General features: G+C 43.6%; 1 protein-coding gene across 2 annotated transcripts; it reads left to right on the forward strand.

Moving 5' to 3' along the window:
* The first annotated feature begins 2,260 nt into the window (after positions 1-2,260).
* On the forward strand, positions 2,261-56,751 carry LOC144679025 (putative beta-1,3-galactosyl-O-glycosyl-glycoprotein beta-1,6-N-acetylglucosaminyltransferase 7). Of its 2 annotated transcripts, none has more exons than XM_078539254.1 (3): positions 2,261-3,280; positions 21,707-21,802; positions 26,483-26,604. In XM_078539254.1, exons 1-3 carry the CDS (start codon positions 2,320-2,322, stop codon positions 26,500-26,502), a joined length of 1,077 nt encoding a protein of 358 aa, XP_078395380.1. In that variant the 5' UTR covers positions 2,261-2,319; the 3' UTR covers positions 26,503-26,604. The 2 variants fall into 2 exon arrangements, with proteins under 2 accessions (XP_078395380.1, XP_078395378.1); XM_078539252.1 differs by lacking the exon at positions 26,483-26,604 and adding an exon at positions 53,037-56,751 and having other exon boundaries at positions 2,264-3,280.
* The last annotated feature ends 15,338 nt before the right edge of the window (positions 56,752-72,089 follow it).

The following is a 72,089-nucleotide window of genomic DNA, read 5'->3' on the forward strand; positions in this document are numbered from 1 at the left end:
CGAAGTTCGCGTGGGCCCCTCAAAATCCTCATCGATTGGCAAGTTAAAGGCCTTAACAAGGCCTTTAATTAATGGCGGGTGCGCATCGTACTGCATAGCGCACCCGCTGACCTAAATATCGCAATGTTGCGCGCTGACGTCGGGACGCACGTGCGACATTTTAAGCACTGACATGCGGGCTCCGCCACCCGCACATCAGCTGGAAAATTCTGCCCAATGTGTTTTTAAAGTACTTTGTAAAAATATTATTTTATATACTCATGCAGATTTCAACAATGCTCTCCATACTTCCTGGTGACAGCTCCATATTTCCTGGTGACAGAAGACTGAGTGAAGTCTCTCTCCCCGCCAACCACCAGCCCCATACACATTGTAATCAGCCCCTCTCCTCCACCGCACACACACACACACCACTCTGTTCAATCCCTCTCCCCCACTTATTCACTTAGCAGCCCCTCTTCCCAAACCCTCCCCCCCGCCACTCACTCAATCATAAGCCTGGCTTTTCCTATAGCCTCACAACAACACTGAACCACCCTGAAACCCTGCAAACCCCTTCCTGGCTAGGCCATCATGACTGAAAGTTGGGAATAAATGTTGCTGAAAATCAGAGGCTTTTGATCCTAGCACATGCTGGGTGCATGCTTTTTGTTTTGCATTTCTTCTTGGTGATAGTTTCTTATGGTTATTGTTGTTTGTTGCTGCAATTTAACAACCAGAAAACTAAAGTGGTAATGTCCAGAAAACCTGCACCAATTCACCACAGGCCGACAAAATTTAGGCTCTGCTGCTCCCCACCCAAGGCCTGCTGAAACCCCCAGAGACTCGGGTCCTCCCACCCCCCCAGAGACGCAGCTGCTTCCCCCCACCTCAAAAATACGGAAACCCCGTGTCTTCATGGAGGAGCCAACAGCGAGCACGCCTTCCTGGTGGGATGAGTGATGGCAGCCAGCTCTGCCCTGTTGAGTGGAGGCTCCCCTGGGTCCTGCTCCTGATCTCATTGCTGGTAAAGGTCAGGAAAAAAATTAAAAGGGCTGAATTCCATTATCCAAATGTCAGAATTCTGTCAAACAGTGGAAATTTCTCACCCTAGCCTCAGCTGGAGCATTACATCCAGTTTTGAGCCCCGCACTTTAGGATGTGAAGGCATTTGAGCGGCTGCAGAAAAGGCTCCAGAGAGGATCAGGAACTTCAGTTACATAGAAAGATTGGAGAAGTTGGAACAATTCCCCTCAGAGAAGGTTGAAGGAGATTTGGTCGAGGTATTCAAATCATGACAAGTCTGGACAGAGTAGATAGGCAGAAACTGTTATGATTGGTGGAAGGATAGAGAGCCAGAGGGGCACAGATTTAAGATAATTAGCAAAAGAAACAAAGGCGACTTGAGGAAAAACCCTTTTCACACAGAGTCATTAGGATCTGGAATGCACTGCCTGAGAGTGTGGTCAATTGAAGCTTTCAAAAGGGAATTGGATCATTATCTGAAAAGGGGGAAAAAAAATGCAGGGGAATGGCACTAGGTGACTTGATCCTTCAGAGGGCCAGTACAGACATGATGAGCCTGATATGGACTCCCTCTGTGCTAAAAACAAAAAAACTACTGCGGATGCTGGAAATCCAAAACAAAAACAGAATTACCTGGAAAAACTCAGCAGGTCTGGCAGCATCGGTGGAGTTTTTCCAGGTAATTCTGTTTTTGTTTCCCTCTGTGCTGTCCGATTCTATGAAATAACACCTCTCTTACCAATGGATGCAGCAATGTGGGGAATGTTGAACTCTTCTGAATATATGAATTCAGACAAATTCAATGGCATTCCCCGTTTTAAAGTGTCTTGAGAGGAAAAGAATGATTTGACCAGGTTTGAGCTTTATGGGGGGGGGGGGGGGGGGGGGTTGGCGGCCAGCTATGGTTTCAGTGAAACTGCAGAGTTGTAACATCCAGGTGGACTAACACAAAAGCGATAAATACTTGTCGGTGCTGGAAATACTCGGCGGCACCTGCGGAGAGTTCACACTGCAGGCGCATGACTTCCAACACCTTGTTGTTGGCTCAGTTCAGGAATTACCAGCTTCCTGTTACAGCGCGTTCACGTGCTCTGGTTTCTCCGAATATGGGACCGGAGACAATGGCCCTGGCCTTCTGTAGGTTATGGGTGGAGCTGTGTGTGTGTGGGAAGGAGTCGGGGCAGCCAATGTAGCGCGGACAAGAAATGGGGTGGGGTGTGGAGCCGCGGCGGGGTGTCTGGAAACCGGCAGCGCGGACAATGGGGGAGTCGAGCATTTGAAAACCGGGTTCGAAAAAGAGGGGGGGGGAGGCAAATGAATGCGGCAAAGTGGAGCTTCTTGCTGTGCGCCGCTGTGAGCGCTGTCATCTGCCTCTGCATCTACATCACCAGCAAAGTCAAGCGCCCCGTGCCCCAGGGCTGGAAGTTCGACTGCGCTGAATGCGGGGACTATCCGGACGAGCTGTGCACCGCGCTTTTCCAAGGCAAGGCGGCAGCCCTGGTCCTGGGAGCCGAGTGCGAGCAGATCCACCGGCCGGAGGCGACGGGAGGCCGCCCGGTCAACTGCTCCCGGCTGCTGGCCTCCCACTCCTACATCACGGAGACGCTGTCCCAGGAGGAGGCGGACTTCCCCCTGGCTTACATCCTGGCCGTGCACAAGGACCTGGACACGCTGGAGTGGCTCTTCAGGGCCGTTTACACCCCCCAGAACATCTACTGCATCCACGTCGACAACAAGACGTCGGAGGGCTTCAGGCAAGGGGTCCAGGGGCTGGCCGACTGCTTCCACAACGTGTTCCTCGCCTCCCGGAGCGAGAAGGTGGTGTACGGCGGCTTCTCCCGGCTGCAGGCGGACATTAACTGCATGGAGGAGCTGGTGCTCTCCCGGGTCAAGTGGAAATACGTGATCAACCTTTGCGGCCAGGATTACCCGCTGAAAACCAACAGGGAGCTGGTGCGGTTCCTCAAGAGTCGCTGGAAGAATAAAAACATCACCCCGGGGATCGCGCAGCCCGAGCACATGAGGCACAGGACCAGCCATGTTCACAGGGAGTACATCTCCCCGGGCCAGTCCTATGTGATAAAGACACAGAAGAGGAAGACGGGGGGCGTGCCGCACGGCCTCAAACTTTACTTCGGTTCCGCTTACTACGTCCTCACCAGAGAGTTCGTCCGCTTCGTGCTGACTGATCAGCGGGCGAAGGACTTGCTGCAGTGGTCGAGGGACACGTACAGCCCCGATGAGCATTACTGGGTCACCTTAAACCGCATGGCAGGTACACACACACATCCACTGGCACTCAGGCAAAGGGACTTAACCAAGTTGTGAAGGGAGAGAAACCTCGCCAAGTCCCAGCTAAGATCAGGACTGTCAATGAAGTGTCGTTAGAATCAGGAATTCTATTTATAGTCACAAAATGTTAAGAGTGAAATAATCTAAACTCGCCCAAACACTTTATTATTTCCCAGGAACTAATTAATTTCCCTTTTAAAATAATTAATGGCATCTGTTTCAACAGCAGCTTGTACCAGAGGATTCCGGCTTCTAACTGCCCTCTGAGTGAAAATGATTTTTCTAATCGAGCCTTTTATTTTGTAGCCGTTTCCTATTTTAATATGATTTCTGCGAAGGGTACAACTGTCGGAGCAAAAGTTTGCGGTTTTGTGTTGCTTTATTGATGTTTAAAAATGGCACATGCTGAGGTGCTGCAGAGCGTCGGTATGGAGTCGACGGGCCGAGTGGCGGCTCCCTGTGCTGTTAACCATCCTATGATTCTACCTCCCATTTATATAAAAAATGCGAAGTGAAACCATAAGCCGAACGTTAGACAGGGGATGCGAAGGTGAGGACGTTTGAGGTTTTTTTTAAACTTTGCCCTAGTTTCCTAGCTAGCTACCGGGGTTGTATTTGTCAGAATAGTAATCTTGTGACCACATGTTTATACTGCTTTCTGATTTTAATCAGTCACCTGCAGCGCTCTGTGCATCAGAGTACTTGGTGAACCGTTGATCTCGACTTCATACGCCCCCTCCCTTAATACTGACTGCATAGAATCTGGAGCAGCTTGTTTACTCTGATCCTAATGAAAATAATGGTGTTTTTCAGTGAGCAAATTTCCAACAAGGACCAATTTCAGTTGTATCTCTGGGATGCACCCAATAAGAGTCCATAGCTTTCCACAGCCAAACATTCTGTTTCAGAAACATTTGCTGAATCTTGAGGTGGCAGCATAACAATATAACAGAAATCAACTGCAGTAAACTCGTGTTTTGGCCGTGATGTGATACCCGTTGATTCGGTAGCCCGACAAGTACAGAAATACATTGGGCACTTCGTTTATCTGGTACTGTTTCCCACACGTTTGCTGCTAACAGAGACCAAATAACAGCAAGTTGTATTTATCTAGCACATCCACCATGATGAGATGTTCCAAAGTGAAAAATGCCAGTCTGTCTTTTTACATAAATGCTTTCATGCCCAAAGGATATCCCAAAGTGCTTTTCAGCCAGTGGGGTACTTTTTGAAGTGTATCACTGTTGTAATTTAGGAAACACCACAGCCAATTAGTGCTCGGCAAACTCCCACAAACAACAATGTGACAATGACCAGATTTGGTGATGTTGATTGAGGGATAAATATTGGCCAGGACACTGGGGATTACTCCACTGTTGCCCTTCAAAATCATGCCATGGAATCTTTTATGTCCACCTGAGAGGACAGATGGAGCATCAGTTTAATAATTCCATAAGAGACACCAACAGTGTACTTCCTCATTACTGCACTGGGGTATCAGCCTTGATTTTTGAGCTCAAGGCCTGAAGTGGGACTAGAACTCACAACCTTTTGACTCAAAGTGCTACCCACTGTGCATGGCTGGCACATAAAGGGGGTAACAGACACTGGTCAGTGGGGTTGGGGCGGGGGGGGGCGGGGGTAGGTGAGAGAGAGAGTTTGAAGAGAGAAGCTTTCAGGAGGATTTCTTTTATGACAGAGAGATGCATGAAGAAGGAAGGATTTAAGAGAATTCCAGAGTTGAGGGACATAATGGCTGAAGGCTAAGCGATTTGGCCTTTGATACTCAAACTAGGAGGAGGCTTGTTCCAAAGCATTTGTTTATTCGTTATAAAAAGAAATTAAAATACAAGTTATACTTTATAGTAAATAAATGTTCAGGTACAGCCTGTCAAATATTACGGTTCTGAGGTGATTGATTTTAAATGACCTCGTTGTTGTACGTCAGGTGCACAGCCTTGCTCAGAAAAATGTAATTTTCTATACTTGAAGTCATTGAGAACTTGATTTTGTGCCTATATTGCAATTAATTTCAATATTTCCAAAGCCAAGTAGCTACCTAACAACTCCTTTACATCCCACAACACGCACAAAGTCAACTAATGATTCCTATGATATTATCCCATAAATATAAAGTTACAATAGGGGACATTATGTCCTATATAGCACAGTTGCACACATTGCTGACATTAACATCTGTGAATGTGAAAGACTTATTCTACAGATGAGACTGGAGAAAGTATTTTTCTAACTTTCACCGATGGTAGAAGAGAGAGTGTGGAATGCAGAGTAGGCTAAAGATAGAAGAGCAAAGATACAAAATCGAATATGGGGTCGAAGAAGATCAAAATGCTAGGATGGGGCAAAGCCATATAGAGATTAAGCAATGAGGCAAAGCTCCACGAGAGTAGCACATGGGGGGAAAGTGAAATAGTTTTTTGCTTTTGACAATGTGACTTCTTTTAACATTGCGGCAACATCTGTTTTACATTTTGTTTTATTTTGGATTTATTTTGTGAAATTTGATCGAAGGCGATTGGCAACAGTTTGATCCCTGACCACATGATCTACCTCAGTTGTCAAAAATAATTACATTAAATGTAACTATTTGATATTGTTATGCTCCTGAATTAAAAGGAATGTTCTTTGTCCCAAAGAATAGCATGACACTCCTGCCGCAGTTAAATTATTTTCTGTTCATAATGAAAATCTAAACACTAATAGTTCATTTTGTGCTCCATAAAAACATTATTGTCTACACCTTATAGATAAATGGAAACTAAATTCACCTTTTCAGTTGAAGCAGATATCACTGCTGTTACTGACAGCACTCTCTACTTTCTGCCTAGGGAAGCACTATTTTCCCTGTTCATGTTGACTCCCATTAGTCAGTGACCATTGCCTTGAGGAGGTTGTCCCCTGTGCTAATGGGAAGGGGCAGACAGGCCAACATAATGGGAAAGATGAGGAGAAGCTCTGGTCCACAGAATCGCACTGCAGCATGATGTAATTCAAGAGAAATGAGGTGGAAGGAGATAGAAATTTTGATGTGGCAAAAATAATTTGTGTAATTTACTGTGTAAATAGGACATCACTCCAGGACCAGCAAAAAGATTTAGCTTTTGATGTATGACTCCCAGGACATTTCAAAAACTCAATCGAGAGTAAATTGAGAGCCATGTGTTTTTTTTAGGCTCTTTCAGGGTTATGTTCTTTGCAATGCAAATACATAATAGACTGCTTATGTGTCAGTATATTCAAGCAAATGGTACAAAGGTGACAACATAGTATCAATGTGAATGCTTTCAGTCAATGTTCTTGAGAATATAAATGCACACAGATCATTATTCTCTCCTTACTAGCATATCAGTGACATAGACTGGAAGTGTTAGGTTACAATTTATTATTTAAATGTTTTGGGTGAATTCTGTGCTCATCAGATGAATGATTTGAATGCTGGATAATGGAGCACCCCCACATCTGGTGCAGCTGGTGGGATCTATGTTCTGCTCCAACAGTGTGCTCCCCCCCCCCAATGCCCACAAGGACACTCGACTCCAACCCCAGTGTGATTTTTAATTTCTGTTTCCCATACCAGCAATCCTTGTGCCCTAATCAATTGTGGAGTCAGTTTTTGCTGTGCCTTTTCTTAATAGATCAAATCATACCAAACTAATTACCTGTAGGATATTTACACTTTAAAGCAGCTGTAAGATAGACTGAACTCCATATCAGGCTCCCAAACTAAAAGGATAATATTCCCAGTCCACCATGGCACCCAGTTCTTAATATGCAATTTTGTGTCAGATGCAGACTTGCATATTTTTTTCATACTGTTCAATTGTTGTCAAATAATAGGACACTGTATCAAATGACTTATTCAGCGAATATGACCTAGTGTGATATTATGGAAATGTGACCTTATGTGGGTCTATAGATATTTGTCGGTTATATTCTGTTTTATAAAAGGGAACCTAAAAGCCGTCTTATAAATATGCTTGTAATAAGAGGAAGGTTGGGGCTAATTAGGGAGGATGAAGGAGATCTTCTTTTGGAGGCAGAGGGTGTGGCTGGGATAATAAATGAACACTTTGGCAACATCCTATTCTTCAGTGAAGATAAATGCAGTGTACTGTAGTAGTAAAGGAGGAGGCAGTAGCAATATTTGATAGGATGGTAGTTCTCAAAAGTAGAAATGTCGCCTGGTCCAGATGGGGTGCATTCTCGGTTGGTGAGGGCAGTAAGGCTGGAAATTGGGCTCTGGCCACATTTTTCCCATTCTCCTTGGATGTGAAGGTCATATAAGAAAACTAGAGGATTCCAAACATGATACCTTTTTAAATAAAAGGATAGAAGGATAAACCTGCTAGTGCTGTTGAATGTTTTTATATACTTTAAAAAGGTGTTTGACAAAGTACAGCTTAATTATCTTGTTAGCAAAATTAAAACTCATGGAAGTAAAAGGACAGTGGCAACATGAAATCAAAATTGACTGAAGGGACAGAAAGTAATGGTTCATGGTTGTTTCATAGATTTGAGGGAAGTAAACAGTGGTGATCCCAAGGGATTGGTATTATGACTACTGTTCCTTTTGATATATATTAATGACCAGGACTTGGATAAACAGGGCAAATTTAAAATTTTTCAAATTATATGAAATTTGGAAATGTAGCAAACAATGAGATGGATACCGATAGACTTCAGGAGACAGATTGGTGAAATGGGCAGACCCATGACAGATGAAATTTGATGCAGAGAAGTGTGAGGTGATACATTCTGCTGGGAAGAATGAGGAGAGATAACAGCATGGATTTTAGCACTTAGTGGTGATGGAACAGCTTTCACCATTCTCTTTGCTCACAGGCATTTTGCGGGCTTTTCAACAGATATTTCTACTATTCTAGCATGTTTGCTGCAGTGCCCTCTACAGAGGATCTGTGGTGTCTGCACAAGGCAAGCAACAATCTTTAATCAGATTGAAGAAGTTTAAATGAATCGTACAGGGTGCGAATTTTTTTTAAAACTGGGAAATATAACATTTAATCTTTCTTCCTGCAAATAATTTGATTCAGAAAAACAGATGTGATTAAGGGAGTGTGTACAAAGAGACAAACAGAAAAATAACATTTAAACATATTATTGCTTTCAAATATCAGCAACATTAATTTTCTTCTGAGGGAATGAGTCTCCCACATTCAAAATTGTTTTCAGGGCCGGAGAGGTGGTTCAGTAATTATCACTTAACTATACAGTTTAAAAATTCATTTACTCCTAAACTTAACAACCCTAATTTTTCAGCCATCTTTAGTGCAGGACCCTTGGTAAATACCCTCAATTTCACACCACTACTGTGATTTCAGTGCTCAGTCTATGGATGAGGACTGCAACAGCACACCCTGTGGTAGAACAGAGCTTCTCTGACAGCAATTTCTGGATATCCACATTTGAACTTGGCTGTAAGATTTATCCTGTAATAACAGTGAGCACTAATAGCCTTGCTGTTGTTACTACAGCAAGATCCAAGCCAGTTATGAACAAAATGGTATAATTTTAAAGTGGTTGCAGACAGACCTTGGGAGTAAATGCACACAAATCTTTGAAGCTTGCCAGGTGCATTGAGAAGGATGTTTTTTAAAAAAAAAACATATGGGATCCTTGGATTTATTAATAGAGGAATAGAGTACAAAGGTAATGAAGTTATGTTAACAACAGTTTGCATTTATGTAGCACCTTTAACATCATTAAACAGTCCCAAGGTATTTCACAGGAACATTATAAAGCAAAATTCGACACCAATCCACATGAGGTATTAAAACAGGTGAGCAACAGCTTGATCAAAGAGGTAGGATTTTAAGGAATGTTGAAGAGAGAAAGGTAGAATGGCTGCCAAGTTTAGGGTGGGAATTCTGGGCCTAGGCAGCTGAACTAACGGTACCAGTAGTGGAGCAAATAAAGTTTGGAATTCACGAGGTGTAATCTGATGAACGCAGAGATTTTGGAGGGTTGTTTGACTGAAGAAGGTTACAGGGATTGGACAATGTTGCAGGGTAGAAGTAGGTGAACTTGGTGATTGTGTAGTGAAAGGATTTGAAATTTAGAATTCAATGACTCTGGTCAGCTCAATATTGAGCTGCTTTATTGATACATATGGGGTAAGCCATTAGCTGCTCTGTTTCAGTGCCTTGCTCATGAAGTTATCACGAGATATGATTTTGAAGTAAAATTGTACCTTACTCTCAATCTCAGAGATGGCTTTTAGATCTTGGGGTACATGGTCAGAAGCTCACCTTGGGGTCAAATACAACACCGAGGTTGTGAAGAGTCTGTTTCTATGTAACTATGACTCTCTTAATTGGGTCTCTACAGAGAGTCAGTTCTGGCTAGTTACTCCTGTGGTGGTCTTGTTACTGTGGTTGGCCAAAACACACAAGTCGTGCCTCCCCAGTGGTAACTCCAATAGTGCGTTGAAGCGTCTATTGGTGGCTAAACAACTTCGGAAAAACAAGAGATAGGACGGCCGTTGATCCGTGTAGATCGGATACGTAGTCTCATAACAGTATCAGCCTTCAAAAATGGAGAACCCAGATGGTTCAGAGAAGCCCGGTTGGGAAGCACCCGGATAAACAATGTCGTCTGTAGCAGCGTACTGTGCAAAATGTCAATGACCAGCCAGGCAAGCCACAAAATCTTCCTCTACCTAGATTGAAGAGGAAGACCTGAGACTCAGACAATATTACTTACCCTATTGGGAACTGAGTCCGGGAGCCGAGCCAGACCAGCACCCCAGATAGACATTGACAATATCAATGTTATAGAGGAGCCCAGGTGGGCCTATTTAACATCGATATGACCAAAAGGCACCGGGTTAAGAACATCTGTACCAGGTGCTTACTCTGCAATAAAAGCGGAGAATACCATGCGATTGCTTGCCACTACCCGCAATGTAGCGGCAATGAGAGCCACCCATGCAAACGGGGGCGTACCAATGCAGCTGAGTGCGAAATGAGGTTTACAACCAAGTCCAGACTCAGCCAGCATGAGAGATATAGGCATGCCAACCTGTGAAACGAGAAACGCCTGGAAGCCCAAAAATCTAAATCCATGGTAGGAAGGAGGGCTCATAAATGGTTTGAGGAAGAAATCAAACTTCAAGAATTAGAACTGAAATTTGAAGGATGCAGGAACATCAACAAGGAAATAGCAAGCATTCTCAAGACGAAGACCGCCAAACAAATTTCAGATAAATGTAGTGCTTTGTGGCGCATCTGGGCGGAGGCCTAAGAAACAACAGTGGACAATCCTACAGAAGACCTCCCTGAAGGCAAGCCAAAGGGAGAATCCAGCAATCCCAACGGGCAAGTCCCTTGACCAAAAAGGGTACTCAACACCCCCACCCCCCCCCATCTCCAGCCAGTATCCCGAGGCATCGGGGTATTGATGACTAACCTACTCAGGCTGAAGAACTAATGGATGTTTCTAACGACTCCGAAAGCAGGGCTCTGGGTATTGGGCTAATGGAAAGCATCACCAAAATCCTGATGGGCAGGGACAGACCCGCACGCAAAGCCAAAGGATCCCCCGAGAGGTCAGGAGGAAAGTTAAGGAAGGAAAAGTGTTATAGTAACACCAGTGCAAGAAAAAGACGTGCAAACTAGAAAGCACTATTCAGAGCAACCCAGCTTCTCTACAAATTCAATAGGCGTCAACTTGCTAGACAGATTATGGGGGTGCCATCTACATCTTTATGCTCTCTTACTAGGGAAGAGCTGGAGCAGAATTTTCTTAAATTGCCAACACCCAACAATAAAGCGAATCTTAGTAAACTGGCTAAATATTCTGGTCAGAAGGACGACAGATCACTGATGAGGCCTATAGAGGAAAAGGAAGTGAGTGCTGCAATCCAGGGGATTGACGAGAAAAGCGCAGCAGGCCCAGATGGGATGAACCTGGAAGCTATCCAGAATATTCATAAGAAAGATGCTGTGAGACTTGCTCGATTCCTCTCTCTTATGGTTGAAATCCAGCATAATCCCGGACTTCCTCAAGGAGAGCCGAATGGTCCTAATTCTGAAGTCTGAGGACCCAGAACGGTTGAAAGACATCAACAATTGGCGCCCTATCGCCATAGGTCGATTGTTGCTCTGCCTTTTTATGAAGATCATGGCAAAATGACTTGTGTGATAGTCAAAATTAACTCCAGGCGGAAGGGCTTCTTAGCAGCAACTCCTGGATGCAATGAAAACATCGTGATTCTCAAACATCATTTAAAGAGCTAAAAACAATTGGTTTTTGTTGTCTTTTGTTGATCTCACCAAAGCATTCGACTCTGTGGGACATAAATTATTTGTCAAAGCATTACACAGAGTGAGTTGACCTACAGACTTCATTTCATTGGTTGAAGATCTGTATTCTGACAACACTACGGTGGCCGAAGGAAACAGAACCAAGACCTCTGCAATAAAAATCGCTAGGGGAGGTGACTCCCTATCACCAATTCTATTCAACATAGCGTTGGACCCACTGGTATGCTCCCTGGAGAAGGCCAACTTGGGTATCCCTATGCACCTGGGTGGCAGAAAAGTCAACTGTTCTGCATTGGTCTTCGCTGACAATATTGCCCTCCTCCTAAGCGACTCCCACGCTGGGATGGAACAGAACCTTAAACTAGCCCAGTCATTTTGCGACAATATGGGACTAAAGATCAATGTCTCGAAAACCAAAGGTTTCCACTTTACATATAAGGGAAAGACCTTTTTATACAATCATGGTAAAAAATAGAAGTTAAGGAGTGAATTGGTATCCTATATCCCCGCCACAGGAGAGATCAAGAAATACATGGGTTCCCGGATAGATCTTTGGACAGGCTTGACCAGAAGGGGATTGGGAGGAGAAGCTTAAGACCTGGACACAAAGCTTACGGGCAGCGGCTCTCTGACCAATACAAAGAATTAAGATCTTGAAAGCACATCATCCCCAGGCTGTATTTCCACTTGATCCTCTCCGAGGTATCGCAGAATATGCTAGTCAAACTGGATCAGATTATCAAAAATGCTACGTAGTAGTTCTTACTCCTCCCACACCACATAACTGATGACCCCCTGTGCTCTAGTAACAGGAATGGAGGGCTTGGCATGCCCAAGTTCAAATTCCAGCTGCAGTTATTTGTAAACGTGTTGCACTTGAAAGATCTATGGATGTGGTGATACGGGCATCCTTCGAATTCTCCGGCGAGAGAGATAGAATTAGAAGATTGAAAGAACTTAAGTTCTCAAGGAAATCGATTTCCTATAAGAGAAATATGGCTGTACCTCGGCAGAGGAAGATGCCACTGAATCTGTCTTGGAAGCCACAACCAGGCCCAGGCCAGACGAAAACCGATGAACAATTACGGGGCTTGGAGGGAGTGGGAATTTGCAAAATGGTCAAGGCTTATGAGCCAAGGAGCTGGCATTTCATATTACAAAAATGACGAGATCTCAAATACTTGGATTAAATCCATCTAGCATATCAAATCATCCCGCTTTATCAATAGTTTGTTATTATGGACTAATTTGCATCCTACACAGTCGACCTCGACTCGGGGTCGGCCACACGTGATTAAAAGTTGCAGGAAGTGCGAGGCCCCTTACGAATTCCTCGCCCATATATTTCTGGATTTTGCCAGTTTGTCAAGAATGCTAGAATTAAGCGGCATAATAAGATACTGCATGAGTTGCATCAATATGATGCCAGGTACGGCTGGCCATCAGACCTGGAGCCTAGGCTTACAGCCATAGACGGTTCCTTATGGAAACCTGACATCATTTTCCGGAAGGGAACAAAGATTGCTGTGCTTGTTGTGACAGCGCGTTATGAGGACGATGATAAGACCCTCGAAGGTGTGGAAGGAAAAAGTCAAAAGTATAAACATCTGGAATCAGAACCTATGGAATTGACAGGAGGTCTTGAGCCCAAATTCTTTGGTTTTGTACTAGGCGCAAGAGGGAAGTGGCTTGAACTGAATAACAGCCTTATGTGGTTCCTGAACATACAGTGATGTAAGTAATTCGCCCAACGAATATCCAGACTTGTGATATCCTTAATGCACAATTTTGCAAATTTTTAGTGATCGATTAAAAAGTATTAAGATTCTTTACGTCGTCCAGCATTGTGCTGGTAATGAAACATACCTGTCCTTGGTATCAATGTTCGGTGTCCTGATTTCAGATAGCATTGCATATCCCAACCCCAGTCCTCAACGTAGCATCAGTGAAGCCAGCGCCCCCAACCCTCCAGATGTGGAATGCTAGAGGTCTACAAAATGTGGACAAGCCATGTAAATAATCGGATAAGGTGCTCATGTGTGTGTATTTAAATAGCCAAGGAGTGGATTGTAGTTTTGCGGCGGGGGTTGAAAACGATGGCCTTTGATCTTCTCTGTATTTAGTTGGAAAAAATTTCTGCTCCTCCAGTACTGGATGTCAGGCAACCTGAGACTGGTTAGGTCCCAGCTGGAGTATTGTTTAGTTCTGGGCACCAGACTTTAGGAAGGATGTGACGGCCTTGGATTGAGTGAGGGGGGATTTATTAGAGTGGCACCAGGGATGTGGGCCTTTGGTTCTGTGGGGAGACTGGAGAAGCTGAGGTTGTTCTCCTTAGAATCATGAATGGTCCAGATAGAGTAAGTAAAGATAAGCTGTTTCCAGTGGCAGAAGGGTCAGTAACCAGGAGGACACTGATATAAGATTATTGACAAAAAGAACCAGAGGTGACCTGAAGAAACTTTTTTTTCACAGCGTCATGAAAATGCAGACACTAAAGTGACTTGAACTTTCAGTTCAAGATGGCTAACCCTAGTTTGCCTTGTTATACATTCCCCATTCCGATTAATTCGAGTGGAGTCGGTCTGTTTGAAAAATCCATCAAAGACAATGACTTCAGGTGAGTGTGAAGGACTCATATATCTTCTGTCTCATTAGCAAGGCATCTATGGCAATCACCTGAGAGATTCAACTTTTGGAGACCATGTTTTCTCAGCAGAACGGAGGACAAGCATTTTAGGGAGAAGACCTAAGTGGGGCCCCTCCTCCCTACGTTTTTCTCCAATCCACCTAGTTATCTCTGAGCCCTGTTTACTGTCTGTGATCTTCAAGGGAGCCCTGATGCAGACAGATTTTTTTAAAAGAATCCAAACCAGCAGTACTGTCTGCCTTTGAATTGGGAGCATCGAGACCATTGAGTTCAGCCTGAAGACAGCAGAGTTCCAAAACTACAGACTGTATACCTGAGTGGCCAAACCATGGCTTGTGAGCCTTGTCTGGCTCTTTGACACAAAGCGTGTGGCTCATTCCTCGTGCTGTGAAACCCGTTAAATCGCGCATTGGAGGGAGGGAAAGAGCCGGGTGCAGCCTTGACCATGAACAGCTTCAGAGGGAGAGAACCGGGGAGCAGGCAGCAGCTCTGGGAAGAGGGAGGGAAGGAGCGTTAAGATCAATGATTCGCTCTGGCCTCGTTGCGAGATTTCTTTCATAGTTTCCCGCCAGCCTTACGTAGGGCTGTATGACCCTCAGCATCAATTTCTTGGCTCCTTCACCTGCCCCCTCACTCCTGACCCTCCAACTTGTAGCCTCTGGAGGAAACTGTTTAATACAGAACAGGAATGTAAGAATGTACTGTATTGGGACACAAGTACTCAGATTCAAGTTTGTTCAGTAGGGTGGTTACAACTTTTTTTCAAGTAGAATCAGTCATGTTTTTTAACCTCTTGACTGATTTTCCAAATTGGAAGAGCAAAGCTGTCAAAGACAGTTAAGCAGTGAGCATGTGCTAGCTCTATTGTGTGTCAGTGAAACAGGTTTGTTTTTGCCACAATCTGAATTGAGTGAAGGAAGCCTGGAAGATAAAAGAAAAAGCTGAAGGTTGAGAGAAAACCATCATACACACATGAACAGCTGAAAATTTGTCTCACGTCAACAGCAATAAACCCTTCACAAACTTTGTGGATGAAAATGGCAATGTCAAATTGTAAGAATATACTTTTAATGCTATATGCACTTGCATTCTTGTTAAATATATTTACTCACCAGAAATATGTACAATAGTAATAAAAAAGTGCCTGTATAGGTTATCTGTGTCTTGTGCCTCTCAAATGCCTGAAGATTATTGTATGCGACTCAATGGTTCAGAAGGTTTGGCCGCCCGTGCAGTACACTGTGCGTGCGTGTTTGGATTACCCCTTTGTTCAACTCATCAAAACCTGTCCTGTTGGTTCTTCTATGATCACAGTACATAAACATTTAAGTTCAATTGGCAAGTATGTCCTTTTCAAACAAAAAAAACTTGTTGCAGTCAAATGAGGAGGGAGCAGAGGGGAAGAGCAATTCGATCCCCCCTCACATGGTTGTAACAACAGTGAGCTGCTATCTCGAATTTCACTATCTGAAAGGGTGCAGGAAGCTATAGTAACTTTCAAAGGAGGCTTTGATAAATACTCATGTGGAAAAAGATCGCAGGGCTACAGGGAAAGAGCAGGGAACTGGGATTAATTTGATAGCTCTATCAAAGAGCTGTTCCAGACATGATGGGCTGAATGGCCTCCCTCTGTGTTATCATTCTGAGGTTCAATTTCATCCCTCCCATTGAACTTAGAAACATAGAAAATAGGAGCAGGAGTAGGTCATTCGGCCCTTCGAGCCTGCTGCACCATTCAATATGATCACAGCTGATCCTCTACCTCAGTGCCATACTCCCGCGCTGTCCCCTTACCCCTTGATGCCTTTAGAATCCAGAAATCTATCTATTTCCTTAAATATATTCAGAGCTTGCCCTCCACAGGCTTCTGTGGAAGAGTTCCATAGGTTCACCACGTTCTGAGTGAAGAATTGTCTCCTCATCTCGGTCCTAAACGGTCTACCTTGTATCCTGAGACTGTGATCCCTTATTCTAGACCCCCTCCCCCCAGCCAGAGGAAATATCATCCCTGCATCAAGTCTGTCCGTCTCTGTCAGAATGTTATGTTTCAATGGGATCTCCTGTAATTCTTAACTCCAGTGAATACAGGCCTAGTCGTCCCAATCTCTCCTCTTATGGCAATCCTGCCATCCCAGGAACAGTCTGGTGAAACGTCGCTGCCCTCCCTCTATGGCAAGTAAATCCTTTCCTAGGTAAGGTGACCAAAACTGCATACAGTACTCTAGGTGTAGTCTCGCCAAGGCCCTTCACAGTTTCAGTAAGACATCCTTGCTCCTGTACTCAAGTCTTCTAACAATGAAGGCCAACATACCATTTGCCTTCTTAACTGCTTGCTGCACCTGCATGCTTGCTTTCAGTGACTGGTGTACAAGGACATACAGGTCCCTTTGTACATCAATATTTCCCAATCTATCACCATTTAAATAATACTCTGCCATTCTATTTTTCCCACCAAAGTGGATAACTTCACACTTATCCACATTATAGTGCCCGCTCACTCAACTTGTCTAAATTGCCTTGAACCCTTTTAGCGCCCTCCTCATCACTCACAAGTACCATGTTGTTAGCAAACTTGGAAATATTACATTTGGTTCCCTCACCAAAAATCATTGATATATATTGTGAATAACTGGGGCCCAAGCACGGATCCCTGTGGTACCCCACTGGTCACCGCCTGTCACTCCAAAAAAGACCATTTATTCCTACTGTTTCCTGTCTGCTAACCAATTCTCAATCCATGCCAATATATTACCCTCAATCCCATGTGATTTAATTTTATACTCTTATGTGGCACTTTATCAAAATATTTCTGAAAATCCAAATACACCACATCCACTGGTTCGCCCTTATCTATTCTGCTAGTTACATCCTCAAAAAACTCCAGTAGGTTTGTCAAACATGATTTCCCTTTCAAAAATCCATGTTGACTTTGTCTAATCCCATTGATATTTTCTAAGTGTCCTGTTATCACATCCTTTATAACAGACTCTAGCATTTTCCCTACCACTGATGTTAGGCTAACCAGTCTGTAATTCACTGTTTTATCCATCCCTCCCTTTTTTAAATAGTGGGGTTACATTTGCCACCCTCCAATCTGCTGGGACTGTTCCAGGATCTGCAGAATTTTGGAAGATGACAACCAACTCATGCACTGTTTCCATGGCCACCTCCTTTTAGTACCCTGGGATGTAGATTATCGGGCCCCAGGGAATTATCGGCTTTTCGTCCCATTAATTTCTCCAGCACTGTTGTTTTAGTAATACTAATTTCTTTCAATTCTTCCTTCTCACTAGACCCATGGTTCCCTAGTATTCCTGGGAAGTTATTTGTGTCTTCCTCGGTGAAGACAGAACTAAAGTAATTATTTAATTGCTCTGCCATTTCCTTGTTCTCTATCAATTCTCCTGTTTCAGACTGTAGGGGACCTATGTTTGTCTTCACTAATCTTTTTGTTTTTGCATACATCTTCCCCAGAATCGGTCCCAATGCCTCAGGAATCTAAACCCCTCCCTCCAACACCATCTCTCTAGCCACACATTTGTCTGGTCTATTCTCCTATTCCTGACCTCGCTAGCATGTGGCACTGGGAGTAACACTGAGATTACTCCCCTTGAGGTCCTGCTTTTTAATTTATTTCCTAGCTCCATATATTCTACTTTCAAGACTCATTCCTCTTTTTACCTATGTCGTTGGTATCGATATGGATTGCAATCCCTGGCTGTTCACCCCCCTCCTTCAGGATGCCCTGCAGCCGCTCAGTGACATCCTTGACCTAGCACCAGGGAGGTTCCCTGCCTGCAGCTGCAGAAATGTCTTACCTATTCCCCTTACAATAGAATCCCCTGTCACTATTGCCCTCCCACTCTTTTCTCTCCCCCTGCCCCGCCCTTTGCGGGTGCAGCTGAGCCACTTGTAGCACCACGGACTTGGCTCCTGCTGCATTCCCCTGAGAAAACCATCTTCCCCAGCACTATCCAAAATGGAAAACCTGTTGGAGATGGACCCTGGGGGCTCGTGCATTACCTACCTAGTGCTTTTACTCTGTCTGGAGGTGAAACAGTCCGTTTCTGCCTGTGCACCCATTATCTGCGGGGTGACCACCTCACTGTACTTGCTATCCACAAAGATCTCATCCTTGCGGATGCTTCAGAGTGCCTCCAAGTGCAGCTCCAACTCCGAAACATGGATTTCAAGTAGCTGCAGCTGGAGACACTTCCTGTGCACTAGAAGTGCCCCTAACTTCCCACATTGCACAGGAGGAGCATTCCACTGGGCCGAGCTGCCCTGCCATGGCTTACCCTCAAATTACTCCCTTTATTTTTACTTCCTCTAGAGAATATTAAGGATAGAAGAAATACTTACCAAGGCTACCACTCTTCTTACCAAGGAAAGGTAGAAAATAAAAAGATCACCTCCCTCCCACTTCAGTAAACACCCCTCCCCCCTCACAACACCCTGCTCCTCCTCTGGACTGCGTAGACCAATGGTGGGGGTTGGATTGCCACTATGTAAAACCTGTACAAATTTCTGTGCTTGGGGAATCCGTTCTTATACTCCTTTCGCACAACAAAGCCTATGGAGATTAATTTAATCCAACCACTGCCTAGCTATCATTTGAATGCATCATTTTCAAAAGTTGTCATTAAACCATCTATGCCCACCTAAGTCGCATCAAACTTTTAAGATCTTGGCTTCGTCGAATGGCAAGCAGGAAAAGCATGGTGACCGTGACACCCAAGTATCTTGTTAAGGATTCAAGGCACTATTGTGTTCTCTGGGAGCAGTTTAATTCTCTATTCCCAAATAGCAAATTGTCTCTTTGAAGCTCTGCTAGATTTTTGCTGAAGTCTGTCTTTTGATCGTTTTACTATATCATTGCCCTGTTTGTGTGTAACGAGGTCTAATTTCAGGGACCAGCATCCCAAGGATAGTTGAAGAACGCTCGACTCAAAATTGATTCAAGCTGTTTTTCAGGCGTCCAGAGTGGCTGCCCAAGATGGGCGTTTGGCCCTTGCATAGACTGATGAAGGGCCTAATGCCTAATTTAGGATCCCTGAGAAAGCTGGTTAAAAATAAATTGAGGGATTGCCATTGAAAATGAGTTCAACTGTTTGTACAGCAAACCGTACAGTGCCCATAATAAAACATGGGGACTGAAAGCAATAATACATTGCAAGAAACCAAAAATAGTAGGGATTTCTGAAACATGGCTACAGTAAAAAAAAAGGACTGGGAAGTAACCACCTGAACAGTAACATATTTAGAAAAGATAGGGGAAAACAGGTGGTGGAGTAACTTCACTTAATAGAGGGAACGGAGTGGCAGTAGGAAAAACAAATGAGTAAGACAGAAGGAGAATCCACATGGATAGAGGTTTTAAAAAAAAACTATCATATTAGTGGGAGCAAACAGTAACTATTCATAATGGCAGAAGGTTGGAATGTGGTCTCACAAGGATCAGCGCTGTTCTGGGGCTGAGATGATTGGCTCCAACTACCAAAACCATCTTCCATCGTACTAAGTATGACTCTGGCCAGTTGATTCCCATTGACTCTAGTTTTGCTAGGGCTCCTTGATGCAACGCTTGGTCAAATGCTGCCTTGATGTCAAGGGCAGTCACTCTCACCTTGCCAGGTTAGCGTTCAGTTCTTTGGTCCATGTTTGGACCAAGGCTATAATGAGGACAGGAGCTGAGTGGCCCTGGTGGAACCCAAACTGAGCATCTGTGAGCAGGTTATTACTAAGTGCCGCTTTATAGCACTGTCAGTGGCCTCTTTCATTACTCTGATGGAGAGTTTCTGATGGGACAGTAACTGGCCAGGTTGGATTTGTCCTGCTTTTCCTGGTCAGGGCATACCTGGGCAAGTTTCCACTTTGTCGGATAGATGCCAGTGTTGTAGTTGAACTGGAACAGCTTGGTTAAGGGCATGGCTCGTTTTAGTGCGATTGCCAGAATGTTGTCAGGGCCTATAGCCTTTGCAATATCCAGTGCGTTCAGCTATTTCTTGATATGACGTGGAATGAATCAAATTGGCAGAAGACTCAGATCTGTGATGCAGGGGACCTCAGGAGAAGGCCTGTTTGATCTGTGCCATCTTTAATTCAGGCAGCTGCCTGGGACGTCACTGACACTGCATGTGCAGGGAGTACACCCTTTGTGCTTGCAGTGTTGACAAACACATCCTATTTTAATTGGAATATAAGAACAAACATCAAACCTCAAATGCGTGTGGAGAGTCATATAGACATTTACAGCACAGAAGGAGGCCATTCAGCCCATCGTGTCTGCGCCAGTCAACAAAGATCTGATGACACAAATCCCATTTTCCAGTGCTTGGCCCATAGTCCAGGAGGTTATGGCATCGCAAGTGAATATCTAAATACTTCTTAAACGTTACGAGAGTTTCTAACTCAACCACCCTTTCAGGCAGTGTGTTCCAGACTCCCACCACCCTCTGGGTGAAAAAATTTCTCCTCGACTCCCCTCTTAGCCTTCTACCTATTACCTTAAATCTATGCCTCCTTGTTATTGACCCCTCTCCTAATGGAAAAGGTGCCTTCCCATCCACTCTATCTATACCCCTCATAATCTTATACACCTCTTATCAGGCCCCCTCTCAACCTTTGCTGTTCCAAGGAAAACAACCTCAGTCTATCCAATCTTTCCTCATAGCTCAGACCCTCCAGCCCAGGTGGGATCCTGATAAATCTCCTCTGCACCCTCTCCAGTGCAATCACATCCTTCCTATAAGGCGGTGACCAGGACTGCACGCAGTACTTCAGTTGTGGCCTAACCAGCGTTTTATACAGTTCCAGCATACCCTCTCTGCTCTTGTATTCTACACCTCGGCTAATAAAGGCAAGTATTCCCATATGCCTTCTTAACCACCTTAACTACCTGCTCTGCTACCTTCAGGGATCTGTGGATATGCACACCAAGGTCCCTCTGATCTTCAGTATTTTCCAAGGTCCTACCATTCATAATGTAATCCCTTGCCTTGTTAGACCTCCCCAAGTGCATTACCTCACTTTTCTGGGTTGAATTCCATTTGCCACTGTCCTGCCCACCTGACCAGTCCATTGATATTCCCCTGCAGTTTATGGCTATCCTCCTCACTATTTACCTCCCTGCTAATTGCCCTCAGAGAGACCCTGAATTATCAATTCCCTTTAATGTTGCGAATTCATTGCCAAGTAGAAAAAGTAGCAGTGCCAAGCAAATTGCATATTTCTGGTGTCAGAACATGTGCACGAATCAACCTCTAGTGGTACAATGTTGCATGTACTTTGTCTTTAATTGCAGACCAACCTTTTGGGGTAGGAAGCACAGTGATACATTTCCAATCTACCTAGATGTAACCAAATAGGATTGATTTGGAAAATCTACAAAAGTGGCATTTTCAGGATTGGAAAAAATATATACTTCAAATTAATTAAGTTGCACTTTTCCTTTTAACAGATGCGCCAGGAGCAGATCCCAATGCTGAGTGGGAAGGCAATGTAAGATCAATTAAATGGCTGGACCAAGCTCAAGTGAACCACAATGGTTGTAAAGGTAAACTCAAATATAATCCACATTGCAGCAACATTAATGCTTATAGCATATTAGTTAAGCATTGTGGCTGTTTTTTTTTGCCAAAAAATTTCGATAGTAATGATGAATAATTGTGGGAATACTGATCACAGTATCTGGATCGCGATGATTTCATAGCCCTGTGGTGGTTGTCACGAGGATTTGAATAAAATGTAATGCTGGGCATGCAAACTTCTTTTTTTTTCCCCCAGGAGGTATACAAAACTTGGATGAAATACCACTAAATCTGTTAGTGGTATTAAACAGCACGGTGCTGTATTTGGCTTTAAAATCATAAGCTCTGCTGAGATCAGCTTTGTTCTCGTGTTCATTTACTGGGAGCTCTATGTTGAGTGCACATCCATAACTTATGTCTTTACTCTTTGTATAGTAAACTTGTCTGTTTTTTATTTATGTACTGGACTTCAACCTATGTCAGTTAAATAATACACTTTTATACTGCTGTTAGCTTAGACCTGATTCAGCTTGCGTCAGCTCCCAATCTTCTATATTGCTAAGTCCAGCTACTTTCTCCTTTGCCTGCCCTGCGAGTAACCTCCCTGTTACGGCTGGAACATTAGCAGTGAACAGGAGTAGGCCATTTAACCCCTCGAGCCTGTTCTAACCTCAAATACCTGCCCACCTGTACTAATTATTGCAGCAGCTAACATCCCTTTGAAATGTTTGAGGCCGATTTACATTGAATTTTACTTGCATTTAAATTTGGGCTCCTATATTAATCTGAAGGTGGTTTCCAAGCCGGAAGGATGAGTAGGATGGAATTGTGTGGGAAATCCAGAATTCTAATGAGCAGCTCAGAATATGAAATTGTTTCAAACAAGGTCATCAAATGAGTCCATGCCGGCCATGACTACAGCTGTGCAACTTTTGGATACCACCTTATCTGCCACCTTAAATAGGAACAGATTCCTTATCCATGGCCTTAAAACTTGTCACAGGCCTTCACCACTTGGTCGAGTAGTAGGACTGGTGTGGCCATGTTCCAGGATGAGGGTAATAGCACAGAGGCATATGGGACTGGAAACTCCACCTCACTTACCATCTGTTTTCACCAACCCCCTCCAAAACACCACAGTTGTCAATACCTGACATGCTGTCTCATCTCAATATGGCCACACCTGTCCTGCATGAGTGAAGGTGGAGCAGTTTGTGGCGAGGCTTCTCAGGCCCTAAAACCCAGAGAGTGTAGACCAGGGGTCAGCAACGTTTGAACCTGATGAACTGTCTTTTTAAAAAATTGCTTAAAATAAAAACTATTGGAAATCACAAGTTGAAAATTCAACATTCCAAACCAAAAACATGACAAATTGTCAGGTGCCTCTGGTAGAGTGCATAATTTACATATATAATATATCTATTTCATTTATGCATTAATATATCATTGCTCACTGATGCTCAGTTTGGGTTCCACCAGGGCCACTCAGCTCCTGACCTCCTTACAACCTTGGTTCAAACATGGACAAAAGAGTTGAACTCCTGAGGTGAGAGTGACTGCCCTTGACATCAAGGCAGCATTTGACCGAATGTGGCATCACGGAGCCCTAGTGAAACTGGAGTCAATGAGAATTGGGGTGGAAAGATTTCCCATGGTTGGAGTCATACCTAACACAAAGGAAGGTGGTTATGATTGTTAATTAATCATCTCGGTTCCAGGACATCACTGCAGGAGTTCCTCAGGGTAGTATCTTAGGCCCAACCATCTTCAACTGCATCAACAATGACCTTCCTTCCATCATAAGGTCAGAAGTGGGGATGTTCGCTGATGATTGCACAATGTTCAGCACCATTCATGACTCCTCAGATAGTGAAGCAGTCCATGTCCAAGTGCAGTAAAACCTAGACAATATCCAGGCTTGGGCTGACAACTGGCAAGTAACAGTCACACCACACAAGTGCCAGGCAATAACCATTTCCAAGAAGAGAGAATCTAACCATCGCCCCTTGACATTCAATGGCATTACCATCATTGAATCCCCCACAATCAACATCCTGGGGGTTACCATTGACCAGGAACTGAACTGGACTAGCCATACTGTGACAACAGGAGCAGATCAGAGGCGAGGAATCCTACGGATAGTCACTCAGCTGACTCCCCAAAGCCTGTCCACCATCTATAAGGCACAAGTCAGGAGTATGATGGAACACTCTCCACTTGCCTCGATGAGTGCAGCTCACACAACACTCAAGAAGCTTGACACTCCTAGGGCAAAGCAGCCCACTTGATTGGACCGCATCCACAAACATACACTCTCTCCATCACTGATGCAAAGTGGCAGTAGTATGTACCATCTACATGATCCACTGCAGGAACTCACCAAGGCTCCTTAGACAGCACCTTCCAAACTCATGACCACTACAATTTAGAAGGACAAGGGCAGCAGACACATGGAAACACCACCACCTGGATGTTCCCCTCCAAGCCACTCACCATCCTGACTTGGAAATATATCTCCATTCCTTCACTGTTGCTGGGTCAAAATCTGGGAACTCCCTTCCTAACAGCACTGTGGGTGTACCTACACCACATGGACTGCAGCAGTTCAAGAAGGCAGCTCACCACCGCCTTCTCAAGGGCAGATAGAGATGGGCAGTAAATGCTGGCCTAGCCAGCGATCCCCACACCACATGAATGAGTAAACAAAGGAAAAAATGAAATTAAAATAGACTTGATGTAAGAGTATATTCAAAATAATTTCTTGTCTCAGACATATTAGAAGTGATAATGGTTGCAACCATAAAACCTGTTTCTCCAACCAAAGGAATTATCTATAAGCATGGTGTAGCTATACCACTCAAGCAGGTTTATTTAGAGCACAGTGACATTTTTCGTCAAAATAATCGTTTGAACCCGTGAAGTGCTGCATAAAGATTAGCCTTTTAGCCCCACAATAAAAACACATCTCTTTCTTTTCTTCACTTAATAATTTTTGGGCATTTTTCATGTCCATATGATCCAACTGGAAAAGATTGGGAGCCATGAATGAGATGTTAAAGGGCTGCTCGCGGCTTCAGAGCTGCAGGTTGCAGACCCCTGGTGTAGGCCAAAAGTATCTCTGTAATCAAGGCAGTCTGGCTCTCTTTTCTACTTGTCACCTGAAATGCATCATGTAGAAGTGGTAAGAAGCAGAAGTTGAAGAAATTGTCATTCACTAAGGGTATGCAGTATGGGTATTTTGATAATGCCACAATACATTTATTGTTTAGTACCACTTTCATGTCTTATCCATTATTGCACCCCATGTGCCAAACTGCCCTTTCACTTCTTTCATGATGAATGTTAACACATGACAGGGCCTATTGCAGATGTGCAGTGGATGTTTGATGGACTGTTAACTGCAAAGAGTGGGGAAGGTGGAGTGTTGATGGTGGGTGTGGACCTCAGGATTTAATTTCTTATGTTTGATACAAGATAAAACTTTGCAATGTAAACGGCGGGTCTAGTAATGCGTGATCATCTTCCTCCTTCTGCTCCTCCACCTCTATGTTCTCCTCATCTAAAGATAAATGATGAGCCCCAGTGTCGTCCTCGATCTGCAAACCTTCCTCCTCTGAACTACTCTCTTGTGCATGTGCTGTTTTCCCCCCCAGTTATCACTGCGTGGGTCAAGGTGATCTTCCTCTTCTGAAGTGCTGTCGAATGAGTCCATGATGCCTCCTACTCTCATCAATTTGAAATCCTGCGTGGTTGAAGAACACTATACAAGCATGCACTGCCAGTTAGTTGCCAAAGAAAATTGAGGTAGCAGCTGCTATATATGCTGTTTTATTCAGATGGCACAATGACGAGTTTAAATAACTACTTGAACTGCTGCTCAATCTCACCTCTGTTTCACTGGGTAATTTCCCCGAGCCCCTGGGAACCCAAGCTGGAGATGTTAAGGAGGGGAACTTTAACCCCCAAGAATGGGTGGGGGGATGGAGGGTGGTTGGTCAAGCATCTCTTTCAAAACTTTGGAGCCTTTCAAAGTGACAAAATGAGAATGGGAGGTAGGTTGGATGTGTTTGACAGTACAGCAGAAGAGGAAGTCCATTACTATCCATAGCAGTGCTGTGGTAGGATCAGCATGTGCACAGGAGAGGGATTGAAGTCACAAGAAGCACGATACATGTTACTGGGAACACAGACAGAGGCTCAGCTTCATGACCTTTCGGACAACAGTGCTTCTGCAGGCTGTGGTTAGCAGGTCAGACTGTCACAGATTTTTGCAGACACCTAGAAGATGACCTAATACTTGCTGGACCTGGCAGACGCACATTAACAGTGGCTGTGAAAGTCGCAACGGCCCTCAAGTCTTTGGCCTATAATTTCTTTCTGGGTGCTCCTGGAGATGTATTGAGGGTCTTGCAGTCCACTGCACATCAGTGCATAACAAACTTTTATAAATTTCTCTTGTGATGACAATAGCTAGAATGAGCAAACACTTAGATTCACCTATTTGATTATTCCCAGAATATACCAGGTACCAATGATTTCACACATGTGACAATGTGAGCACTGACACAGCAACCAGGTGTTTTTATAATCCACAAGTGATACTCCTGATGTGTAACCACAAGAAGTTGTTCCTGGATGTATGTCCAGATTTCCTGGGTGCTGCCATAGTGCTTTCGTATTGAGGCAGTCCAATCTTTTCATTACAGAAAGCAGACTTGAGGGCTGACTGTTTGGCGACAAGGGGCTACCTCTTTCACACATGGCTCATGACACCTGGGAGAAACCACACCAATATCATTGCAGCAGGAGTGCTACAGTAAGAGCCACATGACCACCAGGTGTTTCAGAGCAAGCATTCAGAATGTAGAAAATGCACTTTAGACACCAAGATGGATTTTGGTGTGTTACAATCCCAGTGGGGAATTCGTAAACTAAAATGACCAAATGACTGCCATACAAAGAAATTACCAACAAAAGTTCACTTATTGCAACTTTTACATGGATCAGAATCAACTCAAATTAAATATGAATTAACAGGAAATGATACTTCAAATGAAAATGTAGATTTTACTTTAAATAGTCAATACAAGAAAGAAGCATCTTACACAACTACAAGCATCCGCATCACTACCTGCACAAATATGGCACCATGTGCAATCTCTCAGTCTTTCAATCTCAATTGATTCGACTCTCTAGTCGCATTCACCAGCAGGCATATTCCATCCCAGGACCCTGGATATGGTTAATACTGACCAGGCAATGGTCTGTGAACCCTCTCTTACTTGGGTCACGTCATTTTTGACAGCATAGCTTTCCACAGTTCTTTTCAACTGACCAACCAACACACCTGATTCACGATCTGGTCCTCTGATACAAGCTGTCAGTTCTTTCCAGTGCCTGAGCTATTCACACTGCTTTTTAGGATTCATTCCCTTTTAGTTCGTTTGTACATCGCTTCCCCAAGAGCTTCTGGAATTCTACTTTCTACTTTCTCTTTCTGCCATACAGAAAACTGACCTTTTCATAGCTTTGCTGGCTTCACCACACACACATCCTGTTTTCCTCTTTGTCTCTGCTCCCACTTTTTGTCTCCATCTATGTGCTGGTCACATTCTGCCTCCAGTTCTACTATGTTCTTTACAACAATAGCTTCTTTGTCTCTTCTGTGTGTACCCTCTGCTGCAACTCTCCTTTGCCTGCAGCTGTCCTTTGTGTCTGACCACATGGCATCTGTCTTAACTTCCTTCCTAGACACCCTGGTCCACTCCTCCATCACCCCCAATTCCTCATCCCCTTCCCACGGCACCTTCCCATGCAATCGCAGAAGGTGCAACACCTGCCCCTTTACCTTCTCACCATTCAAATCCCCAAACACTCCTTTCAGGTGAAGCAGCACTTCACTTGCACCTATTTCAGTTTGATCTACTGTATTCACTGCTCCCAATGTGGTCTCCAATACATTGGGGACACTAAACGCAGACTGGGTGACCGCTTTGCGGAACATCTTCGCTCAGTCCGCAAGCCTGACCCAGACCTCCCTGTTACTTGCCATCTCAACACACCATCCTGCTCTCATGCCCACATATATGTCCTTGGCCTTTTGCAATGTTCCAGTGAAGCCCAACGCAAACTGGAGGAACAGCACCTCATCTTCCATTTAGGCACTTTACAGCCTTCCGGACTTAACATTGAGTTCAACAACTTCATACCATGAACTCCGTCTTCCAACTTTATCCCTTTTTTAATCCAATTATTTTTAAAATTTCATTTATTCATTTTATTTTTTGTTTATTATTTTTTATCCTTTACCCCAACCTGCCCCTCCCACCAAACAGGGCCATCTGTCACTTGTTTGTATTTTTTGCTTTGACAGAGTGCTGATCCTTGTTCTGCTATTAACACATTCTGCTTTCTTACCTTTATGCCACCATTGGCATCTTCTTTAGTCTTTAACACTACCATGAACAATCCCTTTGTCCTGTGCCCATGACATTGTTGTCAAATTTCTCCTTAGCTCCCAACTATCCCAGACTTTCTATTTTGCTTCATCTGCTCCATCCCCTCTTAAACATGTAAAATCTAACACGTTTCTACTTCTCTTTAGCTCTGACGAAGAGTCAAATGGACTTGAAATGTTAAATCTGTTTATCTCACCACATATGCTGTCAGATCTACTGCGTTTTTCCAGCATCTTCTGTCCTTATTTCAGATTTCCAGCATCCGCAGTATTTTGCTTTTATCTTAATTTATTCCATTGCTGACCAATAATAAGCAACTGATCTAGATAATGTTCACAACTGGGAACAGTGTTAAGGATACAGATTGTCCAGACGTATTCTGGGGAGAGCCAGAAATGTCTGCAGGTCCTTGTTTTTTCATGTTGCCTGTCCTTCCAATAGCACAGTTCATTCTCTTTTTTATATATATAGTTTTGAGTTTTGCCTTCGAGTTTCCAACTCTCATAATAAGAGCCTCTCTGGCCTTGTTACTTATTGTTTAAGTAGCCAAAGGATTGACCTTTCCTTTTCTATGTCTGTTCTCTTTTGCAGTAGACAGAAATCTGTTATTTATTGCTGTATTTTTTTTCTGTTTCAGCGATGGAAGTAGACAATATCAGTTTATGCTGAAGGTTGTAGATTGGGTTTTTCAATAGTAAAAGGGTGAAAAGTTCATGACATTCAAATGATCCAAAACAATCCTGTATTTTTTTTTATTCTTTCACGGGATGAGGGCATTGCTGGCTAGACCAGCATTTATTGCCCATCCTTAATTGCCTTTGAGAAGGTGGTGATGAGCTGCCTTCTTAAACCGTTGCAATCCTTGTGGTGTAGAAACACCCACAGTGCTGTTAGGAAGGGAGTTCCAGGATTTTGACCCAGTGACAGTGATAAAGCTCCAAGTCAGGATGGCCTGTGGCTTGGAGGGGAACTTGCAGCTGATGGTGTTCCCATGCATCTGTTGTCCTTGTACTTCTAAGTGGGAGAGGTCACAGGTTTGAATGTTGCTGTTGAAGGAGCCTAGGTGAGTTGCTGCAGTGCATCTTGTAGATGGTACATGCTGCTGCCACTGTCCATCGGTGGTGGGGGGAATGGATGGTGAAGGTGGTGGATGTGGTACCAAACTAGTGGGCTGGTTTGTCCTGGATGATGTTGAGCTTCTTGAGTGTTGGTGGAGCTGCACTCATCCAGGGAAGTGGAGAGTATTCCATCACACTTCTGACTTGTGCCTTGTAGATGGTGGACAGGCTTTGAGGAGTCAGGAGTTGAGTTACTCTCAGCAGAATTTCCAGCCTCTGACCTGTTCTTGTAACCACAGTATTTATATGGCTGGTCCAGTTCAGTCCCTAGTCAATGGTAACCCCAGGCTGCTCATAGCGCGGCAATTCAGCAATGGTAATGCCATTGAATGTCAAGGGGTGATGGTCATATTCTCTCTTATTGGAGATGGTCATTGCCTGGCACTTGTGAGGCGCGAATGTTACTTGCCACTTATCAGCTGAAGCCTGAATGTTGTCCATTGCTGCATATGGACATGGACTGCTTCAGTATCTGAGGAGCCGCAAATTGTGCTGAACACGGTGCAATGATTAGCGAACATCCCCACTTCTGACTTTATGATGGGGGGAAGGTCATTGAAGTAGCTGAAGATGGGTTGGGCCTAGGACACTATGGCCTGCATGGAATCATTTAAGAGCCTTGCTTGCAGCTTCATGGAGGTGGCCACTCTCCATGGCAGACATTCTGCTGTTCCCCTCCCCCACCCTGGCTTGCCACTCCTTCCATTTGCCACACCCTGCTCTCCGTTCCTGCTCCCCGCTCCCTTCACCGCTCCTTCTCTTCGCCATTCCCTGCGACCAGGAGGAGGGAGCGGGTCATGAGGGTTGGGATCTGGAATGATGAGCGGGAGCCACATCCAACGGCCAAAGAGGGTACGAGGATGGGTGCTGGCCTGTGAGGACCCTGTGAAAACAGAGGCCATTTTCGATGCAGGCAGCTGCCTAAGAAGTCACTGAATATGAAGTCACTGACTGCATTGCATCCGTGCATAGTAGAGGTTAGGGAAGGGACATAAAGGCATTATTAAAAATATATTCAAATTTACTAGAAAACCAAATAGAGCCAGAGGACTGGCAGACAACTAATGTTATCCCTATATTGGAAAAGGAAGTTAGAACAAATCCAAGGAATTATAGGACATATAGCTTAATGGTAGGAAAGATACTCTAAGGTGTAATAGAAAAGCAGCTGGAAATCAAAAAATGAGTGGTCAGTGTAGATTTCAAAAGGAAGGTCATGTTGAAGAAGCAACAGAAAAGATAGACAAGGGTATTGCAATTGATGTAATATATTTGGATTTTCAAAAGGCCTTTGGTAAGATTTTGCATGAGAGACTTAAGTCCACAGTCAGAGCGTGTGGAAATCAGGGGACAAGAAGCAAAATGGCTGGCAACTTGGCTACAACACAGAAAACAGAGGGGCGGGATTAAGGGTAGCTACTCCGATTGACAAAGGTGGGAGGTGGTGTTCAACAGGGATCGGTGTTGGGACCACTGTTGCTCACAATTTACATTAATGATTTGAGTTCAGGAAGTACAATTTCCAGATGGCACCAAATTGGGAGATGTACAAAGGAAGTGTGGTTTTAACGAGAACCATTAAAAAAAACTTACAGAATAGGTATAAAATTGACAAATTAATTTCAATATAGATAACAAGTAGTGCATTTGATAGGAAGAACGGGAGGCCACATACTGCTCGAATAATAGTCTGAGTGGACAGAGGAGCAAAGAGATCCAGAGATACAAATGCACAAATCGCTAAATGTAGTGGCCCAAGTTAATAGGGTGGTGAAAATAAGCAAAACAAATTTTGTTTCTCAAGGAAAAGAATTGAAAAGCAGGAAAGTTATATTAAATCTGTGTGGAATCTTGGTTAGACCACACCTTAAGAGTATTGTGCCCAGTTCTGGTCTCCATATTATCAAAAGTTCATGACATTCAAATGATCCAAAACAATCCTGTTTTATTCGTTCACGGGATGTGGGAATCGCTGGCTGGGCCAGCAATTATAGCCCATCCCCAATTGCCCTTGAGAACTGAATGGCTTGCTAGGCTATTTCAGAGGGCATTTAAGAGTCTACCATATTGCTGGAGTCACATGTAGGCCAGACCAGGTAAGGACAGCAGATTTCCTTCCCTAAAGGCGATTAGTGAAGCAGATACAGGGGCTTTGGAGAAGGTGCAAAAAGGTTGCAAGCATAATTACCAGAATTGAACTCCAGAAAGACTGAACAGCTTGGGACTCTATTCTCTAGAAAAGGAAAGGCTGAGGGGTGACCTGATAGGGGTCTTCAAGATGATGAAGGAGTTTGACAAGGTCGACTTAGAGAAAATGTTTCCACTTGTGGGGTAGCCCGAAGCTTGAGGTCATAAATATAAGATGAACACTATTGAACCCAATGGGAAATTCAGGAGAAGCTTCCTTACTCAGACTCTAGTAAGAATGTGGAACATACTATCACAAGAAAGAAAGGTGGGAGGAGGCTCATGTGGAGCATGGCACTGGCATAGACCCAATTGGACCAAATGGCTATTTCTGTACTGCAAACAATGTACATGTGCTGGGGATTGCATTATTGTAAACACAGTACTGCAGCCTTGGTTATGTGCCTTCTGACTGATAATGTATTGCAGCATATAAATGGTTTGAGACACACGTTGTACTCTTCCCCACTGATCTGTTTACAATGTCTTGGTTGGGCATACTGACAAGAGTTTTGAAACACCAAGTGTCACACCAGTCAAGGCATAACTAGAATGAACCATCAAGGCCATTTCAGTCACAGAATCACAGAATATCACAGTACAGAAGAGGCCCTTCGGCCCATTGAGTCTGCACCAACACGTGAGAAACACCTGACCTACCTACCTAATCCCATTTACTAGCACGTGACCCATAGCCTTGAATGTTATGACGTGCCAAGTACTCAACCAGGTACTTTTTAAAGGATGTGAGGCAACCTTCCTCCTCCACCTTTCCAGGCAGTGCATTCCAGACCGTCACCACCCTCTGGGTAAAAAAGTTTTTCCTCACATCCTCCCCTAAACCTCCTGCCCGTCACCTTGAACTTATGTCCCCTTGTGACTGACCCTTCAACTAAGGGGAACAGCTGCTCCCTGTCCATGCCTCTCAATCTTGTACACCTCGATCAGGTTGCCCTTCAGTCTTCACTGCTCCAACAAAAACAACCCAAGTCTATCCAACCTCCCTTCATAACTTAAATGTTTCATCCCAGGCAACATCCTGGTGAATCTCCTCTGCACCCCCTCCAGTGTAATCACATCCTTCCTATAATGTGGCGACCAGAACTGCACACTGTACTCCAGCTGTGGCCTCACCAAGGTTCTATACAACTCCAACATGACCTCCCTACTTTTGTAATCTATGCCTCCATTGATAAAGTTAAGTGTCCCATATGCCTTTTTCACCACCCCACTAACATGCCCCTCCGCCCTCAGAGATCTATGGACACACACGCCAAGGTCCCTTTGTTCCTCAGAACTTCCTAGTGTCATGCCATTCATTGAATACTTCCTTGTCAAATTACTCCTTCCAAAGTGAATCACCTCACACTTTTCAGGGCTAAATTCCATCTGCCACTTACCTGCCCATCCCGTCTATATCTTCCTGTAGCCCAAGACACTCAACCTCACTGTTAACCACCCGGCCAATCTTTGTGTCATCCGCTAACTTACTAATCCTACTCCCCACATAGTCATCTATGTCGTTTATATAAATGACAAATAATAGGGGACCCAGCACAGATCCCTGTGGTACGCCACTGGACACTGGCTTCCAGTCACTAAAGCATCCTTCTGTCATCACCCTCTGCCTCCTACAACTAAGCCAATTTTGAATCCACCTTATCAAATTACCCTGTATCCCATGTGCATTTGCCTTCTTTATAAGTCTCCTATGTGGGACCTTGTCAAAGGCTTTGCTGAAATCCATATAAACTACATCAACTGCACTACCCTCATCTACACACCTGGTCACCACCTCAAAAAATTCAATCAGATTTGTTAGGCATGACTTCCCTCTGATAAAGCCATGCTGACTATCCCTGATCAAACCTTGCCTCTCCAAGTGGAGATAGATTCTCTCCTTCAGAATTTTCTCCAATAGTTTCCCTACTACTGACGTGAGACTCACTGGCCTTTGGTTCCCTGGCTTATCTCTACAACCCTTCTTAAATAGCAGAACCACATTAGCTGTTCTCCAGTCCTCTGGCACCTTCCCCCATGGACAGAGAGAAATTAAAAATTTGGGTCAGAACCCCTGCGATCTCCTCCCTTGCCTCCCTCAGCAGTCTGGGACACAAATCATCTGGACCTGGAGATTTGTCCACTTTTAAACCTGCCAACACCTCCAATACCTTGTCACTCCCTATATCAATTTGCTTAAGAACCTCGCAGTCTCTCTCCCTGAGTTCCATAACTTCATCCTCATTCTCTTGGGTGAAGACGGATGTGAAGTGAAGATGGATGTGAAATATTCGTTCAACACTCTAGCGATGTCCTCTGGCTCCACCCATAGATTGCCCCCTTGGTCACTTATGGGCCCTACTCTTTTCCTGGTTATCCTCTTCCCATTGATATACTTATAGAATATCTTGGGATTTTCCCTACTTTTACCAGCCAGAGCTCTCTTCATATCCCCTCTTTGCTCTCCTAACTGCTTTCTTAAGCTCCACCCTGCACTGTCTGTACTCCACTAATGCCTCTGCTGATTTGCTCCCCTTATACCTGCTAAAAGCTTCTTTTCCTTCTCATTGTATCCTGAATATCTCTGGTCATCCATGGTTCTCTAGGCTTGTTACTCCTTCCTATCACCCTAGACGGAACATGTTGAGCCTGTACCCTCCCCATTTCCTTTTTGCACACCCCCCACTGCTCTTCTGTAGATTTCCCCACAAGTAGCTGTTCCCAGTCTACCTCGGCCAGATCCTGCCTTATTTTACTAAAATCCACTCTTCCCCCAATCCAAAACATTTTTTTGCAACTTGTCTATTTTTTCAATAACAAACTTAAACTGTACCATGTTGTGGTCGCTATCACTAAAATGCTCCCCCACCACCACCTCAGCCACCTGTCCGGCTTCATTCCCCAGAATTAGGTCCAGCAATGCACCATTCCTTGTTGGACCCTCTACATATTGAGCTAAAATGTTTTCCTGTACACATTTCAAGAAATCCACTCCATCCAAGCCCTTATTGTCTATCCCTATTATTGTTTTTACACACCTCCGCAAATTGTGCACATATTTGCTCCTCAATTTCCCGCTGACTATCTGGGGATCTATAATAAGCTCCTAACAATGTGGCTGCCCCTTTTTTATTCCTAAGCTCTACCCACAAAGCTTCATTCGATGCCCCCTCCAAGATATCATCTCTCCTTACTGCAGTAACTGACTCCTTAACTAATAATGCAATACCTCATCCTCTTTTACCCCCTCTCCTGTCTCGCCTGAAGATTCTATATCCCAGAATGCAGAGCTGCCAATCCTGCCCCTCCCTCAACCACGTCTCAGTGATGGCTACTGAATCACAATTCCATGTGTCAATCCTTACCCTTTGTTCATCCATTTTACCTGTAATACTCCTGGAATTAAAGTAGAGGCCATCCAGCCTTGCCTTACTCCCTTGAAACTTAATGCAGCTGCATTCCCTCTGACTTGATTGTTTTACTGTATTATGTTGTGTCCCTGTTCTGTTAACATTTTGTGTCCCCTCCCCCTGCCAAATTAGTTTAAATTCCTCCCAACAGCACTAGCAAACCCGCCCACAAGGATGTTAGTCCCGCTCTGGTTCAGATGTAGACCGTCCCGCTTGTACAGGTCTCACCTTCCCCAGAAACGGACCCAGTGATCCAGGAATCTAAAACCCTCCCTCCTGCACCAACTCTTAAGCCACGTATTCATCTGTGCTATTCTCCTATTTCTGAGCTCGTTAGGACATGGCACTGGGAGTAATCCAGAGATTACAACCTGAGAGGTCTTACTTTTTAGTCTACTGCCTAACTCCCTGAATTCTTGATGCAAGACCTCATCCCTCTTTCTACCTATGTCATTGGTACCAACATGTACCATGACCTCTGCCTTATCACCCTCCCCCTTCAGGATGCCCTGCAGCCATTCAGTGACATCCTGGATCCTGGCACCAGGGAGGCAACACACTATCCTGGAGTCATGTTGACAGCCACAGTAGCACCTATCTATTCCCCTGACTATAGAATCCCCTATTACTATTGCTCTTCCTCTCTTCCTCCTCTCCTGTATAGACAGGCTGCTTGTGGTGCCAGAAGCTTGGCTCTGTCTGCACTCCCTGGAGGAACCAGCGCCCTCATCAACCTCCAAAATGGAATACCGATTTGCGAGCGGGACTCCTGAACTACCTGCCTGTTTCTCTTGGACTGCCTGGAATTCCCTTCCTTCCTCAAGTCCCTTCATCTGTGGTGTGACCACCTCTCTAAACGTGCTATCTACGATGCTCTCAGACGCGCAGATGCTCCAGTGTCCCCAGCCGCCATTCCAGGTCTGAAACTGAGCTTCCAGGAGCTGCAGCTGGACACACTTCCTGCACACATGCTGGTCCCGGGCACTGGAAAAGCCCCCGATTCCCACATGGAGCACAAGGAGCACACCACAGCTTTGAGCTCTCCTGCCATGACTTATCCCTTTAAATTAAACCTTTTAAATAAATTACGCTAGGGCCCTTCTTTCCTGATCCTCATTACTATAGAATATACAAACTATAAACCACAAAAAGACCTTTAACTATAAGCGATTAAAGTAGTAAATACTTACCCGACCTTACCCACTACTTACCAGTCATTCCTTTCCCTTGTAGCTTCTACAGCTGCAGCAGGGCAAGACCAGACTGTGAAGATTTAAAAAGTTGGATAGCAAGGAAAAAATGCAAAGAGCACCCCTTCCCCTATGCACCGAATTCCCACTGTGCACCAAATTGCCAATACCCACACTCACTTTGGCTGTTTCTCACTCACGATGAGCTCTCTCCCCTGTTTGTGTGCAAGCACACTGTACTGTGCTTGGAAATAGTCCCTTTCTTAAATAGACCTGAGGTGACTCACACTAGTTAAGCTTCAAATAGTAATTAACACCTATTTGGCCCTAATCAGGCTTCAGGTTATTGACAGTTAACTGCCACACAGTCAGCTGAGTCAGCTACCTTACCAACCTTTTAACTAGACTACTGAACTTACAAAAATTAAAGAATAACAACAATACAGGACCAGCATATACCCCAAAGGGGAGAGAGCTACATAAAACAGCCATGATCAACAAAACGGGTGAGTGTTAACATAAAACTAAAGGAGGGAACATATAAAAGTGCAAAGAATAGTGCAGATCCTGGAATGAGTGGTTGTCTTATGAGGATAGGTTGGACAGGCTGGGCTTGTTTCCACTGGAGTTTAGAACAGTGAAGGGTGACTTGATTGAAGTATATAAGATCCTGAATGGTCTTGACAAGGTGGACATGGAAAGGATGTTTCCTCTTGCAGGTGAGTCCAGAACTAGGGGGCACTGTTTTAAAAATAGGGGTTGTCCTTATGGGACAGAGATGAGAATTTTTTTCTGAGGGTTGAGACATTTTGGAATACACTGCCTCAGAAGGTGGTGGAAGTGGGGTCATTGAGCATTTTTAAGGCAGAGGCAGATAGGTTCTTGTTTGGCAAGGGAATCAAAGGTTATTGGGTAGATGGGAATGTGGAACTCAAAACTCAAATAGATCAGCCATGATCTTATTGCATGGTGAAGCAGGCTCGAGGGGCTGAATGGCCTACTTTTGCTCCTATTTCATATGTTTGTATCCAGGAGACTTGGTGGGTTGTTGGGGGGGGAGGATGGAGGCGACATAAAGAACAGCAAAAGAAAACAAAAAACAGAAAAGATTGCAAGAGCTGCAAAAAGAGAATACAAAATGGAACTTGGGGATATCAAGGCTAACATGAAAGAATTTTTAACAGTTATATTAAGGGTAAAAAAGCAGCCATGGTTAATATCAGCCTTTTCAAAAACAAATGTGTGTAATATTGCAGCTGTAAAAAGGAAATGGCAGACTCGTTGAATAATTACTTTGTGTCAGTCTTCAGGAAAGGGGTAATATGCTTGACATTCCAGGGAAATGAATAATGAATCAAAGAATTGAACTCACCAAAGTTAACTAAGTAAGGAAAGAGTATTAAGGAAAATGATGCCACTACTGACTAACAAATTCCCAGGACAAGGCCAAGAGTTTCAAAAGGAGGTGAGGAAATTGCAGAAGCTTCAGCCATAATTTTCCAAAGTTTTTGTCGATTTAGGAATTGTTCCTTCAGATTGGAATAAAGTAAATGTAACACCATTATTTAAGAACGGTGAAGGAGAAATAAGAGGTAATTGTAAACATGTCAGTCTAATATCTGACGCGGTCAGGTTATTGGAATCTGTAGTTAAGGACAGAGTGAGCATTTCGAGAAATCTGAGCTGATCAGAGAGAACAAACGTGGATTTGCAAAAGCTAGGTCATTTCTAACAAACCTAACTGATTTTTTTGAGTAAGTAGCCAAAGTGGTAGATGGGAATGTTTATGGATATAGTTTAAAAGGACTTCCAGAAGGTATTCAATAAGGTTCAACATAATAGATTGTTAGCTAAAATTAGCAGTCATGGAATTGAAGCATTATTGACCTGCTTAGGGAATTGGATAGGTTGTAGAAGATGGATCATAGGGATAATAGGTTTGTCACTTTCTTTCAATTAGAATACAAGTGATGTCCCACAAGGATCTGTGCTGGGACCTTAACTATTCACTATATTTATTAATGACTTAGATAATACAATAGAGAGCCATATATCCATGTTTGGTGATGGCACAAAGATTACTTGTATAGTAAATAATGTAGATGGGAGCATGAAATTACAAAGAGTTGATAGATTAAGAAAATGGTCAAAACGATTGCAGGTGGATTTTAATGCAGCTAAGCATGTAGTCATCCATTTTGAACCAAGAAAGGATCGATCTGAATTTTATTCGAATGAAGAGAAGCTAGCAAGAGTGGAGATCCAAAGAGATTTAGGAGTCCATGTGCATAGATCCATATAATGTATACTTCAGAGTGCAGTGCAGAATCTCTGGAAGGTTACCAGGTTAGATCAAGAGGGGAGTCTACATAAACTAGGTTTGTATTTCCTAGAAAAATTAAGGGCTGATTTGATGAGTTTTGTTTTAGGGTTTTGAAAGTAATTGACAGGGAAGATAAGAGAAACCTTTTCTGCTGATGGCGAGTCTAGGGCAAGGATAGAGAACCTTAAAATCAAAGCTAGACTATTCAAGAGAGAGGTTGGGAAACACTCCTTCATTCAAAGGATGGTAGAAGTGTGGGACACTGTCACATTAAAAGAAACAGTAGATGCTAGCTCATCTGATAATCTTAATCTGAGATTGGTTGATTTTTGCTAGTCACAAGTATAAAGGGACATGGAGCTAAAGCAAGGTAGGTGGAGTTAGGATGCAAATCAGCCATGATCCCGTTGAATGGTGGAACAGGCAAAAGAAACTGAATGACCTATTCCTGTTCCTAATAATGGTTACGTACTTATGGGGAAGCTAGATAAACAAGGGAGAAAGGAATGGTAGGGTTATATGTGGAGGTTGGGAGGAGGCTCGTGTAGAAGACTTGTACAGACTATTTGGGCTAAATGGCTTGTTTGTGCACTGTACATTCTATGTAATGTTGGAAAATCAATCAAGATTGCATATAAGCAGTATAAATTGGGTGAATCTGATCTGAAAACTGGGTGGAGATTCCGACTTCTGCTCACTTTGTGCAGTGCCCAGCATAGATTCTCAGTTATGGTGGAATATAGGTGACCAAAGGTGTTTCAACTATTGGATTTTTCAGGTCTAGATTTAACCCAGGAGTTCCAGAAAGTCAGGTAGAGACATCTGAAGGTGCTGCCACCAATGGTGTGTGAAGGGGAGCAAAAGAATGCAGATGAAGGCCACAGAGGGCTGAAGGGTATGTAAGATGGAACATAAGGCTGGAGGATGTTGTAGCAGTGGGGTGCGCAAGGCTATGGAGGTATTTGCAAGAGAGGGCAAGAATTTTCAAGTTAGCATTCATGCGCAAGAATCCAATAAAGGTCACCAAGTATGGGCACTATTTATAGTAGGACAGGATATGACTAGCTAGATTCTGGGCGAATACCTGAATTTTCACTGGAATGGAAGGGCTCTGTGCCTTAGCCAAAATGGCGCCGGAGTCCTGATTCCAGAATTCCCACCCCAGAACTCCTTATGTCCTCTTCACTTTCCTAGCTATCTTTGTGTCGTCAGCAAATTTAGCATCCATTTCTTTGGTCCCTTCATCCAAGTCATTTATATAAATTGTAAAAGTTGAGGCCACACTACTGATCCCTGTGGCACACTACTCGTCACATCCTGCCAACCAGAAAATGACCCATTTATGCCAACTCTCTGCCTCCTTTTAGCTAGCCAATCTTCTATCCATGCCAGTATGTTATCCCCTACACCATGAGCTTTTATTTTCTGCAGTACCCTCTGATGTGGCACTTTATCAAATGCCTTCTGGAAATCTAAGTACAGTACATCCATCGCTTCCCTTTTATCCACAGCAGATGTGACTTCTTCAAAGAACTCCAATAAATTGGTTAAATATGACTTCCCTTTTACAAAACCATGTTGACTCTGTCTGATTGCCTTGAATTTTTCTAAGTTCCCTGCTATAATATCTTTAATAATAGCTTCTAACATTTTCCCTATGACAGAAAAATCTGACAATCCAGGCACTTCCTCCTGAATTGGTTTGTGGAGTCAGGGAACTTTTCTGACTCTGCGCTCCAGACTCGGGAGCAAAAATTTGGCCCAAAGAGTTTATGGAGACTGGGCAAGGTGGGCATTAGAGAAATCATGCCTAGAGGTGACAGAAATGAGGAAAACGGGGGGTAGTGCCATACAGTAGCAAACAGGGCCACGTTCCTCACAACCATCCAATGCAGCACCAACTCCATGTCAAATAGGGAATTGGGTACTGGCCTATCCTCTTACTTGCCTGCAGATTCATGTTAATTCTTAACCCTGTCCCCTTTCAGCCTTGTTGAAGGCAGCCTATGGGTTGAAGTGCCTTTGAACCTTTCCTAAGGTTGTAACAGTTTTCAGCCCTATTCTGATACTTCCCTTAAATTTTAATAGTATGGAATTACTGATCTCACCATGAATATGCTCTCTTCACGTACCTGGAGCAATACATAGCCATGATGATGATAAGCTGAGGATGGAAAATTGCATACGAATAGCACATCTCAGTTTGGCTATTCTTTCAATCTGTTTCTGATCATTCAAGATTTAACTGCACCCATATTTGAAAATCTACCTTCTGCAAAACCTGTATATAAAACTTTAAAAGTATAATGAGCTAGTCAGATAGACTTTGCCAGATCATTTTCTGACCAGGTGCCACACCAACATTGCTTAGCGGCCTTCCCAGGAATCTTAATGCTTATAAATCCAAAGCATTACTTCAAATTAAACCATGAAAGTTTGATAATGGAGCATAGTAGGAAAAGACAAATTTTGGACTCATGTCAGGGACACCAATAGCATTCCAAAAATACCAAATAAGGGGGAAAAGGGTGCGGGGGGAGGAAATAAATACAATAACTATCACTAGAGAAAAAGTATTAGGGAAACTAATGCGGCTAAAGGCCGATAAGTCTCCTGGACCTGATGGGTTGCATCCTCGGATAAGTAGCTACACAAATAGTGGATGCACTGGTAGTAATCTTCCAAGAATCCTTAGATTCTGGAAAAGTCCCAGAAAATGGGAAAACTGCCAATGTAATGCCCTTATTCAAAAAGGGAGGGTGACAAAAAACAGGTAACTATAGGCCAGTTAGCTTAACATCCGTCATTGAGAAAATCTTAGAGTCCATTATAAAGGATGTAATAGCAGAGCATTTAGAAATGCACAATATAATCAAGCAGAGTCAGCATGGCTTCATGATGGGGAAATCGTGCCTGACAAATTTATTAGAACTCTTTGAGGAGGTAACAAGCAGCATAGATAAAGGGGAACCCGATACATATGTTATATATTTGGATTTCCAAAAGGTGTTCGATAAGGTTCTGCACGTAAGGCTACTTAATAAGATAAGAGCACATGATGTTAGGGATAGTATATTAGCATGGATAGAGGATTGGCTAACTAATAGAAGACAGAGTTGGGATAAGGGGGATATTTTCAGGATGGCAACCTGTAACTAGTAGAGTGCCACAGGGATCAGTGCTGAGGCAACAATTATTTACAATATATATTAATGACTTGGATGAGGGAAATGAATGTACCATCACCAGATTTGCGGATGACACAGCAATAAGTGGGAAGGCAAGTGGTTAAGATGTCACAAAGAGGGATATAGACAGGTTAAATGGCGAAAGACTGCAGAAAGCTGCATCACAGAGGGATTTGGAGGCCCACGTGCATGAATCCCAAAAAGCTAGCATAGGAAAGGCAAATGGAATGTTGGCCTTTATTTCAAAGGGAATGGAGTATAAAATTAGGGAAGTCTTGCTGAAACTATACAAGGCACCATTAAACCACACCTAGAATACTGTGAGCAGTTTTGGTCCCCTTACCTAAGGAAAGATTTACTGGCATTGGAGGCAGTCCAGAGAAGGTCACAATGGTTGATTCTGAGTATGGGGGATTCTCTTATGAAAAGAGGTTGAGTAGGTTGGGCCTGTACTCATTGGAGTTTAGAAGAATGAGAGGCGACCTTATTGAAACATCTAAGATTCTTAGGGGGCTTGACAGGGTAGATGCTGAGAGGTTGTTTCCCCTTGTGGTAGAGTCCAGGACCAGAGGGCATAATCTCAGAGTAAGGGGTCGCCCATTTAAGACAGATGAGGAATTTCTTCTCTGAGGTTAGTGAATCTGTGGATTTCTTTACCACAGAGGGCTGTAGAGGCTGGCTCATTAAGTATATTCAAGGCTGAAATAGATTTTTAATCAGTAAGGGAATCAAGGGTTATGGGGAAACTCTTTTCGAGTTATCAACAGTCACAGATTGCAACTCTTTCAAGTACAATCACAGTTCTTGGTCTCCGGGAGTGGGACATGAACCCACAACCCTCTGATTCAAAGGCGAGGGTGCCATGAACTGAGCCACAGCTGGGGAAAAGGCAGGGAAGTGGAGTTGAGGATTATCAGATCTGCCAAGATCTCGTTGAATGGCGGAGCAGACTCGATGGGCTAAATGGCCTACTTCTGCTCCTACGTCTTATGGTCTTAAATACTTCACAAAAGATTTGACCAACATGTGAAACGGACAAATGGCAGTGGAAGGAAAATCTCTGCTCATTTAAGAGCTAGTTGAATGCTGTGATGGTGGAAAGAGAAGGGAATGTAAGGACAGACTTGCTGAATGACCTTTTTCTTATCTCTTTCTACCTGGTGATCTTTTGATTTGAAGCTGGGACAGTGGCATGTGTGCTGCAATTTTCTCCCCAAGGGGGGAAAAACATCAACCCGGGTTCCTGCAATCCGGTGTCCACTGTAGGAAATTCACGTGCATTAACATTGGATGCAACTGGAATGCTTCTCCATGCGTGTATAACTGTCCTATACTTGTCAAATCTGACTTGGGCAAGATGTAAGATGGTAACTTGCACCCTATGAAGCCTATCTGTGACAAGGAGTCAAAACATTTTGGAGATGAGAGGAGGGGACAAAAAAAATATTTCTTAGGTGAGATACTATTGGCTGTCAGCTATGGAATGTAAGTCATGTCAGAGGAAGAGGGGACAAAACTGGTCTGTGATAGGAAACATTAATTTTAGGGGAAATTCTTTGCATGTAAAGTATGGCGCTCATTTAGTTTAAAAGCCAAAGTTTTGGGTGTTTCCTCCCAGCTAGAATAGCCTCTTGGTAGATGTGACCTTTTGGGTATAGGAACATAACATTGGAACATAGGACTCAAGAGCAGGGGTAGGCCATTCAGCCCTCCAAGCCTGCTCCATTCAGTAAGATCATGGCTGATCTGGTTGTGGTTTCAACTCCGATTTCCTGTCTCTCCCCACCTATCAAAAATTTAACTGTGCCTTGAATAAATTCATGACCCAGCCTCATCTGCTTTCTGAGGAAGAGAATTCCACATACTAATGACCGTCTAAGAGAAAAAAATTCTCCTCATCTCTGTCTTAAAAGGGAGACCTCTTATTCTTAAAGTGGAAACAACCTCCCAGTATCCACCCTATCAAGTCCCCTCACAATTTTATATGCTTCAATAAGATCACCATTTGTGTATGATTGTCGATGGGCTGACTCATGTTAAGCCTGTGATAGGTCCCTCAGTGATTTCCATTGAGACCACAAGGATTGATATCCCTTTAGATTCTGGATGCCAATCTTGGAAAGTTGTTTATGATTTTGGAAATGCAGGAAAAGTCAAGTGAATAGAAAGCAAGCACTTCTCCCCAACACAATATTTATCTTTTTAAAAAGTAGGCATTTTGAATGTGTTGTATTTTCTATTCATTTATGTAAGCCCAGTCAAACCACTTTCTATGACTTCTTTAGAAGTCTGCCTGCCCAAATTAGTATCAGAAAACACTCCTAACGCTCTTGGCTACACAACAGAAGGCTGATCTCTCTGTCAAATAGTCAGACAGGACTTTTTTCCGAACTCTATCACAAGGTGGTGCTCCTCTTCAACAAAGATATAAATCATACTGAGTCAGGAAATCAATGCTATTCATATCTGAACCAGGAGGCTTCACATAATTCATGCCCAAACTGATGGAAAGTGGGAGGTTCACTGTGGATTGATGCATCTTATAGAGCAATTTACTAAGTACAGACATGCTCCACACTCAAGTTGAAGTGCAAACAGAAGAAAATATCCTGTATAATGTTTATGTGCACTATACGTGAGAACACAAGAAATAGGAGCAGGAGTAGGCCATTCAGCCCACTGAGCCTGCTCCACCATTCAATAAGATCATGGTTGAACTGATTGTGGCCTTAGCTCCACTTTCCTGCCTGTCCTACATAACCCTTGCCTCTCTTATAAATCAAAAATCTATCTAACTCAGCAATGAATATATTCAATGACCCAGCCTCCTCAGCTCTCTGTGGAGGTGAATTTCAAAGATTAATGACCCTCTGAGAGAAGAAATTCCTTCTCATCTCTAATACATAAAAGACCTTATTTTTAAACTGTGTCCCCAGTTCTAGCTTCCCCATGTACTGTACTCATAATGTTCTTTTTTTGGAGCGCATGAGTGATTTGTTTAAGTCCATGACAACTTAAAGGGTCCAACTTTTGCACAGCCTCTGCAGGGACTTTTGGATGTTGTGTAGCCACAGAGCTTAGAGGGAAAATTGGTCATGATGTGAAACCCAAAGAGCAAACAATATAATGTGACTTTGTTTTTCTCTTACCTGAAGGCAGGTAAATAAGCGTGTCAAGTCGAATATGAATTCCACTGAAGCTAATTTTATAGATGGTATTTCTCTTTTAAGATTATCTGCATGAAGCAGTGATCTTACAACTTTTGAAGCATTTAAAAATTTGGCAATATTGGCTGGTTTTATTGTGTGTGATACCTGAGTGAGTGCTAGCTGTTTCTGGAAGCACTGATCTTCACAACCAGCTGGATGTAAAGCTACATGCCTCACTAAAACTAGCTGTTGGGTACATCTATTTCAGCAGATTGTTCCAGGCTGCCAGATTTGGAAATTTCTGGTAATTTTCTGTTCATGTTGCAGCTTACTAAATCCAACCCGTATTACTTGTAACTGGCAGCAGTGACATAGGTTTTGCTTAATGTATAAGAAGCCATCAAGCCCCTCCCCTTACTTCTAATATAAATCGTAATCATTTCAACGTTTTGTTTCCCTTCTCCCACAATTATGCCCCACACCTTCCCAGTGCAATGATATTGTGAATGTTTTGGAATATTTATGCAGATGTTGGGGAGGAGCAGGAGGGAATGTCAGAGAAGTTAGAGTAAAATAGTATTATCTGCTGAAGTTCACAATACGTGTTGATGGATCCACCAAGTATGTCAATCACCATTTTCCAGAAACTACACATTCAATTATGTAGGCCATAGCTCAATTGGGAGCACATTTGTCTCCGACAGATGGCTAAGGTTTCAAATCCCATCCTAGAGAATGGAGCATAAAATCTTTTACAGCAGGAGGATAATCACACAACACAGAAGGCAATTTGGGATTTCACCCACAGACTAATTGATGGGGATTATATCCTCCAACCATCTGGGGTGAACTCTTTGCTTGAACCTCCCATGCCAGGTTCCTTGTCAGGAGTGCCCAACCCTAATTGACTTGGTTCAGAGGGCAGGAGTCAACCACATTGCTGTGGGTCTGGAGTCACATGTAGGCCAGGCCAGACCGGGTAAGGACTGCAGATTTCCTTCCTTAGTGAACCAAATGGGTTTTTACAACAATCAACAATGATCAGACTTTTTTTATTAAATTCAAATTTCACCATCTGCTGTGGTGGGATTTGAACCTCGGTCCCCAGAGCATTACCCTGGGTCTCTGGAATACCAGTCCAGTGACAATACCACTATGCCATTGCCTCCCCCCCCTCAATACTGATCCCCTGGTTGATCAGTTAAAATTTTATTCAGCATTTCATCAATCTCTGAATGATTCGTTTCACTAAGTACATTGTTTTTTTTTATTATTCATTCACGGGATGTAGGCTTCATTGGCTGGGCCAGCCTTTACTGCCCATCCCTGGTTGCCCTTGAGAAGGTGGTGGTGAGCTGCCTTCTTGAACCGTGGCAGTCCATGTGGTGTTGATAAACTCAAAGTGCTGTTAGGAAGAGAGTTCCAGGATTTTGACCCAGCAACAGTAAAGGAGCGGCGATATATTTCCAAGTCAGGATGGTGAGTGACTTGGAGGGGAACTTCCAGGTGATGGTGTTCCTATCTATCTATCTGCTGCCCTTGTTCTTCTAGATTGTGGTGGTCGTGGGTTTGGAAGGTGCTGTCTAAGGAGCCTTGGTAAATTCCTGCAGTGCATCTTGTAGATGGTACACACTGCTGCCACTGTGCATCGGTGGTGGAGGGAGTGAATATTTGTGGACGTGGTGCTAATCAAGCAGGCTGCTTTGTCCTGGATGTTGTCAAGCTTCTTGAGTGTTGTGGGAGCTGCACTCGTCGAGGCAAGTGGGGAGTATTCCATCACACTCCTGACTTGTGCCTTGTAGATGTTGGACAGGCTTTGGGCAGTCAGGAGTTGAGTTACTCGACGCAGGATTCCTAGCCTCTGACCCGCTCTTGTAGGCAGGTATTTATATGGCTAGTCCAGTTCAGTTTCTGGTCAATGGTAACCCCCAGGATGTTGATAGTGGGGGATTCAGTGATGGTAATGCCATTGAACATCAAGGGGAAATGGTTAGATTCTCTCTTGCCTGGCACTTGTGTGGCGCGAATATTACTTGCCACTTGTCAGCCCAAGCCTGGATGTTGTCCAGGTCTTGCTGCATTTGGACATAGACTGCTTCAGGCCTAGCATCTTTGTGTGAGTGTTCGGCAGCAGCGGGCTGAGGAGGCACTGGAGCCCTGATATGTCCCACCCTGGTTAGGGTGGGCTGTGCGCAAAGAGAGTCCATGTACAATTTGTACTAATCAATGCTCGTGTCTCATTTTCAGGAGAAGAATGCTCATAATACTGCAGAATGTGCGAGGACTGGCGGAGGCCAGGCATAGATCGCCATTCTTAGCCGGTTCGAGCAGGAGGTCCTGCATTTGGGGAGGCGCCATGCGCCCAGGTCCACTGGCGTCGGTGAGACTGGGGTGCCCCAGCCAGGTATTTATGCCCAACAGTGAGTTCAGCATTGTTTTCCCAACAGCCATAGCAGTGCTAAATGTTAAGTGATTTAATTTTGCAACATGGCTTGGCCATTGCTTATGAAAGGATGAGCGCAAAATGATCTGGAGGACAGGGATGCACGTTGACATTGTCTCCACGTTAACTGATCCACTGTCCTTGTTCTTCCTTTCAGCATCAGCGGAGCAGGGCCGGGAGGAGGAGCGGGGCCGGGAGGAGGAGCAGCAGAGGCCCCCTCTCACTCCTGAGGGCCCTGAAGTCTCAGCTGCGTCACACCATCTCTGCCAGGCAGGCACCAGTGCAGATATTAGCACCTCGATGGGAATTCGAACATCAGCTAGTTTCCTGGGGCACAGCGGTGAGGGCACTTCACAGTTGCTGGAGGAGCTGGCAGAGACAAAGTGCCATGGCGCCAGCAGTCGGAGGACTGCAGGGGAACAGGCATATGCTCAGTCGGTGGCTGGTGATGTGCCTCTGGAGTCGTCTGCTACGCAGCAGGGGCAGGAAATGTGGCCGGGTGGGCGGGAGCATCTGCATATGATGCATGAGGCTATGCTTCGCTTGGTGTACGTGGTGGAGGAGTCCACGCGGACCCTCGCCAATGCAATGAGCCTCATGCCCGAGCACCACGCTTCCTCCATGGAAAGAGTGGCGACTCTCGTGGAGACCCCCTCCAGGAGACCCGTCTGGGCTCCCTGGGGGTGAGCTCTCACCAGCAAGCCCTCACATCGGCATTGACCTCAGCTGGTCATTGCCAGTGTGGGAGATGGTCTGGGCATCAAGTTTCCCAGCTTGGTGCCCATCCATCCACGGTGAGCAGGGAGGTCCGAAGCGACCTCATGTCGGCGCAGCAGCTGCCTGTCGTCTCTGCAGGCTCGTCTCACAGCGCTCTGGATGAGGGCGGCAGCTCCTCAGCCCCTCTCCCAATGACCGTTGCATCCGGTGAGGCTGCAACAACTGGGGAGATGCCAGCTGTGGAACTGGCCGCTCCCTCCCAGGCGGGGCCAGCACAGGCTCCACAGGCCAGAGGACGTCCTCCAAGATCGTTGAGGCCAACAGAGTGAGCAGGCTGTCTTAGATGTCAGTGCCAGCGAGGGGGGAGCACCTAGATGCAGCACCCGGAAACGAAAACATAAGGCACCTTAGGCACACCACGGGTTTTTTACTGGTGCTTTTGTGTTGGCCCAAGATGAGGTCCTTATGATTTGTTCTGATTTGTAACACTATTGTCTTTTCCTTTTTTGCATAAGTTTGTTTGCTTGACATATTAAATTCAGATAAGTCACCATGGCTGAGGGTGCCTCTTTTCTTCTGCATTTGGATAGTTTCCACAAATGTAATGAGTGCTTTGTTGGACATTCAGCTTTATTAAAAAGGCCCTTAGTTACTTTTCCTAACCTGGCAGATTTTGCACTTAGGTGTCAAGTATGGAGCCTACAGCCCAGGCTTGCCCTGGAAGTCCATCTGTGGTGTGCTAGCTGAAGGTTCATTGGGTTAAAGCTTCCTTAGGTGTCCCTGCCTCCCTGCGGTATGCCTGGGTCAGTGTCTACCCCCTCAGCATTTCCCTGTGCGTGCTCATCCTCGGACTCACTGCTGGACTCATGGTGTGCAGCTGCAGCCACTGCGTCAACATCTTCATCGTCCACTGCATCCCCCCTTTCCAGTGCAAGATTGTGGAGAGTGCAGCATGCAATCACTATCAGTGACACATGATCTGGGGGGTACTGGAATGCGCCCCCTGAGTGGTCCAGGCATCAGAAGCGCATCTTGAAAAGACTAATGGTTCTCTCCACCACAGCCCTTGTGGAGGCGTGGCTCCTATTGTACCGCTGCTCAGCTTCTGTTCTTGGATGGCGGAGAGGGGTCATGAGCCACTTTCTGAGGGGGATAGCCCTTGTCATCCAGCAGCCATCCATCAAGCCGGGCTGGAGCACTGAAGAGTCCGGGAGTGTCTGAGGATGTAGGCATCATGGGAGCTGCCTGGGTACCTGGCACAGACTTGTAGAATCAGCATCCTGTGATCACACACTATCTGCACGTTCATGGAGTAGAAGCCCTTCCTGTTGACGAAGGCACCGGGCTCACTCGCTGGTGCCTTGATGGCCACATTTGTGCAGTCTATTGCACCCTGGATGCGGGGGGGAAACAATCACCGCAAAGCCTCTGGCTCGTTGTGTCTGACTTGCCTGGTCCCAACGGAGGTGGATGAAGGTCAGTGCACACCTGAAGAGTGTCTGTAACCTGCTTGACACGTGTGGACAGCTGATTGGGAGACATCGTAAAGATTACCCCCCGAGCCCTGGAAGGAGCCAGAGGCATAGAAGTTGAGGGCAGCTGTGACCTTCAGAGCCACTGGCATTGGGTGTCCACCCACACAGTTAGGGGAGATCTCAGGCCCAATCATCTGACCGATATAGTTGACTGTCTTCCTTGAGAGATGGAGCCTCCTTCGGCACTGCATCTCAGACATATTGAGGTAGCTGCTTCGCCGCCTGTATACCCTGGCAGCAGGATAGTGGCGTCTTCTGCGGCCCCTCCTGCCTTGGTCCACCTCTTGGCTCTCCGCCCCTTGTGTCTGTGCCTGTACTTCCAAAGGTGGCTCCCCTGGAGCCAGAATGTGCACTCCTGGCCTCCTACCGCTTCTAGCCCTCCCTCCCTCCTCAGAGGAGCTGCCTCCAGTGGACAGTTCAGCTTCCATTCCCAGGCTAAGGGAAGGCTTCCTGAAACCTGCAGGCCCAGAAAAGATTCCTCACCGCAGAGTCCTGACTTGAAGGTTAAGAGTCCAGACAAAGCAGCTGGTATGCATTTTGAAGTACTGCAGATCATACAGGAAAGTTTCAATAACTTTGAAAAATAAATACTTGACAAAGCACACTCGCAACCCCAGTGAGCCCTCTTATCCCGCCCGTGGGTGAGGTTTATACAAATGTGTCCTGCCCGTTGCATTCCTGCGCCGACCCGAACATTGCACAGGCGCCAAAAAATCAGCGCCGATTGGTGAGTCAAGGGCCTTAAGTGGCCCGTTAATTAATGGCGGGTGCGCGTCGGACATCACTGCGTGCCCGCCCAACGAAATATCGTGATGGCGCGCAGTGACGTCGGGACCCTCACCTGACATCATCGCACGTCATTTTACGCGCAGGGCCTGCCCCCGCACGCCAACGGGAAAATTCTGCCCTTGGAATTCTGTGCCCCAGAATATGTTGAATATGTTCAAGACTGAGATTGATAGATTTCTACATGTTAAAAATATCAAGATATGCAGAGAGAGTGCAAGAAAGTGGTGTTGAAGTAGGTCAACCATGAACCTACATTGAAGGCAAAGTGGGCTCGAAGGGCTGAATGGCCGATTCCTGCTCCTATTCTTAAGTTCTTAACTAATCACTTCCATTAGCCTCGTATAATTCCCCTCAACTACACCTGCGTCTTTTTACCAGGATTTTTAACCCTTGACAAGTAGGATGAGCAAATTGCTTATGTGATTTCAGACGATTTGTTTTTATTACTTCTCATCACCCAATGCTATTAATATTTGTCTCTCACTCTTGAGCAACAACATGTTTTGTTCAGGGGATACAATAATATCCTGATTGGGTAAGCTGCAGATGCACCGACTTTCCAAAAATATTTGTTTCGTCATTCTCCATGTCAAGTTTCCTTTGTACCTTTTTCATGGAACATTTACTCAACAGCATAGCTATAATGCCAGCTATTTTAAATGGAATTACAACACGCTTTACTAACCTTAATGTATTGTCGTTGCCAAACCTGAAACAAGTATTCTTTTATATTCTTTGACCTTCTGTTAACCCTCACTACTTAGGGAAACAAGATAACATTTTAGCCAGTCATGCATATGGTTGAATGCAAGCACCATCTAAAGTTTTTTTTTTGAGGCAGCAGACATGTGATCCAACAGAGTCAACATCTCCAACATCCACATACCAGTTAAAATCAATTGCCTGTGCATAATCCAGTAGTTTAAATGCTAATACTGATCCAGGGATCCCCAAATTGAATTATCAATCTTTTATACAATCTGTTAAAGCCTATGATAAATTCTTCTATGGAATGGCCATCTGTTTCCTGAAATCTTAGAGAAGAATTTCCCCCCCATTGGGGGGAAGTGCAGGAGCGGGCGCATGCGGCCGCGCCCCCAATCGGGGGCGTGCCGCCATTTTACGTGGGCGGGCAAATTAAGGCCCGCCCAGAGTGACATCCACCAGGAAGCGCTATGTGCTCCCTGTGCGGGCGGGGGGGCGAATTCCCTCAGCCGAGAGTGCGCACGAAAGAGCGCACTCATCTCCCTGAGGCTAAGTGCTGCCTCAGGGAGATCAGCGCCAAATTTAAAAATGGTGAAGGGGCAAAAATAAAACTTCCTTGGCATGTCCCCTCATGTGACATTGTCACATGAGTTGGGACATGTCCATCACTTTTAATCAAACATTTATTAAATTTTTAAAAACCCTCATGAAACTTTATCCCACCCGTGGATGAGGTTTCATGTTTTTTCTGAAGCCCGCCAGGGCTCCCGGCCTGCCAGCCAACCTTAAGATTGGATGGGCAGGTCCATTAATGAGCTTAATTACTTTTCAAATGGCCTCAATAGGCCGTTGACAGGTCGGTGGGCACCCAGCTGATTTGGCTGTGCCCCCGTCGACCTGAAAATGGAAATGACGCGGGGTAATGTCGGGAGTTCCGCCCGATATCATCCCACATCATTTTACACGTCGGCGAGCGCCAACCTAAATATCCTGGCCTATCACATTCTGGCAATGTCTCATAGGAATTTAACAGATCATCTTTCTTGTAAACTTCATCCATGAATTCTAACAAAGTCCAAACCTTCAGCACGATCCAACTCACAAAATACTTCTGATTTTACTTCTTGTAGGAAGCGACAACATTGCAGCCATACCTTCTTTTCTCTTTGGTAGTAATACAGCCAGTGTCCACGAGTCCACTTCATTCTTCCACTGGTCATATGGTTCAAATTTCAAGAACATCAGAGAGCACCCCAATCATTTGCACTTGCTTTTTGCCATTTTCCACAATGACCACTAGGATTTTAATTTTTCTGTCTGAAAATTTATTGTTTAGTTTCCAACCATCACGTTGAGTCAGCTATCCACTGTTGCCATGTTAATAAGAAGAAAGCCCAGTGGTGAAAGATAAAACAGGAGCCAATCTTTAGACAATTTTATAAGCTTTTTTTCACAGGAGGACACCTTACAGACATACACTTTCTAAACTCTCACCCCAGTTTCAATCTATTCCTATTTATAGGAGACCAAATTAATTCTTAGTTAATGCCCGGTACCTGCATCTAATTAAACACAATAACTATGCAACTAATAGCTTTGTAGTGTTACATAAGGAATTTCCAACACATGCATATTATCCATTGTCCTGTTTTCTCTCTCTAACCTTGATGCATGTAGCATCAGTCACATTATCTTTAGGCATGTCAAGCCAAACTGAAAACAGTAACCCACGATATATTGTAAGGTGCTTAGCAGTAAATTTAACTAATGTGAGCAGGCTTTTCAGAAAGTCGTCATTCATTGCATTGTTATTGTGCCTTAACAAAAAGACTGACCTTGATTTTTTTTTTGCTATAAATTTTAGTACATCAATTTTTGTTTCTATTGATTAACATTGGTGGTGATTGTCCTTCACCTTCTAGGTTGGAGACAAATGCAGATTAATTTTTGAATTGTGACATTAAGATTGTAATGTCATAGCCGTACAACTTACCACTATCACTGTACATAAATTAAGATGCCTTTTTCATCTGTTTTGTTTCCTTCAGGTCACTATGTTCGCAGCATCTGTGTGTATGGGCTGGGAGACCTGGAATGGCTTGCCCAAAAGGACAGTTTATTTGCAAACAAATTTGAAGTCAACAGCCACCCACTGGTGGCACAGTGCATGGAGCGGTGGTTAAGGCCAAAGACTTTGTCTCAGTCTGAAGTACCTATTCAGCAAGGATGGTACATTAAGAATAACAAGTGTTTCTTTGACATCGAAAACAATGATTGTAGCATCCCTTTGATGTGATGGGCAGATCCTTGATTGTACCAGAAGCAAGGAAAAGAAAGAGTTTCCATATCCCACATCCTTTTTTTTAATCCTAAAAGGAAACTAGTTTTCCGTCAGTGGTTAGATAGAAAAATGTTTTCTCATCTTTCTTTTTCCATTTAGAAATTTGCTGCTTCCCTTGTCCTCCAATTTGTATCGCGTTGAAAGTTTTATATTTTTCTTCTCATGTTTAACTTCTGTGTTGAACATCATTTGTGAGTGAAGAGGATGAATGGATGGCCAACACTCCCAAAGTCCCTGCCAAATATGTGCATTCATCTGCTAGAAGATATAGAAGAGCAGCCATGATTTTATTTTCTCCTTTCTTCCACCTGCTTGTTGCCTCCTTTGCTTGGTACCCCTTCCGATGGATGGGAAAGGAAGATTGTCAACATGCTGAAACTATAAATTATTTTCTACAGAATACATTGGCAGTATCCTCAAGCAGGCAACCAAAGCAACAGGATGCATCCAATTCAGAAAACCAGAGCCACCGAAAGAATAGTAATTTAGAAAATGAGCTACTTTAACAATCGAAAAGCACTATAATGGAATGCATTAAGAATGTTTAAGGAGGATCAGATTAGCAACTCATAGACACTGGATGGTCTGAGAAAAAATGGAGCTTGTTCTATTTAAAAATCTGATGCATAATCCAAGGAATTCAAAATTTTATAATGCGGTAACTATGGTGGGCAAACATTGGAGTCCATTGTTAAGACAACAATTTAAGCAATTTAATTCAAGTTAACGTATCAATGAATAGAAACTAATGTTTAACAAATTTTATTGGTGTTTTCTGAGGATGAAACAATTAATTAATGAGGTTAAGAAACTGGATATTTTATAACTTAACTTTCAGAAAGCAAGTGGTATAAGTTTTATCACATGAGATTTACAGCTATAATGAAAGCCAAAGATGTTAAGCTTCATGTAAAGTGGAGTACTGTATTAATTTTATTATTAATAGGAAACAGAGTATTTAACCATTGTTTTAGTTCTAATAGGTCACTTTAGATCAAAGGAGTCTGGCCTTGGAGGCGCTACCATTTCAGATATTTATCATATGATGAAAATACTCCAAGTATTGTAAGTAGTAATTGAGCAGATAAATCACGATTAAGATTGAAAAATGTAACAGCATTGAATATTGACAAAATAACTGCTGATACGGAATATAGAGAAAATCATCTTGTATTTATAAAGCACCTTTACTGTAGATGTAAACCCAAAGGCACTTTGGTGGTGGTGTGTTATAGTTCACTCAGGGAGTCAGAGCTGCTGTGGCAACATGCATGTTGTAGTCTGGAGCTATGGATATTGATGGTAGAGGCTCCAAAGTTCTTTCACATGGCTGACCAGGAATCTCTCCCACTGTTACTGCCTGCCTTTGGCATATGTTGGAAGGATTTGCAGGTTGATACTCAGCTTGTTTGGCCATATTATGAACGCACCTTCCTTTGCCATCGAGTCCCGGAGTGGGACTTGAACCCGGAGGGTCTGCTTTAGAGGCAGGGACACTACCCACTGCGCCACAAGACCACCAAAGGCACCTTACAGAAGCATAATTCAATAAAAATGAATGCCAGTCAAAAATTGAGATATTACAAAGGATGTTAGAAAGAGATGGGTTTAAGGAGGGTCTTAAAAAAGAAGCAAAGATTTTAATGAGGGAATTCCAAAATATAAAGTCTAGTTGGCTGAAGGCGCAGTCACCACTGATGGGGTGAAGGGAATGTGGGATGTTAACAGGCTAGGAGTCCAAAGAACACATAAAAAGATTTTAAATGCAAGGATGAGAGCTTTACATTAGGGAATTGGGAACCAGTATAGATCATAAAGGACAGAGGTAACTGGTGAGCAGGACATTGTGCAGGCTTGGATAGAGGTAGCAGAGTTTGGATGAGTTGAAATTTAGGGAGTTTATTGTTAAGTAAGGTGTTGCAAAACAAAAGTTTTGAGTAGTAGTTGGTCTAATGTTGGAAGAAAAGTCATATTAAATAGCAGAAATTGCAGAAGCATTTAGAATGTTTTAGAATCTATAATTCCATTCATGGAACGAATATAAATCCAAAAAAAGGTTTGTCACAAGCTGTTAGCTTATTGGTGAAACAAAACCTGAAGTATTATATCTATTTTTGATCAATAATTGCATATGGCCGATGCACTGAAAAAATTTCTAAGCAAGTGAATAAGAATGATATCAGGTCTAAAGGGAGCCAAAAGGAGCTAAGTCTTACGAGTCAAGTTACATTTACATTGCATTTCTAGTATCGGTGTGAAGTGGTGTTCCTTTGTACCAATTCTAAATTTTTCTTGTAAATCCTAACCTGACTCCCAAGTGAACTTTTTTTTTTAGAGTCAACTTGGGCTCTGACTCTTGATTCACCCTAAAACCTTTTCTTATCGCTGTGCAATGAAACCATTTGACATGGATGCTACTGCTTATAATATAATTTTGACTTAATTATGTGGGGGGATTGTCAAAGCGAATATGAGTATATTCTTTGTACAGAAGGAACAGGAAAGACTTTACGCAACGTTGTGTTAGTTGTTGTAAAATTGGACATGCTGTACACCATGTGTAGGGAATGCTCACTGGGGATCTGGGTACATTCTTCATCCCACCATTCCCCAAAAATAAGTCATACTTTATTTTGTGTATTTTCCATATTTTGTGTAGAGAATTGTATTTATTTTAATATTTTGTGCATATACTTCAAATGGGAGTATATGACTCATGGGAGAATATATCCCACAGAGATGGACAGGAAATTAACAGTTAATCATTTGCACTGTGATAAACTATTAACAAAACACTGTAGTTCTGAGTCTAGAAATTAATGATGCTTATGATCAGTTTTATATTCCTCTATCTGCCATTTTATTGTAGGTGCCAGCTGATTTATTTTAAACATGTTAATACTTAAATTCACTTACGAAGGAATGTTGTATGGATGTGTTAAGTGTTCAGCTGCTAATATTACCAGATGAATCAGCGATAATCTAATATACTTTTTAATAATACTAATTGTCCCAAAGCTTTATGAACTTGCTCAGCAGATTGGTGGTTGACTGTACGTTATATGCTTTGTCACCTTGTGCTTTTCAAAGCAAGTCTGATATACCCTTTGGATATACGTAATATATATAAGGATTAAACATAGTAATCCAGAATTTCGGGTTGGCCTATTTTGCAGCCAGCATGAATTCAATTTGTTTTAAATGGGACTCCACTGGCAACTAGTGGTCAAATAAGCGCTGATTGGAAAATTGGTCAAATGTATGTAGAAGGTACGTTGATTAACCAAAACATTCCTTTAAACTTCATTCTGCATAGACTTGTTCATGGGCTGAATGGACATCTTCTGTGCCGTAATGACTTGTGACTATATTTTAGTCTCAATATAGATATCTATCACTTATTAAATGTACTTAAAAAGTAATTGTTTTTTTGTTCATTTACGGAATGTGGGCATCACTGGCTGGGCCAGCATTTATTGCCCATCCCTAATTGCATTTGAGAAGGTGGTGGTGAGCTGCTTTCTTGAACCGCTGCAGTCCATGTGGTGTAGGTATGCCCACTGTGCTGTTAGGGAGGAGTTCCAGGGTTTTGACCCAGCAATAGTGAAGGAACGGTGATATATTTCCAAGTCAGGATGGTGAGTGACTCGGAGGGGAACTTCCAGGTGGTGATGTTCCCATCTATCTGCTGCCCTTGTCCTTCTGGATGGTAGTGGTCGTGGGTTTGAAAGGTACTGCCTAAGGAGCCTTGGTGAGTTTCTGCAGTGCATCTTGTAGCTGGTACACACTGCTGCTACTGTGACATGACTTATGTTTTGAGGGTTACATACACCGGTTTTTCAGATGATAGAACAAGTTGAGAAGGCTGTTTCTCAAAAAAAACAACAGGATCCATGGCATTCTAAACCAGTCATAGAGCATGGAAGCAAGGAAGTAATGCTAAAGTATTATGATGGAATACTCTCCACTTGCCTGAATGAGTGCAGCTCTAACAACATTTAAGAAGCTAGAAACCATCCAGCACAAAGCTGTCTGCTTTGATTGGCACCCCATTGCCACATTAAACATTCACTCCTTCCACTGCCGGTCCACAGTGGCAGTAGAAGGCACCTTCCAAACCCACAACCTCTACCACCCAGAACGAGAAGGGATGCGGGCAAAGGGGATCATCATCACTTGCAAGCTCTCCTCCAAATCACACACCATCCTAACTTGAAAATATATCACTGTTCCTTCATTGTAGCTGGGTCAAAATCCTGGAACTCCCTGCCTGACAGCACTGGGTGTACTTAACACTGTTGTCATAACTGCCGTCGGCTGTCCCTCAATTTGAGGATAATGTCTACTCAGGCCCGCGAATTTCTGCTATGGTTCTTCATGCGACTGAACAGGCTCATTCTCGACTGCAGCTCTTTGGACACATTGGGAAGGAGGTAGAGGGATCTGGAGTGCAGGATTTGCTTCCTTTTCTTCTCTGCTGCCGGTCTGCCTCATCATTAAGGTGTTTGGACTCAAAGCATTTTGGCAGCTTGATGGACAAGTTGTCACCATTTTGAATGAATGGTAGCAAGCTCCTCCCAGTCATTAATGTCAATGCTGCCATGCTTCAAAGAGAGCTTCAAAGTATCTTTGAAGTGTTTTCTTTGTCCTCTCCTGGAACACTGGCCATTTGAGAGCTGAGAAAATGGGACTTGGTGGGGGAAATGCTTTTCGCCAGCCGAACACAGTGTCCATTCCATTGTAGTTGATTTTAGTAGAAGATAGGAGCAGGAGTAGGCCATTCAGCCCTTCAAGTTTACTCTGCCATTCAATATGATCATGGCTGATCCTCTATCTCAATGCCATATTCTTGCTCTCTCCCCATACCCCTTGACTCCTTTAGTGTCTAGAAATCCATCTGATTCCTCCTTAAATATATTCAGTGACTTGGCCTCCACAGCCTTCTGTAGTGGGGAATTCCTCAGGTTCACCACCCTCTGAGTGAAGAAATTTCTTCTCCTCCTCAGCTTTAAATGGTCTACCCCATATCCTAAGACTGTGACTGCTTGTTCTAGACCCCTCCCCCCAGGTAGAGGAAACATCATCTCTGCATTCTGTCTGTCCAGCCTTGTCAGAATTTTATACGTTTCAATGAGATCCCATCTCATCCAACTCTAGTGAATACAGGCCTAGACGACCTAAAATCTCTTCTTATGACAATCCTGCCAACCCAAAAATCAGTCTGGTGAGCCTTTGCTGGACTCCCTCTATGGCAAGTATATCCTTTCTTAGGTAAAGAGATTAAACTGTACACACTGCACCAGGTGTGGCCTCACCAAGGCCCTGTACTGCTGCAGTAAGACATCCTTGCTCCTGTAATCAAATCTTCTCGCAATGAAGGCCAACATACCATTTGCCTTCCTAACTGCTTGTTGCACCTGCATGCTTGCGTTCAGTGATTGATGTACAAAGACACTTAGGTCCCTTTGTACATCAACATTTCCTAATCTATCACCATTTAAATAAAACTCTGCCATTCTGTTTTTCCTACCAAAGTGGATAACTTCACACTTATCCACGTTATAATGCAACTGCTATATATTTGCCCTCTCCAAAACGCCTTGCGGCCTCTTTACATCCACACATTCCCACCTAGTTTTGTGTCATCAGCAAACTTGGAAATATTACATTTGGTTCCCTCATCAAAAATCATTGATGTATGTTGTGAATAGCTGGGGCCCAGGCACTGATCCCTGTGGTACCTCACTAGTAACCGCCTGCCACTCTGAAAAAGATCCATTTGTTCCTACTCTGTGTTTCCTGTCTGCTAACCAATTTTCAATCCATGCCAATATATGACCTCCGATCCCCTGTGCTTTAATTTTGCACACCAACCTCTCATGTGGGAATTTATCAAAAGCTTTCTGAAAGTCCAAATACACCACATCCACTGGTTCTCCCTTATCTTTTCTGCTAGTTATGTTCTCAAAAAAAACTCCAGCAGGTTTACCAAATGTGATTTCCCTTTCATAAACCCATGTTGTCTTTGTCTAATCCCATTGATATTTTCTAAGTATCCTGTTATCACATCCTTTATAATAGATCCTAGCACTTTTCCTACTACTGATGTTAGGCTAACCGGTCTGTAATTCCCTGTTTTCTCCCTCCCTCCTTTTTTAAATAGTGGGGTTACATTTGCCACCCTCCAATCTGCCAGGACTATTCTAGAATCTATTGAGTTTTGGAAGATGAGAACCAATGCACCCACTATTTCCATGGCTGCCACCTTTAGTCCCCCTGGGATGTAGATTATCAGGCCCTGGGGATTTATTGGCTTTCAGTCTCATTAATTTCTCCAGCACTTTTTTTTTACTAATACTAATTTCCTTCAATTCCTCCTTCTCACTAGACCCTTGGTTCCCTAGCATTTCTCAGAAGTTATTTGTGTCTTCCTCCGTGATGACAGAACTAAAATAATTGTTTAATTGCTCTGCCATTTCCTTGTTCTCCATTATAAATTCTCCTGTTGCAGACTGTAAGGGACCTAAGTCTTCACTAATCATTTTCTTTTTACATACTTATAGAAGCTTTTACAGTCCGCTTTTATGTTCCTTGCAGGTTTACTCTCATACTCTTATTTTTTCCCTCTTGATCAACCTCTTTGTCCTCTTTTGCTGAATTCTAAACTGCTCCCAATCCTCAGGCTTGCTACTTTCTAGCAACTTTGTGACTCCTCTTTGGATCTAATACTATCCTTAATTTCTTTCTTTTTTAGCCATGGTTGGGCCACTTTTCCTGTTGTGTTTTTGCGCCAGAAACGAATGTATAACTTTGCAATGCTTACATTTGCTTCATAAATATTAGCCATTGCCTATCCACTGTCATGCATTTTAATGAAGCTCCCCAATCTATCTTAGCCAACGCATCCCTCATACCTTCGTAGTTTCCTTTGTTTAGATTTAGGACTCTAATTTTGGATTGGACTACTACACTTTTCTATCCTAATGAAGAATTCTATCGTGTTATGGTTGCTCTTCGCTAAAGGACCCCACATAACAAGATTATTAATTAACCCCTTCTCATTGTACAATATCAAATCAAGGATAGCCTGTTCCCTTGTTTGTCCCTCGACATACTGGTCAAAAAAACCATCTCGTGTACACGCCACCATATTTATCCACCATAGTATTATTGCTGATTTGGTTTTCCCAGTCTATATGTAGATTAAAGTCACCCATGGTTACTGTAGCATCCTTGTTACATCTCTAATTTCCTGTTTAATGCCGTCCCCTGCCTTACCACTACTGTTTGGAGACCTATAGACAACTCCCATTAATGTTTTCCGCCACTTGTTGCTTCTTAGCTCCACCCAGACTGATTCTACAGCTTTTGATTTTCTCAGTCAATATCCCCCCTCACTACTGCACTGATTCCATCCTTAAATAACAACGCCACCCCACCTCCTTTTCATTTTTGCCTGTCCTTCCTAAACATCAAATACCTTTGGATATTCAGTTCCCAGCCTTGGTCACCCTGCAGTTGTGTCTTGGTAATCGCAATCATATTGTGCCCGTTCACATCTATTTGTGCTGTTAATTCGTCTACCTCATTGTGAATACTTCATGCATTCAGATACAGTGCCTTTTAGACTTGTCTTTTTAACATTTTTGCACTTTTTTTTTGGTACTATGGCCCTATTTTCTGCTAGCTTTTGTTTCCTGTGCCTTCCACAATTCTTTCTACTTTTCACTCTTTCATTTCTATCTTTCTTTCCCTCTCTTGTGTCTCCCCGCTCAGGTTCCCATCTGCCTGCCATTCTAGTTTAAACCATCCCCCACAATACTATTGAATACCCCTGTGAGGATATTGGTGCTGGTCCTGCTGGGGTGCAACCCGTCCAGCTTGTATGGGTCCCATGTTTCCCAGAATCAGTCCCAATGTCTTAGTAATCTAAATCCCTCCATCCTACACCATCTCTCCACGCATTCATCTGGTCTATTCTCTTATTCCTGATCCCGCTAGCACGTGACACTTGGAGTAATCCTGAGATTACTACCTTTGAGGTCCTGCTTTTTAATTTATTTCCTAGTTCCATATATTCTGCTTGCTGGACCTCATCTCTCTTTTTACCTATGTTGATACTGATATGGACCATGAGCTTTGCCTGTTCACCCTCCCCCTTCAGAATGTCCTGCAGTGACAACCTTGACCCTGGCATTACTGAGGCAACATACCACCCTGGGGTCACATCTGCGGCCGCAGAAACATCTATCTGTTCCCCTTACAGTAGAATCCCCTATCACTATTGCTCTCCCACGCTTTTTTTCTTCCCCCACTCTGTTCAGCTGACTCACTTGTACTACCACAGACTTGACTCTTAATGCATTCCCCTGAAAAACCATCTCCCTCCGGTAGTAACCAAAACACAAAATCTGTTAGGAAGGGAGATGGACCCAGGGCACTCCTACACTACCTCCCTAGTGCTTTTACTCTGTCTGGCAGTAATTCATTCCCTTTCTACCTGTGCACTCTTTACCTGCGGTGTCACCACCTCACTGTACGTGCTATCAACGAAGATCTCAGCCTTGCAGATGCTCCGCAGTGACTCGAGTCGCAGCTCTAGATCCAAAGCGTGGATTTCAAGTAGCTGCAGCCGGAGCCACTTCCTGCATACATGGTCGCCCTGGACATCGGAAGCGTCCCTGACTTCCCACATCGCACAGGAAGAGCATTCCACGTGGCTGAGCTGCCCTGCCATGACTTACCCTTAAACTATTCTCTTTTCTTTAAACTAGAGGAAGGAAAAGTATAGTAAATATATACTAGGCACTGTACTTTACTACTTTTACTCAAATACTACTTAATCCAAACTGAAGACCAATTTTTACTTTAAAGACTGGACAATAGAAATACTTACCAGGTCCTATTTACCAAGGCTCCTGCTCCTCCTCTCGCGCTGGCTCTTGGTCCCTCTTGATGAATTAATGTTTCCCCTGTGATGTCGCTCTTGGATGTTTTCAAAAATTGGAGGGAGGTGATGACATAGTGGTACTGTCGCTGGAATAGTAATCCAGAGACCCAGGGTGATGCACTAGGGACCTGGGTTCGAATCGCGCCATGACAGATGGTGGAATTTGAATTCAATAAAAATCTGGAGGTAAAAGCCTAATGATGACCATGAAACCATTGTCGATTGTTGTAAAAACCCATCTGGTTCACTCATGTCCTTTAGGGAAACAAATCTGCTGTCCTTACCTGGTCTGCTCTACATGTGACCCCAGACCCACAGGAATGCCCTCTGAACTAGGGCGCATCTAGGGGATGGGTAATAAATGCTGGCCTGGCCAGCGACACCCACATCCCACCAAAGAATATTTTTTAAAAATCACCCCTATCGTGCAGCTTTTCAACTTCTGGTCTACTGGAAGATAGAGAAAGAGAAAGGAGTGCCTCCCTTCCACTCCTCACTGAACTCCCTTCTCACCAAACTCTCAGTGACTCCACTCTGCACCAGTGCACTCCGTCCCTGCAAGCATTTTGCCTGAATGCTTGTGGAACTGGCTTTGAGAAGGACACTAACATTTGTCCAATGGTCCTCCCGTTGAATCCCGAAGATGCAGTGGAGGTATTACCGATGGAATTTCTCTAGCGCTCCGGTGTGTCGCCAGTACACAGTCCAGGTCTCGCTGCAGTACAGGAGTATGGTGACAATAACTGCTCTTAACACTAGGAGTCTTGTTGACTTGTGGCGGTCTTTGTTGTCAGACACTCGCTGCCACAGATTGTAGAAGGTTGAACTGGCATAGCTGATCCGGTGATGGATCTCCTCATCAATGGCGGCCTATTGAAAGAGGTAGCTGCCAAGGTATGGGAAGTGCTCAACATATTCCAGAGTCTCTCCTTCAACAGAAATGGAAAATGGAATATTTGACTGACCAGGTATTAGTTGGTTCAAGTTTAGTTTTGGCAACATTCAAGGAAAAGCCAATTCTCTGGTATGCAGAATTGAAGAGATCGAAAGTGGCTTGCAAATCTGGTGAAGAATGGGCAACGACACTGCAGTCATCTGCAAACTATAGATAGCTTATGTACACCTATGGTGGTCAGTTAAGTTTCAGCACAGAGGCAACTGAGGTTAAAGGGTTTTCCATCCAGGCAGTATTTGGAATTGTCAACCCTCCAGGATTTCCCTGGAGGCTCCAGGAATTAAAGATTGATCTTCAGGACACTACTGTAAACAAAGGCCAGGAGAAAAATCATAGGGGTGTTAAAAATTTCTTTGAGCACTTTTGTTTATTAGCTATAAACATATCAGAAAAGGATGTTTGGCTGTGAGAGAGGAGTTATTCAGTCAGGTTACTAAATGTCTGCTCCCTTTGCAATTGACATGGGAAGGTAGAGTGTCACAAGGATGGACATGTTGGGTGACCCACAGGGGAGTTTGGGGGGAGGTTATTTGGTCATGTGATGAAATCTCCAGGAATATGTCCAATGAGTGGGCAACCCTGGTGGTATTTAAAACACCTGAGGACAGTTGATCTTTGATGAGGTGAATAGCCACTGTCAGGTAGATTGTAAATAGTATGGGGGCTATCACACAGCCTTGACACGGGTCCAGATTTTGGAGGTGTCTTTCTGATCACCCTCTCAAGATGGTTGCAGTCATATCATCATGAAGCAGTTGCAGGATTGTGATGAAGTTTCTTGGGAATACAAATCTCTGGAGCACAACTCACAGATTTACTGAATCAAATGGTTTGGTCAGGTCGTTGAATGCAAGGAAGAGTTCTTGGCGTTGCTGTTGACATTTTTCTTGGATTTGTCTGGCAACAAAGACCACGTCGGGTTCCTCTGGAAGGTCGAAAGCCACACTAAGTCTATGGGAGGATTTCCGCAGCTACTGAAAGTAGGGGATTCAGGAGAGTGCGTGTCAGGATTTCCCCTGCTATGGATAAGAGGGGCATACCCATTTCCACAGTGTGATTTATCTCTCTTGAAGATAGTTACAAATGTCCAATGCTGCATTCCTGAAGTCGGCGGCGGGGGGTGGGTCGGCGGTGGGGGGAGAGAGAGAGAGAGAGAGAGAGTTCTTTTTCCTCCCAAATCTATTGCATGCAGTCCTGAACTGAGCATAAGCCCACCAGCTTTGAAGACCTCAGCTGGAAGCCAGCAGGGTCACAGGCTTTGTTTTTCATCCATTTGCTTGTTACAACTCTCCCGATAGTGGTTCACCCATGGATTCTGCTACAGGCTACTGGGGGATAGCCTGGAGAGTATCACTGTCACAGTGGGTTTACAGTTGAGGAATTGTTGTAAATGTTCTTTAAAATGTTGATGGATGGCGAGATGGCATTGTCTTCCTTAAGAAGAGAAACACCATCCTATGAGAGAAGGGGATTTTGTCCATTTGATGCACACAGACTGCAGGCAGCTCACCATCACATTCCCAAGGGCAACCAGGGATGCGCAATAAATGCTGGCGTTGCCTACATCCCACAAAAGAATTTAAAAACTTGTAAAGTACGGGTTAGACTTTAGTTGGAGTATTATGGCTAATTCTGGGCATCACATTTTAGGAAGGATGTCAATGGTTTGGAGAGGGTGCAGATGAAATTTACTAGAATTATAGCAGTGATAAAGGACTTCAATTAGCTGGAGAGTACAGAAACTGATATTGTTCTCCTTAAAGGAGAGAAGGTTAAGGGGAGATTTGATAGAGGTATTCCAAATCCTGAAGGGTTTTGATATAGCAAATAAGGGAAAACTGTTTCCAGTGGCAGAGGGATCAGTAACCAGTGGACGCTAATTGTAGGTAATTGCTGAAAGAATTAGAGATGATGGAAAACGTTTTTTTCTAATTGAATAGACTGCCTGAAAGGTTGATGGAGGCAGATTCAATTCTGACTTTCAAAAGGGAATTAGATAAACATTTGAAGGGGAAGAAAATGTACAGAGCTGTAGGGAAAGAACCTGGAGTGGGACTAATTGGACAGCTCTTACAAAAATGTCTCATAGGCACAATGGGCTTAATCCTGCACTATATCATTCTGATTCTAATTTATGGATGGATGTATGTGAGCACTTTTAAGCATTTTTGCTGTGTAGACATGATGAATGGAAGCTTTTCTGTTGAATTACCATTCATTCTGGTCTTCTCACGCTAAAATTTTATATAAGCTTTATCTGAAAACTGTTTCCCACTCCTTAATGTCCCAGTGAAGGCTAAGGGCTATTTTCAGGACCCCTTTGTTTTCACTTGACTGTGCAAAATAGAAATGATTCTAATGATGTCAGATTAATCAAAGTCAGGGATATAATCCACAGTTTTCCCATAGCAGAGATGAAGCCCATGGGTAAGAGAAGATTGACTGTTCAAACTGTGCTGACCATGATAGTGCACAGCTTCAACACAGAGGAAAGGTCAGTTATATTATGTTTAAGGGGGCACCCTCAGTCTATGCAGCAAGTTGGACAAAATAAAAGTAATTGTCTAGCTGCACATGGTGAATGTGACTACCTGTTAAGCAAATTAACTGCTCAATGTTATTGTGAAAATATTGGGGAACATGGTAACATTACACTTTGTAAGGTCAGTGATGTGCTTTTATTTAAATGATCATAAATCATTGAAAATCACCTTATATCTATGCACACGTCATGCGCCAACTTTTTCCATAGATTCCTACGTGTACATTTAGAACGAAGCTGCCCATTTGAACATATCACACTGTGCAATCATACCTTCTCACCATTGGTGATGCTGTCGGATCTCAGTATTGCATTTCCCAGTTCCTTGGGCTGTGATGCAGAGAAACTCCTGGGAGCCATCCCAACTGTACAACCCAAATATTACTTGTTTTGCCATTGAACTATAAGTAATGCAAAATCAAAGTATTATAGCAAAATAAGACAGTATAACTTTAAAATGGAGACTATTGTGTATGTGAGCACTGGTTCAATTATCCCTATCCAACTAACCTCCATTCCCCTGAAGAACACACATGGCCTTGATTCCGATGTGCAGCATCACCAGAGATTGACTGACTAGTTTTTAGTATGATAATTTCATGAAGTTATTTTTTTAAAATGGGAATACAATAAAACTCTATCTTTTTACTGAGAAAATGCATCCATTCAAAATATTATTGATTATCAGTAGCATAATTAATGTTAAATCGTGGATTGCAGATCTTATCGCATGAGGCAGGTTACACTGATCGTTCAAGATTGACTTAAGGCAAAATTTTACCTTTGAAAATTTATATTATCGGAATCCATATATTTTACATGAAAGCTGGAAAATAAAATGTAATGAGAAATAAAATTAAAATATTAAACAATGTGCACATGTACTGGTATACATGCAGTATCTAACATTCCAATATAGATTTATTTTGCAAGTATTAAGGGAAAACCCAGAGGTCCAAATAGAGTCTCTTCATTAAATCAACACTACCTGGAATTGCGACATTGGTCCCAAGAAAAGTAGTGTTTGAGTTCAAATAAACCATTAATAAATGGCAAGAATGCCCTTTTTTTTATAGGTCAGCAACAGGCCTCTTCTCCAAATTCTTTGCACATAGCACAGTTTGCTCTTAGCTAAAATAAAAACAGAAAATGCTGAAAATATTCAGCAGGCCTGGCAGCATCTGTAGAGAGAGCAGCAATTACTGTTTCGAGTCTAATATGACTCCTCTTGAATTCTGAAGCAAGTCTGAGTTTAGAGTTGCAAAGGCATGAATAAGGATTTTTGCAGTAGGTGGGCTGAGATAGGGATGAAGGCAGATAATACCATGAAGATGGGCATTTCTAAGATGGAGAGCATTAGGGGTTGGAAGCTCAATTGGGAATTGAATAGAGTGAGAAGATTATGAAGAGTCCGGTTCAGCTTCAGACACTTACTGCTGATGATAAACACTGGCCTAGCATTCCCGATTGATGTTGTTTTAATGGTGATGTTTAAATATCACCGGTTGGAAATCTGGCCTCATACAGAAAATTGCCACATTGTGTAGGGAAATGCAAAACAGGTAAGATAACTATCTCAAGCCTTGCCTTATGGACTTTTCACCAGGTTTTGCAGTAAGAAAAAGTGTGTATTTGGTCAACAGATGTAACTAAAGGCTGCTATATAACCATTTTAAGGTAAAAGGAAATGTGGATGGGAGAGGTATGCCAGTCACAATTAGCAATCCTGAATAGCTTTTTATTTTGCAAAACACGAGAATGCGTTACATTCTAAATACTTTTCTGAATCATTTTGTTCCTTACCTTTAATCAAAAGTTGCCTTTATCAAGGCCTTAATATCCATCGTGAGAACCTGAACACTTAAGTATTATTTAGAGGCTTCAATTCAGTATCTGGATTTTCTATGGATTGAGAAAATGTGTCTGAGCTTTCTTTCAGTTCTTGTTGAATTAGGCAACATTATTCAAACATTCACTTCTTTGTCAGATATGTATCTAATTTGCATGAGTTACTGTGCTGCACTGAACAGCTGCTACTAATTAACTAGATGGAATCGTTTGCATTAATGTACTACTTAGATTATTGAACTATTTTGGTTTGGAAATGTAAGAGTATCAGGGAAAATACTGATGGTACAATAATGCTGAACTTGCTTACTTTTGGTCTGTATTCTATAAATCTTCAGATATTTTGTTCACATTGCACTTGTACAATAAATATTTTAACAATAATCCAAAATATTGAAACTTGAGTTTCTTTTAACTTGGCTTCTACTGTGGATTTACTACATGAATGGTGGGGGGGTTGGTATTTTTAATGATTCTTTGTAGGTTACGTGAGTTACCTCTCCCTTTAAGTGGTTACCATTTTCAAACTTGTCACCGCTCCCCCTTCATACATTATGAATTTATAATGACCTTCTTGCATACTACTATTATTCACATACATATACTAACTGTTATGTATTAACACTGGTAACTGAAAGTATAGCCTCTCTGGCTGTCTATCAGGGGTCATGTGATGTTCTGGGAGGTTCCGACCAATGAGCCCTAAACACAGGGAATCCGGGAGGGCGGGGGGGGGGCTACGGGGCTTCCTGATGAGATCCCTGAGAGCATGTAGCACCTGAAAAGCTCTATGTAATAAATGTATCTGTTTCTTGTTGAAACCTGTCCGCTTTGTCAAGTCATTACATTTGGCGAGGAGGATGGGATAGCTCCGACACTGCAGCTCGCCTGGTTACCGTGAGTACATTGAATCTTGAGAAAAGACTACTCACCAGTCATGCCACTCTTCGGCAGAATCAATCCCGATTATGTGACTATGGAAGACTGGAGCCAGCATGTAGAGCACCTCAGATTTTATTTCATAGTGAATGAAATTACTTTGGAGGAAAAGCAGAAAGCCATCATTTTGAGTGTATGTGGCAGTAAGATCTCATTCACAACTTGACGGCCCCGAGTGTGCCTAATTCTTAGTCCTATAATGAATTAGTGGACCTCGTGAAAACAGACTTCCAGCTGAAGCCATCCGTAATAATGCAGTGTTTTAAATTTAATTCCAGAGTTAGGGCCCCGGAAGAGTCCATTGCAACCTATGTAGCGAACCTTAAGCGGTGGACAGAACACTGCCACTTTGGGGACACATTAAATGATGCTATGGGACCAATTAGTTCGTGGGGTTCAGGACGATGCCACACGGCGCCGTTTAATCACTGAGGTCGACATCAACTTTAAACGCGCCCCAGGAATCTCCTTCGCCATGTAAATGCTGCGACATTCTCACAGGCTTTGCAACACGTACAACATGGCGCTGTTGTTCAGGAAACCTACTGTGGGGCAAAAACCAGACCCACAGCACAGAAGCGAGATGCAATGCCCGCTGTTAGAAAGATGGAAAGGCTGAGTAGAAACGCTTCAGCAGTGACTCCAAGATTAATTTTTTATAGGTGTGGAGGTGACCACTGACCAGATGTGGTGATTGTTGCTCTAAGCTCAGCCTTAGTGAGCGAGGGTCATGTGGTCAGAACAGCCAATCAACACCAAGCAAGAGGAAGCTTATAAGGGGCGGAATTTTCCTAGTCTGCAGGATGTATTGTAGCATTGTTAGAGGCCTGCAGCTAATCCAGCAGCTTTGTAAATAAAGTTTATTGTCCAAATAAAGAAGCCTCTCGGTAGTACATCTCCATATCTGGTGACAATGATAAGTGATCCTGGCACTCCCTCTCACCCTACAACCGTGAGTATCCTGTTTTAAAGAAGGGAAAAGATATATACTCACTGGGATGCCTCTCTTTGGGAGCATTGACCATTTGACTCCTCCAAGGAGGACTGGACTCAATGCATCGAGCAGCTCAGGTTTTATTTCCAGACCAACGAAATAGGGGAGGAGGCAAGAAGCAAAGCAATTCTCTTGAGCGTGTGTGGGAATCAAACCAACCTTATTCGCAGTCTCACAGCCCCAAATTGTTTGGTAAGGTCGCGGATTTAGTGAAGGGCCATTTTCAGCCCAAACCATCAGTCAATATGCAAAGATTCAAATTAGAGGGTGAGGGCACCAGGCAAATCGACCGCAACTTATATTGCTAAGTTGAAGCAATTGTTAGAGCATTGTGATTTCGGAGCGACTTTGAACGACATGTTATGGGATCAGTCAGTTTGTGGCATGCGCAACAATGCCATTCAGTGTCAATTGCTGGCAGAAGTCAATATAAATTTTAAACAAGCAATGGAGATAGCAATGGCCATGGAAAGCACTGAAAAAGATCCGCAGGGGCTACAGAGCTTGCAAAATTGCGCCGTTTACCAGTTAGGGTGGGAACCTGCAGCCAGGCATGACGCCAGAACTGCAGAAGCAGCCGCAAAGCAGGAATCATTCCCAATCACCCAGAAATCAAAAAAAAGACCGGAGGCAATCAGAAAGCAATCCTGAAGTTGAAATGTTACCGATGTGGGGGTAACCACACTCCTGAAACATGTAGGTATAAGGAGGCCCAATACTATTACTGTTGCAAATGAGGACATTTGATAAAGCAGTGCAGAGCTAAGTCCAGACTGCCAAGCAACCGGCCAGCAAAGATGTTATAAGCACATAATGTGAAATAACCTGAAATAACTGATTCTGATGTTCACTCTCTTAATCTAAAAGCAGTCAAGGCAAACCCTATTACTGTCACACTCCATGTAAACAGGAAGCCTCTAGTTATGGAGGTGGATACAGGGGCATCAGCCGCAATGATGGGTGAGCACCCATTTCAGTACTTGAGAGAAGGTATCCAACCCTTGAGCCTGGAGAGAACTTCTGCCCAGTTGCAGACTTACACGGGAGAAACCATAAAAGTAAAAGGCACTGCCATGGTACCTGTGAGCTATGGGTAGCAGTCAGCCCAGCTCCCAGTAATAATAGTGACTGGGGAAGGACCAAGCCTTCTGGGCCGTGATTGGCTAAAAGAAATCAAGTTAAATTGGTCCAAGATTTTTCAAGTGCAGGCAGGAGGACTGCTAGAATTGTTTAAAAAATAAAACAGCGTCATTCACGATGAATTAGGAAAAATCAAAAGCTTACAAGCCAAGATTTATGTTGATCCAGAGGCAAATCCAGGATTTTCTAAGGCAAAACTGGTACCATATGCCTTAATAGAAAAAGTGGATGCTGAGTTAAACAGGGTGGAGGAACTAGGCATCATACAGCCAGTTAAATTTTCGGAATCGGCAGTACTTATCATCCCCGTACTGAAGCCGGATAAGGTGGTCCGCATTTGCGGCAATTATAAGCTAACAGTTAATCAGGCCGCCAAGTTGGATAAATATCCAATTCCAATAATTGAAGACATGTATGGCAAAGCTGACAGGAGGTCAATCCTACACTAAGTAGGATATGAGCCACACGTACCAGCAACTCGAGTTAGATAACACATCCTGGGGTAATGTCACAATAAACACACACAAAGGCTTATTCCTGTATATGCGCCTTCCTTTTGGTGTGTCCTTGGCATGTGCAATATTTCAAAGGACGATGGAGAGTTTGCTACAGGGACTACCATGGGTTGTAGTATACCTTGACGATGTTCTCATAACTGGATCGACAGAGGCCGAGCATTTAGCAAACTTAGAGGAAGTATTAAAAAGATTTCTGGAAGCTGGAGTCCGCCTAAAAAAGGAGGAATGCACTTTCCAAGCCACTGAGGTTACCTATCTGGGGCACCATGTAGACGCACAAGGATTACAACCAGCGGAAGAAAAGGTTAAGACGATAAGGGAGTCGCCTTCCCCCACAAATGTCACCGAACTCAAATCATGTTTAGGCATGGTAAACTAATATGGGCAATTTTTACCCGACTTGTCGATTTTACTGGCCCCCTTGCACATATTGCTGAAGGAACACCATTGTTGGTCCTAGGAGGCTCCACAGGAGGCAGCCTTCAGCAGAGTAAAACAGCTACTGCACTCCTCAACCTTGTTAGTGCACTTGACCCATCTAAAGAATTGATATTGACCTGTGACGCCTCTCCATATGGTGTTGGTGCAGTGTTGTCCCATGAAATGGACGACAGCTCTGAGAGACCCGTAAGTTTTATTTATCAAGAACCCCCTCAGTGGACAAAGAAGGTTATTCGCAGATCGAGAAGGAAGGACTATCAATAGCCTATGGAGTTTTAAAAAAATTTCACCAGTACTTACATGGCAGGCAATTTACTATCATCTCTGATCATAAACGGCTTTTTGGTCTTTTCAAAGAAGGTCAAGCTATCCCGCCGATACACTTTGAAGCACCGACCTGGGATACACATAGCGAACACAGACGCCCTTAGCC

The sequence above is a fragment of the Cetorhinus maximus genome, chromosome 3 (assembly GCF_964194155.1).
Source record: "Cetorhinus maximus chromosome 3, sCetMax3.hap1.1, whole genome shotgun sequence".
Taxonomy (NCBI): Eukaryota; Metazoa; Chordata; class Chondrichthyes; order Lamniformes; family Cetorhinidae; genus Cetorhinus; species Cetorhinus maximus.

Coding starts and splice junctions, on each gene's coding strand:
- LOC144679025 (XM_078539252.1), top strand. CDS start 2,320: ATGAATGCGGCAAAGTGGAGCTTCTTGCTGTGCGCCGCTGTGAGCGCT. Junction 3,281..21,706: donor CACCTTAAACCGCATGGCAG/GTACACACACAC, acceptor TCCTTTTAACAG/ATGCGCCAGGAGCAGATCCC. Junction 21,803..53,036: donor GAACCACAATGGTTGTAAAG/GTAAACTCAAAT, acceptor TGTTTCCTTCAG/GTCACTATGTTCGCAGCATC.